The 72,089-nt window shown below is 37.3% G+C and overlaps 1 protein-coding gene and 3 long non-coding RNA genes across 5 annotated transcripts; 2 read left to right on the top strand and 2 right to left on the bottom strand.

Moving 5' to 3' along the window:
• The first annotated feature begins 37,492 nt into the window (after nucleotides 1–37,492).
• LOC139693485 (uncharacterized) lies at nucleotides 37,493–43,768 on the top strand. Its single transcript, XR_011702052.1, has 3 exons — nucleotides 37,493–37,657; nucleotides 42,366–42,498; nucleotides 43,501–43,768. It is a non-coding gene; the product is annotated as an uncharacterized lncRNA (long non-coding RNA).
• LOC139693488 (uncharacterized) lies at nucleotides 42,269–48,188 on the bottom strand. Its single transcript, XR_011702053.1, has 3 exons — nucleotides 47,869–48,188; nucleotides 45,095–45,184; nucleotides 42,269–42,459 (listed from the first exon to the last, which is right to left on the bottom strand). It is a non-coding gene; the product is annotated as an uncharacterized lncRNA (long non-coding RNA).
• Nucleotides 48,189–48,313: 125 nt separating this feature from the next.
• On the top strand, nucleotides 48,314–69,260 carry LOC139693484 (nascent polypeptide-associated complex subunit alpha, muscle-specific form-like). Of its 2 annotated transcripts, none has more exons than XM_071591663.1 (9): nucleotides 48,314–48,755; nucleotides 51,948–52,028; nucleotides 53,828–53,887; nucleotides 57,198–57,320; nucleotides 59,559–59,636; nucleotides 60,794–61,291; nucleotides 62,968–63,450; nucleotides 65,574–65,724; nucleotides 67,788–69,260. In XM_071591663.1, exons 2-8 carry the CDS (start codon nucleotides 51,963–51,965, stop codon nucleotides 65,589–65,591), a joined length of 1,326 nt encoding a protein of 441 aa, XP_071447764.1. In that variant the 5' UTR covers nucleotides 48,314–48,755; nucleotides 51,948–51,962; the 3' UTR covers nucleotides 65,592–65,724; nucleotides 67,788–69,260. The 2 variants fall into 2 exon arrangements, with proteins under 2 accessions (XP_071447764.1, XP_071447763.1); XM_071591662.1 differs by having other exon boundaries at nucleotides 59,559–59,645; nucleotides 62,968–63,474.
• On the bottom strand, nucleotides 53,924–58,495 carry LOC139693489 (uncharacterized). Its single transcript, XR_011702054.1, has 3 exons — nucleotides 58,409–58,495; nucleotides 54,258–54,405; nucleotides 53,924–54,047 (listed from the first exon to the last, which is right to left on the bottom strand). It is a non-coding gene; the product is annotated as an uncharacterized lncRNA (long non-coding RNA).
• Nucleotides 69,261–72,089: the final 2,829 nt, after the last annotated feature.

Below are 72,089 nucleotides of genomic sequence, written 5' to 3'. Positions count from 1 at the left end.
TGATTGCTGGAGACAAAAACAACTTTTCTGTATCCCTTCAGGAAAACTGGCATTATTCCATTGCACTTTCAAATCCGGCTCATATTATGCACAATAGTAAAAAAAGAAAAGAACAATTTTTATTAGAAGGTAAATTAAGTAAGTATATATTTAAAAACGAATTGACTGCATCCATCTATCTTGAACATCATTTAATTTTCTTAAGAAATTTAGAAATACATACGCAATAATAACAAACAATAATCTAGATATCATGGACCATAAACACTAGAACTCTCAGGAACCAAAGGGCGTGTACAGATCAATATAAAAATGCCACAGTGGTGAAAAGAAACAGAATATAAGTAGTCTCTGGAATATCTTAAAGTGAAGTTTTAACTTTGTATATCCCGAAAGGGTTAGCATTTTCACAGTTGATTTCTACTAGTGACTTCTTTCCTATTTCTTTTTCTCTACATATTTTTGGTCATTCCCTACATTATGGAATAGGCAAGGGAATGGGAACATCTGCTGCTGAAAATTGCTCATGTTACAGTATTTGCTGGCATGAAATATATGTATTTGCTTGCATGAGAAATGGGATTTTGTACTTTTTATTTGCTTACTTTACTAATTATTTTATTAATGTTATTGCATTAATATATGTCATGCATGTATATATACGTATTAGTATGATAATATATCAATTAAAGATACTTAAATCAGTAAAAAAAATTGAATTGACAATCTCATTAAAATCTTACCACTTAACTTTTATTCTTTTTCATAATTGTCTTTCTTATTTCTTTGACTATAAGCTCTTATATTTTAAATAATCGTCCAAAGATTGTATCTAAAACAAATGTTAGGAAGAGAGGAAGACTGAAAAAATGAGCTGCATTAATGAATGGTGACCAAACTGAGATTTCTACTAAATGATATAATAGGGAATCGGATAACCTGGGTGCAAAGAAGGAATTAAAATGATTGATGATCATGAAGAAAGAAGAACTCTTCATCAGTGAACCTGACAAGAAAATGAGATGTAATTCTTTCCCAGGCAATTCACATTTCAGTCCTTAATTTGAAAGGGTCAGCATCACAAGGATTAACGGTGGAACTCTCGTTGCCACCTGTATGTCATGTGGACAACCAGACAGATGAATGTGGCATTCAGTTTCCACTTGTGCGAACAAAAAAGTATTTTTGTGAGAAGAGTAAATAACAGTGACAGAGTAAAATAATAACATAAAATGATGAGGGTAATGAGATGAATTTATGCTGACAATATTTAACTAGTAACTGTTATATAAGAAAATGTAGTGTACTACTAGCTTTTGTGATACTGGATGTTAATTCTAACTCAATTGATCTCATGTCATCAACTGCTGCCTTTTTGTTTATGGAATTAGAGCTATTTCTCTTAAAAACGAACTTTTATTGAATTGGTGACAGTTTCTCACAATGTTATCCACAGCAACACTAGCAAATGTAATAGTATTCCTGATGAACGATTTGGAATGTTCCAGGGACAACTTTCTATACTCACATGCTTACGGCATTCATCTCAATGTTCATCGAGAAAAGATTCATCATCATTTCCTCACTAAGCTAACATTCTTCCTGAAGATTTTTAACCCAGTGAAACATTACAGTTGAAGCCTCTTTTATAGTTCTGACGTGAGCCTTTAAAAAGGAAAAAATAGAGTTATAACATTGTCCTTATCATGATTTTCAAATAATATATTTAAATGTATAATTAACAATAATTTATTTAGCAGAAAATATTACAATCTTTCTTGAACATGTTTCAGTTATTAACTTCCTTTACAGTACACATACAAACCTTACCAACAACACTCAATGCCACTGCAATACATCATTTCTCCTAAAGTATACTTAAATACTAATTTTTGTGTATGTTTAATCTCTCTCCCATGCCTTGTCACCAGATGAGAGTTGGGTATTTGGTTGGCTGCATTAGTATCTGGTATACTTTCACCATTTAATTCATTAGCATCAGGGAAAACCTAATAATCAATTGGTGCATTTACTCTGAAAACATATTTCTATAATTAATTACATTAAAGTCCCAATAATATTCATAATCCCTTTCTTGATCTACAGACTGGCGAATATGTTTAATATGTTTGTCTTACAATACTTAACAAGCAATTTTTACAATGGAGGAGCACAGGGCTGAATGTTTCTTGATTGTTTGCTCATTGGATTAACTGAGCTTTGGGTACACCCATGAAGGGAATCCGGCTATTTTATTGTTCACATAAGCTTCTATGATAGTTTGTGTCATTCTTCTTAGCCTCTTTTGACAACCTTCAATTACTTTGCAACAGGATAGGACTGGTATTAACAATTTACCTTCATAGTTGGTTGCAAATTATCTAAAGGCTAATAAAGTCTTGGTTACTAGATGCTTTCACAGCAGTTTTCATATCATGATTACCTCATCACCAACAACTGAAAATTATGCTGCAAAAAATTATATTCTTCTATTTTAGTTAAACAGAGGAATTATGAAAAAATGTAATTAATCCTTGACCAGTTAATGTACCTTCAATGTACTTAAACTTTTGGACTTTAAATTCAGTGCTTTAATTTGCTACTTTTCTTGTTACTTGTGCAGTCACAGGTACAAGAGCACTGTTAGTGGTGACATCAACACTGTTTTCCATGTAGCAGATGCCTTTAAATCCTCATCCTCATATGGCTTTTCATGGCTGATGTATTGACATTTCTAAAAAGAAAAATAACTGGAGGCTTGAAATTCCTTTTTTGAGATGGACATATCTTCTTCATTGGTCAATTTTCTAAAACTTCTTGGAATACAAAATTTCCCATTCCAACAAAGCAGATAAATGAGGGAGAAGTTCTGGAGGATCTGGTTCAACAAATACAATTTTCAGTGAATTCCCATCAAGTTGCTCTGGTCCAAAGAATTTTGTGTCCAATAATTGCTAATTTTAGGAATAAAATGGATGCTGCTTATTGGCAACCACCAAATATGGGTACCTGCAATTTCCATCATCATTTTGACATCATTAATATATCCTTTCAGTGCAACCAGAAATATGTTGAATTGATCATCACTGAATGGAAATGTGTTACTGGAAATAAGACTGTGAAGAACATACCTATATATTTTTGAAAAGGAAAACATAAAAATAATCACATCATCTTACTGATCAGTTAATACAGCAACATTCATTTCTGCACAACATCCAATATTCTCTATTCATTTATGTTTGAATAGCAATTTGCATTCCAACATATCTGAGCATGCAAGTAATAATTTTAACAGAGTGATGGTTTTTAAATTTAGAACACATAACTTTTCCTATTTTTATGAATTTCTCTCATGTTTTGAACAAGGTTATTCTCCATTTTACAATACGTATGCGAGTAGATAATTTTTAACAGAATTTTTTTGACATTAAGGTTATACCTACATGGTCTACAGGAACTTTTTTTCTCTATATGATTGCAATGTAGGACTGGTCATAGAAATAAGTGTCCGTATGGCTGCATTGTTAATAGAAGCAAACAAAAATATAACTTACTTGCCTATACTGATTGACATGCTTACAACGTAATTCCATGAAATTATTCAAAGCAAAGAAATAACTGACGTACTATTTAAGAGTAGGAATCTGATAGAAGATTGAACTTCTTCTGTGCCATGCATGTGAGGAAGCAACCAAATTTGATGCGAAGAAGAGACTGAGGTGATGAATACCTTTCAATAAGGTGTACGATTCATGGTTACCAAAAAATGCAAGCTTTAAGGAAAAGAAACTTCTCCTTCATCTATACCTTTGTAGATGGTCATTGATTATTTATGGAAGGAAGTTGTTGTTCAATGAAATCTTTAAAAATACATAGTCTGTGCAATAAATACCTGAGCTGGTGCAATATGGCGGCCATGAAGTGGACTATAGCCCCGCCCACTAGCAAGGCTAGTTGCCTGAGACAGAATGAACCATCCTTGCTTGGCATATCGTCAAGCTGTGCGTATGGTGCCAGTTATGTTTGTTTCTGTTGTCCTTGTTTTTACTGTTTGTCAAAAATGGAAATTGACGAAATCACAGAGCAACAGATAACCATCAAGTTTTTTGGTGAAGTGCGGTAAAAGTTATCAAGAAATTACTGAAATGTTGACAACTGTTTACGATGATGGATGGATCCTTCACCATGACAATGCACCTGTGCATTCAGCATTGATTGTTTGCCAGCTTCTGGCAAAAAATTCAATCACCATCCCTGATCATCCTCTTTATTCGCCTCAAATCTTACCCCCGGCGACTTTTTCCTATTCCCAAATAGCAAAAATGTGATGAGGGGACATCACTGGGAAGATGTGGACACAATAAAGCAAGAAACAACGAGACAACTAAAAAGCTGCCGAGGACTTCCAAGGGTGCTTTAAACAGTGGAAAAGTAGATGGAATAAGTGCATAGCAACAAATGGAAAATACTTTGAAAGGGAAAAAATTGATGTAGACTAAATTTTGCAAAATAAAGTTTTTATGGCCTCAGTTGGAGTATCTATTGGACAGGGTAGTATACACAGATTATACAACGTTTTTATGTGGTTTTATTATTCCTAGTTACTATCTTGCGTCAGTCAAATGTAATTATTCAATTAGGGTATTATTCTTCTTTCAAAATATACTAATGTAGACCACATAGGTGATGATTATCATTTTTCCCTCTTCATTTTTTTTATTCATATTAGTTTATTTATGCTGGAAACCCAACTTCTTGACCAAGGTCAACAGAGGTAAACACTGAACTTTTGAATTCATTGAAATTGAATTGCGTCACATTGAAAAATTTCATCTGTATCATTCCTTTTGAATATCTTGCAATTTCCAATTTGTACTTTTATTACAGAACATAGAACAAAGTGCTCTTTCACGGGATGCCCTTTTGAAAACCATCCAAAATGTCCTCTATTTTAGGTTATTACGTTAGGCTAATTATTTTATTGTTTTTATTTTTTATCATTATTAGGGGGTTTTTATTTACTAAATGGTTGAGCCATTGAAGCCCCATAAGAATGATAAACCACAAGATTTGACCTAAACTTTGATTTGATAGGTGGGGAATGGGCTCACCTAGTACTAAGCCCGACAGCATGTGAAATTAAAAAATCAGGATAGGGAACCAGATCCTTTCCTTGTATCACCAATGGTTTCCCAGGAAGATCCAATCCCCAAAAAATTATATAGGTTGGGTGAAGCCGAGAGTGCTCAGAAGCATCACCCAGAATCAAACCCTGACCCTCCAGAGAGTAGCCCAGCCCTCTACTCAATGGATTGCCACAGGCTCCATTGGAATGATTACTCATAGTTATTCAATGTAATCCTATATGTACCTAATGTGACATATCTCAAAACACAAATGCAGCAATATACATTTCCTAGAGAAATTATTTGAATTTAATAATATCTAGGCCATAATTCTTAATTATTATCTCTTAAACCATCTGAGTAGAATGAAACGCCCTTCCTATTTTTTTCCCCTTCAGGAGAGTTGTTAATAGTTCAATGAATGTTCAACACTTTTCAGGCTATGCAGCATATGTCCCTTTCTCTTCAATATCTATTTAATTGTGAAGAAGATCAAAAAGAAAACAAAAAGACTATACAACTGAGGGATGCAAAATCAATGAAACACTTGACAGCACAGCACTGTGAGAAATTGCATAGAATTGGATTCACCAAGGTCAAATCCTACATGAGTCTAATGTCACTCTTTTAAGGTGAATCACTCTTAAAAGGTGCGAGAAAGCTTCCTACTTTAATTTTTCTCTCTAAAACCTAAATGCCTTAGCTGCTCTTAATTTTTACATGGTCATGCATATTTGATGATGCCCTCTTATCAGTCTTTATAGCTTTGCTCGGATACTGAATTTAATGGGGAATTGTACTTTTTTGGGGCAATTTTATCTTTGGCATTTAAAGTGCAAATGCTGTTTAAAATCCAAGGCATTGTGGTAGATGTTTCATCCTTAAAACTCCCAGATAAATGCAACAATTTCAGAGTGTAAAAATCATTTGCCTTGACTGGGATTCAAACCCAGATGTCCAGTCGAGTGCTTTAGCCAGTTTATCTATCAAGGTATCCTCTTAAACTCTGAAATTTTGGGGGCTTTAAAGGAACAAGATGTTGTGATGAAATACCGTATTTACAATGTCACAGGCATTCATAGTCGTGCACGACATACCACACAGATGTGTATATTAAACTGAAAATACTTACACATATATTCCATTAATGTTTTTATTATTCAATTATTGATTGAATATTACAGCTCGATTACAAGTGAGATGTGAGCAACCCCTGCTAATCACATATGGATACTATGGTGAATTTTTGAGAAATATTTTTACTGTAAATAAATTAATGAATATTACTTGCCACACAAAACTGCTTTTGAATAACCCTTCTCCCTCCAGCATAAAATTATGCACTGTAAGGTGAGTTGCAGTCACTCAATTAGAGCAGTTAGTTTAAAATTTAGTAAAAGTTAGTACACAAATCTCATCTTAAAATAGCTAATAAACGGTGTAAGTAAAATACCATTTGACTTAAATTTAAAGTGTATCTGTAGTAAGTAGCCGTCATTGGGAATTGGCTGTTATTGGCTGAGTTTGTAATACTAAAGTCATTTTAATAAACACTGAATGGTATAGCATGAAAATTTAGTAAATGTGTTTAAAAGTGCACGGGTGGGGTAGTGTGAACTGTAATGGTAGTATCTTCTCAAGGTCAAAAAAGAGGATTTTGATACAGGTCTGATTTTCTGGTACTGGTAAGAGCCCAGAATGCTCCATTGTTTGTTGCTGTGGTAATAGCAATGGTGAACAATCATTTTATCCATGGAAATTGATAAAGAATAATCCTTTTTAGATCATGTGCATCACTTTGAGGGATTGAATAGTATTTAAATGTGTTTCAGGTGAGTCAAGGAATGTGTTTCATGATATGCTATCAGAGTGGATGTATCTAACATTCACTTGATTAAATTGCTGGAAGACTTAACATCTAAGAACTTTTTAGAGCTAAAAAACTGGGATTTCTCACATTGCCTCCTGGAAGAGAAAATCATTTGAAAATGGGCAGTGTTCTGAATGGAAAGTATCAAAGAATGTATTATGAATTGAAAGCTATAAATTTAAAATGTTAGAATTACTTTTATTTATAAATCGTTTCTATCAATTTTTACATTGTTGAAATCACATGTTGAAAAAATAGATGAGTTCACTGGTTTGATTAAATTAATTTTTTTTTGGATATTCTAAACATATAATTGCCAAGAGTTGAGAATATGAATTTCCACATAAGTAACTCAGAGTGGAAGAAGATGTTGGCATGAACTTAGTTAGCAAGCTTTTTGGTTGACATTAAAAGTTTGGGTTGGTCCTCTACAGCTTGATGCTTAGTGGTTTCTACTGTATGGCCTACAAAAGATGTATTCAAGTTTTAAGATTTTCTAATCTTTTCTTAGGAATTAAATACATCATACATTTGAAACTTCTGTTGCTTCTCAATATTTGGTAAACTCCCTGTAGATGTATATATTTTTCACTATGCCAAGAAAGCTGCCCTTTAGCTCACTGCAAAAAACCAACTAGCCCATTGACAAGACCTCTTGGGTTAGTTGTCACACTAATGTCCATTTTTACATCCATAACACTATAACCACATGACTCACATTGACTGATTTACAATAACGTTTAATGGTTTTAAACCATGAAGTGGAGAAAACACGATCACACTGTTCTTACACAATAAACAAAACCATTTTAAGCATTTAAAATGCTTCTCACTCTATCAGCACCAATGAAAATCTAATACAATACATCCATACCCAAATACGTAAGCTAAATTTCATCTTTTCTTCTGCTCCAAGTCTCGATAAAAAAACAGGTGACCTTAGAACTTGAACGTACATTGTGTAGTGACTGATGAATTAGCAATGCCATAACCATTTGGTTTCATGAAGAGATATCCAGATTAACATCGGTTAACCATGAGGTGTGATAGCTGAATTGGTAGTGTTTGGCTACCTATTGAAAAGTCCCAATTTCAAATTCCACATGATATCTAGTTCTCAAAAATTTATGAAATAAAGTGAAAGCGACAGATCCCTGAACCATGTCAGTGTGTGGATTTTTCAAATGCTCCAAGATTTAGTTCACAATGAACTCCACCCTAATGCATCAGCCAACCTTTGGGTTGTTGATGTAGTCATATTAGCGTTTACCATGCCAAATCTACTGGGGAAGTTGTTTGGAGATGATACAGTCGGGGAAAATTTGATAGTTAAAGTGGTAATAAATATGACAGATGAACTAAAAGGTACAGCCTCTGCATCATAGGTGTGTGCCATTAATTTTTCAAAAATAAATGAAAGTTTTCATCTATGCATTGAATTAATAAATATTTATTTATTATTCTTTTATTTTTATTACGTATACTTAATATTAACCAGTGTCCAGTAGAAGTAGTATGTCCAGTAGAAATTTCCTCCAATAATTTTCATTACATTCTCATAATTAACTATGTACCCATTCATCAATATCTTGAACATAGTGTGGCATTTCATATCATTTACCTACTTTTCAGAATAAGTTAACTATTAATCTTTAAACAGCAAATCATTGTCAGATTTGCCATTCCTGAGTGATGGCAATTTGTTTATTTATGTATACGTAAGTAGAGGTTTCACATAAAGAAGGCAGGTTAGCTTACAGGAGATAGAAAATGTCATACTATGAGTCATAGTGACATTGTGACCATAAATACTTTGAACTCATTTTTATTAAGGCTTACGATATTATTTATCACCCAACTTGCATGAAACTTATTATTTTCAATCAAAATTGCATGAAAATAATTCTGTTTACAGGAAGGGGAATCACAGAGGAGGCCAAGTCTGATGAGGTCGTTATCTCACGAGGTAATTTAATTGTGACTCCCTTCTTTGTAAACATAACTAAGTCTATGTAAGTTCGATTGTGAATAATAAGTCACATGTAAATTGAATTTTAAATAATATTGCAAGCTTAAATAAATAAAGCTTAAAGTACTCCTGATTACCATGTCACTACAACATATGAATTATGGTATTTTGGAATGGTAGCTATCAATCAAATGCAAATTTTTGCATAAAAACCTATGCATTTTTATACGTTGTTTTTCAATGACTTTACTGCCATACAAGCAAAATAAGCTACAGTAGCCTTATTTTTTTGAAGGCTTCCACAGAATGGTGTTCATGATGCATTGGTTAAATTATACATGGATGAAATCCCAAACAAAAATGCATTCATGACTCCTCATTTTTAATTTCGAGGAGGAATTCTCCATTTCACGTTCATATTGTATGTCACCGTTAAGAGGATTGAAACTGAATATAATAATATAATAAAAATGTTTTCTGATATCAAACTATTCACGCATAGTTTACAAAAATAGTTGGTTTGGCAAAGTGAAATAAAACTAAATTATGACAATAACACTAAGACTTTTTCAGCAGCTGAAAAAAGTTTTAATATGCAACATTTTGGTGTAAAAATCGTATTTACACATAAATATATGCTGCCATTTCCTGATCTCCTTCAAGGAACTTAGATGATTTAACCAAAACATTAGCATGTCTTTTAAATAATTATCAGTAGTATTCAACTAGGTAAGATTCAGTTTCTGATGGCCTTTGTACTACAAACTACTGCAGTCCTAATTCCAATTTACATGACACGAAATATCTTTGAATGCCATGCCACATATTACAATAACTCATTCCTTATGTCCGAATTTTTCCTACCTCCCTTAATTACAACCGAAATGTATATTGTTCTCTCTTGACTAATGCATAGATTGGTTATTTTGAATCTTAGGTTTCCATTGGTATTTAAGAGTGAAAATATTTTATAACTGCCAGTGTATCCTCCGGTACATGCAACCTATAAAACTGGAAACTCGTGTGGGTTGCATAACACGAGCCCACAATCGTTTATCTTTTTCTTTTGTGCAATGCCCATATTAATTAACAATAGGCGATTACGACATATTATCTACCTCTTCGTAGTCGAAGGAAATTGTTATTACGAGCAGTACTTAAATAAATCAATGCCAATTCGTAAATAGGCTGAGAAAAATCCTTTTCATTGCTTTTAAATCTTCTGCATTCTACGAGGTACTACCCAATATTTTCGAGAATTTTCTTGTAAAAATCAGAAAACCTACTTTAGCCTCTAATGTCCACTTTCACCTTCAAAGTAGCACCTCTGGCACGTATATATCAATCCCAGTGATTTTCCCATTCATGTAAGCACTGTTGGAAGTCCGAAGGTTGTAAGGTATGCAAGACCAGTTGCGGTTCCACTCGGATCTCTTCAATGAAGTCAAAACGTCACCCATTCAAATTGATTCTCATATTTGGGAAGAGATAGAAATCGCAGAGGGCTAGATGAGGAGAGTAGGGACGGTTAAGCACCATTTACATGTTGTAATTTTGCCAGAAATTCCTTCACAACGACAGAGGTGTATGCATGAGCGTTGTCACGGTGGAGTAACCAATCTTTGTTCTTCCACAACTCGACGAACATTTTCCCTCAATCTTTTCAAAAAAATTTCGTTAACAATATGACCCGGTGGAATAAAGACCATTTGTGCCATTTCTCGAATGTCGAGAAAAATCATCAGCATCGAATTGGTGTAGCTGCGACCTTCGCGCGACCTTTTCGGCTATGGATGGCATCTTCCATGGTGACAATTTCTAGATAGATTCAGAGTGATAACCATAGATCCATAATTCATTACCTCTAATGACTCCAGACATGAGTCTGGATCATGTCGAACTGTTTCTTGCAGCACAGTGTAAACCTGAATCAGGAGGTCTCGTTGGCCCCTGTTGAGAAGGCGAGGGACAAATTTTGCTGCAATTCGTCTTCTAATCAGCTAGATCTGAGCTGCGTTCAGCTCATCGGCTAGAATTCGTTGGCGTGTTCCATTCTCGTATTACATTCGTGGAAACACTCGATTCATCAGGACGCAATTTATGCTATAGAAACTCGAAGAAAGACTCGTAAAATTATAAATTAGAGGGGAATTGGTAAAGGGCATGAAGTTGACTGGGATGTGATTCAGCTTTGTCGAATTTCTCCGCACAGTACACACGACATTGCTGCCGTAAAAGTCAAAGTAGGCATGGAGGGACTTTCGTTTTAGGATGCTTTGGTCGCCTAAGATTGAACATAGGATCAAAGAATCTTATGCAAACAAACTTCATCAAATGGACGGGGAAAAATCGTACCCCATACTTAAGATATGTGAAGCAGTGCAATGCACGTGGTTATGTCTATGCTATGACAACATCATCGCTCAGATAAAATCTTATGTACAAGTAGACAAGAATTCGTATTGAATTGCCAGAGCAATTTTTAAACCACCACCAGCATCATAAGCTGTCAACACCATAAGCTTTCTATTAAAAAACATAATATTCAAAGAGGTTGAATTGATAAGTAATTGCACAGGTAACTTTGAGCAAAGGCTGCTGCTTCTCGGAAAGATTTGAAACCCGGATAAAACACACGGTAAATATGAGAATTCCCAGAATCACCCAGATTTGAATCAGGACTCTGACCCTGTACTGAACATAAGATCCAATTGATCAATCACACCCAAGACTTTTCTGCAGCTGCTTAAAAATCACCAGTGTAAACCCATTTCCGAATAGAATATGGCATTACCATGAGATTACTAAGATGCAGGTAACAAGTGCTACAGTGACTTCAATGCTGAATCACGAGGTATGCAACATAGCGGTACCCCAACCCATATTACCATGGTATCATTACCGATTTGGAAGAGATACAACTGAAGGCTTGGATGTGGTTTCAATATTATAATGGCCTTGAATTATTATTTAAAGTGTTCAGAGTTTTCTCTGTCAAATAAGTATATTTCCTAAAGGATTTTATCTGCTGGGTCAAAGTAATTTTCTATTATATTAATCCATTTCTAGTCCAAGGTTATGTCCTGTAAACCTAAATTCTGATGATGGTAGACGCAATCAACTTCTAGGCACCAATACGAGAATTATTTGGCAATCATATTCCGAGGCCTTCGCCACCACCACCACAGTAATCAACCCATTGTTTTGCCTTGAGTGTTAGGTTCAAAGAACTGTGTGAAAAGACACAACAGCTAATATAGCGGCCACGTAAACACAAATGCGGAAATTTCATGGCCTAAACATCATTCACTTTGACCAGATTGTCGAGGATCCCCGTTCGAATCATGGTCAAGACGCATTTTATATTTTCACACAGTATTTTTCGTATTTATGATTTCAGCATATGAATATATGCTGTTTACCCTTTACAACAGCACGAAAGCCATTCTTATGTATTATATGCGTGACGTGCTACATATATATATATATATATATATATATATATATATAACACTTTTTGAAAGTCTCACGGACGTGAATAATAATGTATAACACTTAGCACTAGTGGACACAGACAAAAACACAGAAACACACAAAAAAAGAGATTCACTATTTTTCGAATTTTCGGTGGTCGTTGCCACCTTTATCAAGGAAGAGAGGGACAGAACTGAAGGAAATACGAGGGCTGGAGCGATGGATGGAAGGGGAAGGTGGGGAGGGAATTCCGAAGGGACGGGTTTGGAGGGGCAGCGTTAGAAGGGTGGGGAAAATGTAGAAGGTGATGGGGGTGGAAGGGGGATGAAAATATAATTAGAGCAGGGTAATTAGTGCCTAATATTGATTCCTGGCCAGTTCCAGGACTCCAAAAGCCAGATGAAGGATTGCTCTAGTGTTTTCAGTTTCAGAGGAGGATCAGAGGGTGGGAGGGATGCTATGATGGATACACTATAGCATTTATCAAAGGGAGTGTTGTGTTCGGAGGCGTGTTTGGGGATAGGGAGCATGTCAATTAAGGAAGAGTTTTTGCATGAGGCTCGGTGGTTGTTGATTCTGATATTGAGGGGTGTGGTGGTTTGCCCAATATAATAGGCAGGGCAAAGTTGGCACTTCAGAAGGTACACTACATTGCTAGAAGTGCAAGTAGAGGAGGGAATTGGTGGGAGAGAGTTAAAAAGCGGGTGGGAGAGGGATGGGATTTTGGTTTTGAAAATAGGGCATGTTTTACATCTGGGTTTATTGCATGGCGTTGGAGTGGTTTTAGGACGGGTTGGGGATTTAAGGAGTGGATTTGTTGATTTGAGGAGATCGGATAGGTTGGCGGGGCGTTTGAAAGTAACTGAGGGGCATTTGGGAAAAAGGTTGGCGGTGGCATTATGATTTTTAGGATAGGGTAGAGGTCTTTCAGGATGGATCGTATAGATTCTAAGCCCGGGAAGTATGTTGTGCAAATTGAGAGGGGGTGGGGTTCCGCGGTGGAGGAAGGTTTGGGAGTGTACGCATGTTTTCGGATTCTTTTGTTCAGGAGGGATTCGGGATAACCTCTTTTGAGGAGGGAACAGTGTAGACTTGAAAGGAAATAATCAAGGGAATCAGGGTCACTATAAATTCTGTGTCCTCTTGTGGATAGGGAGTAAGGAATGGAGCGTTTTGTGTGATATGGGTGGCAACTATTCTAGTGTAAGTATTGCTGTTTGTTTGTGGGTTTAATATGTACAGAGGTGTGAAATGTTTGGTTTCTTAATGTAACATTTACATCCAGGAAGGTGATTTGGGAGGAGGGAACTGTAGAACTGAAGGAAATAGAGGACGAAGCATTGAGGTCGGAAATGAAAGCTTTCAGGGAATCGGTTCCATGTGGCCAGAGGAGGAAGATATCATCGATGTATCTGAGCCACAATAGAGGTTTCAGTGGTTGTTTTGACAGGAATTTCTTCTCTGCGAGACCAAGAAAGAGGTTTGCATAGGAAGGGCTGAACCTGCTGCCCATGGCACAGCCCTTGATTTGTAAGAAGAATTTGTCGTTAAAGGAAAAGGAGTTGCGGGTGAGGATGAACTCGGAAAGACTAAGGAGAAAATCTGTGCTGGGTATGTGTGGCTCAGGGCGTTGGGAGAGGTAATGTTTGAGAGCGGAGAGACCTTCTGAGTGGGGAATCGAACTGTATAGGGATGTTGCATCTATGCTCGAAAAATAGTGAATCTCTTTTTTTTGTGTGTTTCTGTGTTTTTGTCTGTGTCCACTAGTGCTAAGTGTTTATATATATACAGGGTTCGTCCGGAAAATAAGTGTACTGAGCTCAGGAAAAAAAATTTATTACACTTTTACATATCTTAAGCTAATATTCCTCAAAATAGGACCCTTGTGAGTCGATACACTTGTTCCAGCGGCGTTCCCATTCCTGGAACGCTCCCGCGAAGGCATCATCGGGAACCTCTCGAAGACACGTCGTCACGGCCTCTTTGACGGCGTCCAAAGTCCCGTATCGCGTTCCTTTCAAACTCCTCTTCATCTTCGGAAACAGAAAGAAGTCCGGTGGTGCCAAGTCCGGGCTGTAGGGCGGGTGCGGCAGCGTTGCCACGCCGTGCTTGGCCAAGAAGTCCGACACGACAAGCGCGGTGTGAGACGGCGCATTGTCGTGATGCAGCCGCCAGATGTTTTTGATCGCTGGCCGGACGCGGGCGACTCGTTTTCGAAGCCTGTCGAGCACTTGGACGTAAAATGCAGCATTTACAGTTTGTCGTTCAGGTACAAATTCGTAGTGGACGACTCCCCTTTTGTCAAAAAAGACAATGAGCATCGCCTTGATCCGAGATTTGCTCATGCGAGCTTTCTTTTGACGGGGTGATGATGGGGTGTGCCACTCCGCACTTTGTCTCTTCGACTCCGGGTCGTACTCAAAGATCCACGTCTCGTCACCCGAAACAATGTTCTCTAAAAATGTGGATCATTTTTGCAGTGATCCGCAAGTTGTGTCGCGATTTCCAAACGATTGAGTCTTTGACCATCACTGAGCACTTTCGGCACCAAATTTGCACAAATTTTTCGCATCTGTAATTGCTCCCTAATAATCTCGTGCACTATTGTTTTTGGCACATTACACTGCTCTGCTATCATCCGAACACTAAGACGACGATCAGAGTTCAGTACATCGCGAACTTTTCGCACATTTTCGTCGGTGAGTGTCGTTGATGGGCGTCCAGGCCGTGGTTCGTCGTCGACCTCTTCTCTGCCCTCCACGAACATCTTGTGCCACCGAAAGATCATGTTTCTGGACATGGCTGACTCCCCGTAAGCCTGGTTAATCATACCGACAGTTTCGGTAGACTATTTCCCAAGCTTTACCGCAAATTTGATGGAATAACGCTGCTCCAAAAACTTGGGCATCGCGTTCCGTGACGTGGGTCGAGCGTGGAGGTTCGCGTTAACAGAGCTCCTCACTACACCACAGCTCAGAGCCGACTGCCTTTTTCAGCGTCGCTTGCCAACATACCCCCCTCCAATCGCAGCCCGTCAGAGCGGTGCTGGGCGCGCCTGGAGCGGCGGGAAAAAATCAGTACACTTATTTTCCGGACGAACCCTGTATATATACTACCTTGATCAAAAAGTTCCCGGAATAACCACCGTGTGGCGCTCCCATCGTTCCGATTTGAGTTCTGTTTTTTTTTGTTAAATTGGTACATCTGTTGTTGATATTCCCTTTAAATCTTAGTGTCATAACTTGACATTTGCAAAAGTTACGTAGCCAAGAGTACATCTATCTCTGTGTGTGTTGGCGATTTTTTACAATTTCAGAAATGGATTTAAATTTGCAACAACGAACTTGTATTAAATTTTGCGTAAAAAACGGATTTAGTGGCGCACGGACGTTGGAAATGTTGGAAAAGTGTTTCGGCAACGATTCTCTAAAAAAAACGGTCGTTTACCAGTGGCACGAGCGGTTCAGAAGTGGTCGTGAGTCAATCGAAGATGATGAACGCAGTGGCAGACCATCGACATCGAAAGTCGGTGAAAAAATTGATAAAGTAAAAGAAATGTTGGTCAATAACCGCAAATTAACCATCAGAGAAATAGCGGAGGACTTGAACATTGCCTATGGATCCGCCCAAGACATTGTGGTTAATGATTTGGGTTTCCGTCGTGTAGCAGCAAAGTTGGTGCCAAAAGACCTCAATTTCATGCAAAAAAGAGACCGTGTTGACGTCGCAAAAGACATGATTTGCGAGGCTGAATCCGATCCCACATTCATCAAAAGGATCATTACTGGAGACGAGACGTGGGTTTATGAGTACGACACGCAATCCAGACATCAGGCAAGTGAATGGCGTTCACCAAATGAGCCGAGACCAAAAAAACCACGTCGTTTTCAGTCAAAAAAGAAGGCAATGCTGACGGTTTTCATGGATTACAACGGTGTAGTGCATCATGAATTTTTGCCAGAAGGCCAGACAGTAAACAAAGAGTATTATTTGGGCGTTATGAGACGTTTGCGTGAAGCAATTCGCCGAAAGAGACCAGAAATGTGGGCAGAAAACACGTGGATTTTGCACCATGATAACGCACCGTCGCACAGTGCTATCATTATTCGTAATTTTTTGACGAAAAATGCAACAAATACCATCCAACAGCCACCGAATTCACCTGATTTGGCTCCCTGTGACTTCTTTCTGTTCAATCGAGTTAAAAAACCATTACGGGGAACGCGTTTTAGCAGCCGAGAGGAAGTAATGGAAAAATCGCAGGAAGCACTGATGGACATACCGAAAACCGAATATAAAAAATGTTTCGAGGATTGGATCAAGCGCTGGCATAAGTGTGTTGCAGTCGATGGGGATTACTTTGAAGGGGACAATATAGATTTAGATGAATAAACTTGTATTTTTAATTTTCTGAATAAATTCCGGGAAATTTTTGATCAAGGTAGTATATATATATCTGTATATATATATATATATATATATATATATATATATATATATATATATATATATATATATACAACCTTGACGTGGTGGAAGGGCTTGTGCGTTCCGATGACCCCTAGAGCTGTGCTGGCGGGAGTAATAATTATTGCTCCTGGTAGGGTCACCCATGCCAGATAGGTCGAAGGTTAGGAGCCAGACGAAAGGTAGTCCACGCAGCGTCTGTTCCTCAGTGAGGCGGCTGCAATGGCGTCTGACCCCAGTGGGGCGGCCAGTAAGTGATGGTGTCACGTTAAAAACACTATTGAGGAAGGCAACGGGAAACCACCTCAATTATCATTCCCTAGAAAAATATGATGGACAATAGAGATATTTTGAGTCCTGGCAACCACGGGGCTCGGCCCAATCGGCCGTGTGTCGTGCCCGGCAGCGGGGGAGGCAAGGCTTCCGCGGTCGTCATCCCACGAAACCCTTGCAAGGGAAAACCAGCAGCAGCAGGACAGAAGACGCAGGAGAAGAAGACCAAATTAGTTAGAATAGGAACGTGGAATGTTAGGACAATGATGAGGACAGGGAAATTGGAGAATGTTAAGCGAGAGATGGAAACGGGAAATATAGATATTTTAGGTCTATGCGAGGTGAGATGGAAAGATAGCGGGGATTACTGGAGTGATAAGTATAGAATAATATACAGCGGTGGGGACGAGAGCCAACGAGGGGTTGCCATAGTATTAAATGAAGAGGTAGGAAGAAGCGTAGTCAACATAGAGCAGGTAACGGATAGAATACTACTAGTGGAGATAAAATCAGAACCGACGAACTTAGTTATTATTCAGGTATACATGCCACCGAGCAACCATAAGGAAGAAGAGGTCGATAAGATATACGATCAGTTAGAGGACATGATCGCGTGTGTTCCTGCAGGGAAACATTTGATAGTGATGGGGGATTGGAATGCGACGGTAGGCGAAGGAAGAGATGGTGATGAGGTGGGCGACTACGGTTTGGGCACGAGGAATGACCGCGGGGAGAAAGCAGTTGAGTTCTGCAGGAGACAGGGGTTAGTCATCACCAACACTTGGTTTAGACACCACAAAAGACGCAGGTATACATGGAAAATGCCAGGTGACTCAGGAAGATATCAGCTAGATTATATCCTGGTTAGACACAGGTTTAGGAATAGTGTGATAAATTCCCACAGCTTTCCGGGAGCGGATGCGGACTCAGACCACAATTTAGTTGTTATGAAATGTAGCGTACGTTTCAAAAAGATAAGGCAGGGGCGGCGAGTTAGAAAATGGAATGTAGAAGCATTAAATGGGTTGAAAAGGAAGGAATACAAACAGGCGGTAGAGAAAATCATGGAGGATGGTAAAGGGCTTATTACTATCGAAGAAAAATGGGAAATGATCAAAAAAGGGTTGTCAAAAGCCGCAAAAGCCACTATTGGAACCGTTAACGCTAAAAGGACTAGGAAACCATAGATCACGGATGAGATGATTACAAAGATGGATGAGCGGCGAAAATGGAAGAATATAAATACAGAATTAGGCAAAATGAAGTACAAAGAATTGAACAATAAATTGAGGCGGGCAACAAATAAGGCAAAAGACGCATGGTGGAAGACGCAGTGCGAGGATATGGAAAGTCTCCAGAGGAAGGGTGAAATCGGTGCGCTGTACAGCAAAGTTAAATCGTTATCGGGAAGTAAGACAGGAAGAGCTATGCTAACAGTTAGAGATAAGGCGGGTAAGGTAATAGTTGACGCAGGAAAGATCCAAGAGAGATGGAAGGAGTATATAGAAGAACTGTATAGTAAAGAACTCAGACCTACAAAGTTAGACATTGAAAAAGAAAATGACGTAGAGGAAGACAGCTTAGGTCCAGGCATACTAGACAATGAGATAGAAAGGGCATTAAGGGAGATGAAACTAAAAAAGGCCGTGGGGGTAGATAACATTCCCGTGGAACTTTTAAAATGCTTAGGGAAATGTGGGAGGAAGAGGCTATATGGGCTGATCCGTAGCATTTATGAGGAGGGAATCTGGCCGGAAGACTTTGTGAGAGCAGTTTTAGTTCCGATTCCGAAAAAGGTAAAGGCCACGTCATGTGAGGACTATAGGACAATTAGTTTGATATCCCACGCAGCTAAAGTTGTTCTCAGGATCATAAACAAAAGGATAGAGAGTAGGGCAAATGATTACTTAGGGGATGATCAGTTTGGGTTTAGGAAGGGGAGAGGTACGCGTGATGCCATTGCAGTAATGAGATTATTAATCGAGAGGAATATAGAACACAACCAGGAGGTATTTGCCTGTTTCGTAGATTTCGAAAAAGCGTTTGATAGAGTGAATTGGGAAAAACTAATGAGTATTCTGCAGAAAATAGGAATAGATTGGAGGGAAAGGAGGCTAATCCGCAACCTGTACATGTCTCAGACTGCTCAGGTGCGGGTGGGAAACGGGGAGACAGGATGGGCAGTGTTAGGAAGGGGTGTAAGGCAGGGTTGCCCATTATCACCGTTGCTGTTCAACCTGTATGCAGAGGAAATGATCAAAGAGGCATGGGAAGAACTAGAGGTAGGAATGAAAGTGGGCGGGGAATTCGTAAAATCAGTTAGGTTTGCTGATGACCAAGCTTTAGTTTGTCAGTCAGCCAAGGGGCTGCAAGCATTGCTGAGTGAATTGGAAATTCAGTGCGACAGGTATGGGATGAGAATCAACATTAATAAAACAAAGGTTATGCGATTTTCTAGAAAGAAAAAGGGCAAGCTTAACATTAAAATAGGAGGGCAAAAACTAGAGCAGGTAGAACAGTTTACGTATCTCGGTAGTGTTTTGGACCAACACGGTCAAAGTAGTAGGGACGTAAGGAGAAGAATTGCGCTAGGCAAAGAGGCTTTCACGAGGAGGAGGGAGTTAATGACGGGGACTCTGAGTAAGGATGTTAAGAAAAGACTCGTAAAAACTTTGATATGGAGCGTAGCTATGTACGGCGCGGAAACGTGGTCATTGAAGCAGGAGGATAGACGTAGACTGGAGGCTTTTGAAATGTGGGTGTGGAGAAGAATGGAGAAGGTGAAATGGACAGAGAAGAAAACAAATGAGGAAGTACTTGGTATGGTGGGCGAAGAGAGGGGTTTGTTGGGAGCAATCCTATGGAGGCAGGAAAAGTGGATGAAGGGGGTGTTGACCGGCAGTGGGATGTTGAAGACTGTGATAGAGGGTAGAATGTTGGGCAAAAGAGGAAAGGGAAGGAACAGGATAGGGATGTTGGACGGGATGAAGGGCGGAAGAAAGTACTCAGAGATGAAGAGGGACCTGGTGTAGAGTAGAATTTAGGGTTGTGTTTTGTTAGTAGCCACAAAATATTTGTTTGGTAGTTGTGTCCATCGAAAAACCTACCTTAACCGGTAGATTACCTTAAAAAAAATATATATATATATATATATATATATATATATATATATATATATATATGTATATGAAAACACAGATGTAGATTTTTAGAATATAGAGACACAAAGAAAGGACACTCACAATTTGTTATTTGACGTTTCGACAGCTCGACTGTCGTCTTCAGAATCAAATAACAAATTGTCAGTGTCCTTTCTTTGTGTCTCTATATTCTAAAAATCTACATCTGTGTTTTTATATATTTTTGCGTCGGCGAAGAGCGTTCCATTTCGAAGATATTTTTATGCATATATATGTATGTATATATATATATATATATATATATATATATATATATATATGTACATATATATGTATGTATATATATATATATATGTATATATATATGTGTATATATATGTGTATATATATGTATGTATATATATATATATATAAATATGTATATATATATATATATATATATATATATATATATATATATATATATATATATATATATATATATATATATATATATATATATATATATATATATAAAAACCATACACAAAGCCAGACGGCGTGTGAAAATCACACATCAGGGTAGGTTGGCCAGTGGCCTTCCCTGGGCCGCCAGGAAGACCTGGTACCCGAAAAATCACACAGCTTGCGGGAAGTTGAGGGTGCCCAGAGGTGTCCGGTCAGTGGTCCAACGTTCTACCCACAAAATTACCACATGAGTTCTTCCCCATTTCTCGGCTAAAAATTCAATTAGCGTTTATCTTCCACGAAAGAAACTATAGTCAATGGAATTCATGATATGCTTTATTTTCAATTTAATCCATGATATAACTGCCCGTCCCCATCTTGCAAGAGGAATTAAATATATTTTAACTAGATAGCACGCTCATAGTTGGTGTCTTACAATTCACACCCCTCACAATATCAATAATCTCCAAAATTTCCTGGAACTATAATTTTTCGACTTGCACCATAAATAATACCCACAGTTCTACGAATATTTTCTCCCTGATGGAACCCTGAGGATTGTTTTTCACGCGGAAAGATGCGAGTACACTACCGAGGTCCGTCGAGAGGATGGCGGCGCCTATGTGGCCCCCATCCTTCTCCTATTCTTTTTGAATAGCGCGAGTATAATTGGTCTTTTATCGGTGGTGATTTTTCAATTTGTCTTTCAATCTTACTGGAGCAGAAGCATATTTACCGACTTCAAAAAAAGAGAGCAGTAAAACGGGGAAAATAAGCGATATGTGAAACTCCCGTAGTATTTTTCTTTTGTTGGGATAGAACTGGTTTCGATAACTTCGACTGGGCGCAGTTGGCCCATTTGATTACAAAAATAATTAATGGAATAATAAATGAAAACTTCAATAGTATTTACAACATACAAAATCTAAAATATCATCGTAAATATTTATTCACTTGAATTCTTATTTTGGACACTTAAATAAAATATTAATCTTCCATACAAGTATTGTTTCCTAAAAATTCCAAAGAAACTGCGGGAGATGCCGCAACAGTAACTTTTAACGGAGTCATCCGCTAATGTGCATTTCAATGCAACAATTTCAGAGTGTAAAAATCATTCGCCTTGACTAAGGCGAATGATTTTTACACTCTGAAATTGCTACATTGTATTGTTTTCTATTTTTTAGAAAATATTTTTAAATAAAAAATAAACGATATAAATAAGTTAAGATTATATTAAAAGAGAAATGAATATAATTAGTATTCTTCTCACTTCGTTATTATTAATAGTAGTCTACCGGCCGAGGTAGGAATTTGATGAACGCAAGGAATAAACCCTGACACACTTCCAAGTCTTTCCTAAAACGTCACGAAATATCCCTAAACGACGCATTAAACAATATTTAACTCGGTATTCTTCCTGTCTCTTTTCATTCTGTGAATTATAATTTAATATTTCTGTCTCTACCTCTCTTTCCCAACATTCTCCCGTATATTAGTCTTCAACATCCCATTGCTTTTCTGTATCTCCTGTATCCACTTGTCATGCCTTCCTAAATTTCTCCCAACAACCTTCTCCCTTCCGCTACCATGCCTACAACCTCCTCGATTTTTTTCATTTCCGTCCTTCACAGAAAGTATGCGGAACTGAATTTTGATTTATTGTAAAGCAGACTCCGGACTCCGCGTTCTCCAATCGCACTTGAGCAGTCTGAGACATGTACAGGTTGCGGATTAGCCTCCAATCTATTCCTACTTTCTTCAATATACTCATTAATTTTGCCCAAATAACTCTATCAAACGCTTTTTCGAAATCTACGAAACAGGCAATTACCTCCTAGTTGTATTCTATATGCCTCTCTATCTCATTATTGCAATGGCATCACGCGTACCTCTCCCCTTCCGAAACCCAAACTGATCATTCCCTAAGTAATCATTTGCCCTACTCTCTATTCTTTTGTATATAAGGTATTATATATATATATATATATATATATATATATATATATATACCTTATATACAGGATATATATATACATATACCTTATATAAAGGATAAAATAAGGCATTGTTTTTTTCCACTGCAGATTACCGTGAAAGTTTTGAAAACCTAGGACAGCAGTGTGAACTCCTCAATTATGTGTTTTGTTGTTTTTGCCAACCGAAAACCTCCGACGAAACCGTCCATTAAGTCTGTCCGGACGAACATGGGGAAGCGCTATGATGATACTCTATATCGAAACCGGTCGCATAATAAATTCGGACAAACCATTGACACACTAAAATATGACACGTTCTATCGGAACCGGTAGAGGAATCGGGTGCATTATGTTGATTAGCCAAGTTGCCTTTCCTTCTTTTGCTTCACGAAAGAGGTACACCAATGACCTCTATAATCATTACATCAAAAGACTGACTGTTTCTAAGACCCAACGTTGGTAGTTCCTGGATTTCATTGAGCAATCTCTCATCTTTTTCATATAACAAGCCGTGTATCTCGAAACAGAGGTCCACCTTGAATATTTATTTAATTTTTACTTGTTTCTAGCCTTGCCCCCTCGAGCAATTCTAAGGGAGTCGCCGAACTGCTTTTGCGTTAAAAATTTGCAATTTAGAAGGTTGAATTTCGCATATAGCTCTCCACTACGCTACATTCAGGTATGTATGCATATCTGTATATTTCTTTCAATGACTTTAAAAAGGGAATGATATACATTATTATTAGTGTTCTACCGTTTAAGGTAGGTTTTGAATGGGCACAGACTATTCAACGATACATTGTTTTGACTACCCTAACAAAACACAACCTAACATCCCACCATTCAACAAACCCTCATTTAATTCCGCTCACTTTATCCTTCCTTAATTCTGCCCAACATTCCCATCCTATTCCTACCCATTTCACGCTTGCCTGATGTCCTTCCCTCTATCATAAGTCTTCAGTATCCCATCACCAATAAAACACTTGGCAGCCATTTTTCTTGGCTCCTTTAGATTTCTGCCAAAAATCTCCTCACCTCACTCTACATGCCTACTCGTTTGTTTTCCTTTTTGTTCACTTTACAGGTTCATTCTCCTTCACATCCTAATTTTCAATGTCATCTGAACGGGCAAATGACATTTTAACAGTGGATTTGGTTATGAGAAAATTATCTGCTAAATTGGTGCCGCGACTCTTGACGTCGAATGACAAACTTATCAGAATGGTAATTTCCGAACAATTTTGACCCGTTTTAAGAGTAAACAACAAGATTTTCTGCGACCACAGATATCCTACATCCGTGTGTCTAGAAGGAAATGCTAAATGTCTCTTCGATTACTCTGGGTTCGTACGTCATACGTGGAGGTTTGATTGTAACTTATCATGCAACCATAATTAGCGAGCCTGAAAGGGTGAAGGACGGGTCCTGGAAAATATTAGGCCTTTAAAGTGCGACTTAGGGAAAGTACTACAGAGTTAGGAGACATGAGCGACTGGACTGGTTTTAGATGGGATACGAACAAAGTAATGAGGCCATTTGGTTATCCCCAAGGGAATGATGATTGCTGAGTACGTGCATGGTAAAACGATGTTCGGCATAGAATCCGTAGTTTAAACATAAATCTATTCATTCTATAAATTTCAAAGGGGTGATTCTGGTAGAATAGGAAATTGATATTGTTATAAATATATATACATACATATTTCAAGATGGGTTATTGATTTTAGGCACTAAAAAAGGGAAAAAATCAATCTTATATTAAATGGATGTATAATATTTTGCTTAGATCTATTGTACCTATAGTATTCAAGCTCATGATTGCAGGTACTTTTAAAAGAGCAGGCAAACAGCATCCACCAGAAGATGATATATTTATTGAACCAATACGAAAATTTTAACAAAATCTACGAGAGTCGTTCAACAAAGAGTGAGCATGAAATAATGAGAATTCGTATAATTTATTGTGCACAAAAATAATTTTATGTTATATTGTTGGCTTAATGTGTAATGCACCTGAGTTATGATTTTCATTGATTTGGCTTCAGTATTACGTCAGTGAAAACCGTGGAAAATTGAAACACGTCCGGTTCACCTACGGCAACGATGGAGGAATACGTAATACACTGCACTGAAATTTTTCTATCACCTGGATGAATCGTCATCCGAGACCTATAAATTGCCACAGGAAGCTTATGGATAACTTTTTCTTTCCTGCAGATTAGCTGATAAGATGACTTATATTGTTTAAAGGGGGGAGACAAAGAGGTGACCACGGCGCTCCCGTCACGAATCTAACGGAAGTAAAAATTAATATTTCTGCTGCCATTGCGAGAGAATATCGTCGAATATCGCTGAGAGCACTACAATAAATACTAATCATTTTATTGGGTGACACCCACACGTTGGTCGCAGAAGAATTGTACATGACGCGTTTGCTAACGTTCAGGTTTGTTCGCAATAGAAGTTGATAATATAGGAAGATGAGTTTCTTTCGAACGTTATCTTTGCAGAGAAAACTTGGCTGCATTATTTTCATCATGGAAATAAACAAACAGCAGATTTCTAATGGAAAATTGGTGGTTTGAGTTGGGAAAGTTACGATCATATCATTTCTCGATATTCAAGGAATGGTGTATCAACATATCGTGCCATCATACAAAACTGTGAATGCAGTATGTTATGGTTAGATAGTCATATTTATTCTGGGGCGAGATTGAGACTGTGGAGTCTCTTCCACCACCTAACCCCTCGTCATACATTTACAAGACACTTACAGCTAAATTTCACAAATTACACATAGATAGCAATAAAATTAATACATACAATATCTTAGGATAAATATAATACATTAGTTGCCTAATTAAATTAAAAGCTATAACAAAATAATACCACATGCACACATAGAATACAAATACGTACTAGACATACACATACCAATACATGCAAACAGCACTTGTCAAACAATTTTCCTGGTTATATTTACGAACGCTAATAAAAGTATGACGCTCCTGTGAAAGAAAAAAGGAAGGATGGATTTTTACTGGTTGTTTTGCTGTGAAATTAGTGATTTATGAAATGCGCGCTTGACTGATAGGAGAGGATGTGCATTCGTTATAACGGATGACAGCTCATTCCACTGACGACATGTTGTATTTAGTTGTTCCGTGACGAGGGCTAACGAGTTTATGATTACCTCTGGTACTTAGTTTTATGAATTCTATCAAGGCTATTAAAGTAATTGGCAAAATACAGAGAGGCTTCACAATTTAGTATTTGATAGCAAGGACAGCACGTGAAGATTCCTTCGAGATTCCAGAAATAGCCAGTTTAGTGTGTTAAAATATTCTGTCATGTGGTCTGCAATTTTCAAATTGTTAATGAAGCGTACGGATGAGTTCAATGCCCTTTGGAGTTTTACTGACGGCTCGTTTGAAAGGTCTTGATACGCTATGTCACCATAATCAAAGTGAGTAATAATGAGAGAAGAGACTATCTGCTTTTTAAATGTGATGAGCATAACATGCTGATATTTCCTGAGGGAGTGGAGGGAATTTTTGACAGTTCTGCAAGTTTTAAAAACTTGTGAAGACCATGAGAAATGTCTATTTATAAAAAGGCCTAGATTTGTAACAACCTTCTTAAATGGAATGAGGGTTCCAAGAAGATACAAGTTGAATGTACGAGGGTTGCTATTTATATATTGAGTCTTGACAACACTAAGTGCTTTAGGCGCCATCAGACGTTTCCATCTGAAAGTTTGACCCTTTTAACGCAAACTTTCTTCAGAACATTTTGCCATTTGATTATAATTTGTGTTGTTTACAGTGACTCGAAAATTTTGTCTCGGTGAAAAAATGGAGTTAACTGGTGAACACTTTCATGCACTGATTTTTTACGACTTTCGACGTGGATTATCAAGACAGGAGTTCATCGATCAGCTTACTTCCACTTTTGGCGATGAAGCCCCATCCTTTGCCACTATGAAACGCTGGCATAACGAATTCCATCATTGCCGCCGTTCGATCAGCGACGAAATTCGAGATGATCGTCCAAAATCAGTTGTGCCAGAAATCATTGATGCTATTAAGGGAAGATCGTCATGTGACTTGTCATGAGATTGAGGCATCCTTAGGGATTAGTATGACGAGCATCAATAGGCTATTGCATGAAAATTTAGCTGTGAAAATAATTTGCTCGCGTTGGATCCCGCATGATTTGACAGTAGGTCAAAATGATACTCGTGTCAATCGGTGCAAAGAAATGCTCAAAAATAATACCGCGGTGCATCAAAAGCTGTGTATAACATCTACACTGGCGAAGAATTTTGGATCTATGCGTATGCGCCCGAAACAAAACAGCAGTCTACTGTATGGGTCTTCCAATACGACCCATATCCGACAAAAGTGATTCGTGCACGAAGCACATCGAAGCCAACGATCGTCTATTTCTACAGAATAACTGGACATGTGGCAACCGTACCGTTAGAGCAACGTAGAACCGTGAATCCTGAATGGTACACGAGCATTTGTTTACCCGAAGTGCTTGGTGAAATACGGAAAAAGAAGCGGCAGCGAAGGATCATTCTTCATCATGGCAATGCAAACTCTCACAGATCGGCTGAAACAACTACTTGTTTGACTGGCCAAAACGTCGAATTCATGGGTCATCCTCCGTACAGCCCTGATTTAGCGCTAAATGACTTCTTTTCATTCCCGTTTATCAAGAAAAATTGCGTGGCCAACGTTTTTCGGCGCCTGAAGAAGCCGTTGATGCATTCAAAAACCATGTTTTGGAGGTACCTCAATCGGAATGGAAAAAGTGTTGCGAAAATTGGTTCGAGCGCGTGCTAAAGTGTATTGACTATCATGGAGAATACTTCAAAAAACAATAAAGCCATTTTCAAAAATAAATTACTATATTTTCATTATTAGGCTGAATATATAAATAGAAACCGTCGTATTATAATATATGGATATACTGATAATTCTCATAAGTCATATCAATCGCACGAGGCCATATTTCACATATATAGTTTGGATACTATCCCACGATAATGCGCAGCCTCACATCGCCAATTTTGCTATATATCTCGAAAAAATTAATGTGAAGTGTGTTCCTCGTCCTTCCTATTGTCCATACCTGTCCCCATTTGATCCTTTTCTGTTCCTCGATGTGATGCAGCACCTTCGCGGAAAGCGTCTTTTATTATCAGAAGAAATGGTGGCGATTTATGGGACGATTTTGAAGGACCTATTAAGAAATGGTTTCAAGCATGTCTTCGAAGAATGGAAAAAAAATGTAGGACATGCGTATTCAATGGGGACTACTTGGAGGAGGACTATCAAATTTTTGAGGATGAGTGAAGGTATTTTGCTATAAAAGATCATTCTTTATTGGAAAGTCCTAATGTATTCTTTTATTTCCTCTAATTACATTAAAGTATTCAGTAAAAAATAACAAGGAAAAAGTTGTTTGTGTTAAAAATCTTCTAGGATACGAGCACATGACACAATAATCGAGAATAGGTATTGATACCTATATGATGTACTATCGATTTCAGTTTTGAAAATGGGATTTGTATTAACATAATATTTCATAAATTGTGTTAAAAAGCATCATCATTCAAGACAGAGAAATAAATGGATCCCGCTGACACGGTAAAATTAGAAAAATCAATTTTATTATTAAAAGCAAACAAACATAAACTCGCTATGATCTTAAGGTCACTCTAGTAAAATGGTTAAGTGGCGACAAATCAATGGAATATCTTTAAAACATTGAATGAATATTAATCACTTTACAATTTAAACTATATGTTGGTTTGTTGAACCCGGTGGGGTTCAACGAACCAACTGTCGGGTTGCACCTTGCAAGGATAAGGGTTAATAAAGCCGTAGCCAGTTCTTGAAATTGTTCGCTGTCAAACGCTCGCAACGTATCGCAACGGATAAATGAATGGCCAGCGCTATCCTGAGACGCGCTATCACTTTCTTTCCATGCAGGTAATAATTAACACACTTCGTCCTTCCAGCAGGTGATAATAATAGTTTCACGCTCGCCCCTTTAATTTCAAGTATATTGCAAAATGAGTCTCGCATAAAAGGAGAGAAGACGGTACTTATATATTCACTCGCATGCTTGATTGGTGAAGGCACCGAACGTAGCCCCAATATTACCTGAAAGACGACAAATCCAGGAATAAGTGCAATAACAGTTAAGTGTGCTGGCATGAATTTTACGCATTGCAAAAAAAGCAGTTGATAACTAAACTGGGACTGACCTCTTGCGAGGGGATTTAAACGAGTCTAAAGGCTATTTTCTTCGTGGTATAGAGTTCCACTAAAGTGATTTTATCGAAGCAGCCGCCGAACGATCATCGCTATTTCGGTTCGAATTCAGGTGACTGACTTCGGGGCGAATATAAACGAAAGCGTCCGGGACAATAAACGTTATCTTCAGTGTAAAATCTATTCCCTACATGGTTGGTATAAAAAGTATCGGGAAAAGTTTTACTACAGTTTATTGCTAAAATGCCTCAAAATTCGGAAAGATGGATTTATTTCATATATCATATATATAGTTCCTCAAAATTCTACAAAGTACATCCATTGAGCGTCGACACACTTTTGCCAGCGGCTTTTCCACGACTCGAAGGCTCCCTGGTAGGCGGATTCCGGAAGATCCTTAAGGATACGCGAGCAAACTTCTAACGGAACTAGGGTCCCATGGTGGTGTCCTTAGAGGGATGATTTCATTTTTGGGAATAGAAAATAGCCTTTTGAAAGCAAGTTGGGACTGTGAGGGGGTTGGGGAATCGTCGCAACGCCGTTGCAGAAGGTCTTCGCAAGCAGACACTCGACTCTGCTCTTGGTCGTCCGTCAAGATCTTCGGGACGAGTTTAGCGCAGATATTTTGTATCGCCAAATTTTCAGTGATAATGGTGTGCACTGTCATCACATAAATGTCAATACGATCTGCGATCATGCGCACACTTAACCGACGGTCTGAATTCAGAACTTCACGCACACGTCAGGAAAATATTGTTACCGACAATTTTTAGACAAACCTTGTAGTGTAGAGTTATTAAACATAGCGTTGTTGATTATTTCTTTAAAAATGTGCTAATTTATCGACCCCTAGTGCAATAAAACAGGAAGTTTTGTGAACAGTTTGAGCAGAAATTCCTCACTTCGGACCAGGCGTATTGGGGCCAATCAGCCATCGTCTTGGCGGAAGACATGGCCTTAACTGTTGGTGAGACAAACTTCGAGACTGGAAATGTCGACCAAATTTGTGAATCGACAACTGGAGAAATCCTTTGTTTACATTAGTTTTTGGCGATCCACAGGAAACGTGCGTTCGACTTTTAAAGTGAGATTCTTTTCCCACAGCTAACATTACAAATCGAGGCCCTACACAAACCATGCGACAAATAATTGGGCATATGTCACGTCAATCAGGGCGACCCTGACCAGTAGCTACCTTCCCCAACGTTTCACGACATGCTCTAATTTCCGTACCATTCGATGAATCAGGATCCGCAATCGTAGAATCCGAGTCCTTACTCGTTTTTTAACCACTTGGAATGCATGTGGATTTTTAAAATTGTATTTTCCATGAATCGTAAGTAAAAACATCCTCTCTGATCTATTCCACCTAAACGTATCAGATATATCTCTCTTCATGATCATACGTTTTCAATCTGAGGACTGCTTTCCCAACTCCCTGTCAATGTTTTCTTAATTTCGTAGTTCAATTGTTTACGTACCCCATCAACACTCTTCTCTCTTCCTTTGTCTTCGTGTGTAATTTTTCCTTTCATCATGGCCTTCATATAACTATGATATTCAAACACAAAATAGTACCTTTTCCTCTTCTTGAAATTCTCTCCGAAAGATTTCTTTTTAACATTTATATTTTTGGAGAATTTCTTCTCATTTAAATCGCTACTTTAAATTAAAATACTATATCCAGTTAATGGTTTGGATATTCTTCATTTGGCAAATTCTAGGAAGATTTTATCTTAGATTCTCTCGGGAGTTGAATCTTGGTAATGCCAATAAAAAAATAAAAGTGTTCAAGCCTGGCTTTTCGATCTGGATCGGCAGGGTTCCTTCGCGGATTTCCTTGAAGTTTGTCACTTTCTTTGATTGGAAGTTGCCAAGACAGCTCAGTGTGGATTACGACAGATTCATCAAACCAATATGAATGCCGAATGTATTCCATGAACAATTTTGAGAACTTTTATCAGTCTCCAATAATTACAAGCCTTAACATTTGGATAATGCAAGTAACGTGAGTAGATAATTGGGATAATAATAACATTCTACGGAAAAACGACCTAGGGAAGTTAACTAAGTTTTGCTTAGTCTTAAGAGTTATGCGTAGACTAAGAGTAAACCTGCACTTTATAATACGCTTGATTCGAGGTGGATTGATTACGAATGGAGGCAAATGCTTGTCAGTAAAACTTGCCATTGGATAATTATTTTCCCGTATTTCTCTTCCCTGGTTCCCGTTATATCTTCAAAGTTTGAACATTTCCATACATAAACCACGGAAATCCTTCAGCTATTTGCGCTCTTAAGAAAAAAACTCGAAACACGAACTATGCTCATACCTAACCAAAACATCGCGATCTTTGAGCGAATGTCTTCGTATTGCTACCCTTGGATTGGAGAGTTCTTTTAGGCTGCACTTCAGTTTCGTATCGCATGGGCCTCGAGTCTCTCCACCGCACGTATTCATCCATCAACGGGAATAACGTGTGATCCACGAAAGAACACAGAACGACCAATAGTCACTACATTATCTGGATTGGAAGTCCCTGGAGACTCTTGTACTGAACTATTGCTTAAACCTGTTACACCAATATCAGTTACGTAGTTCTACTAGTCGAGTTGAAAGTATTAATCAAGTATAGCACCCCTGAACTTGCGTTATTTCTCTACTGTGATAAAGGCATTCTGCATACTCTGGGGGGGGGGGAAGCCATGCTGAATGTACTGAACAGATAAATCTATACATTCCATGCTGAATGTACTGAACAGATAAATCTATACATTCCAACCTGCTATCAAGTCAAAAGAAAAATTTCCAGCCGTCAATGTTTCAGCGAATATCAGCGGACGTGACTGCGTTGAATTTTCTTTTTGCCATTTACCTCAGAATAATTGCTTGATTTAAATTCTATTCGATTTCAGGTTTACTTTCCATATGGCTGCAATGAATAAAATCGCAGGAGGAGCCCTGTCTGTCATCATCCTCCTGGTTGTGATGGCTGAACCAATTTCAGCGGTACCAGAAACAGGTAAGCACGGTAGCTATCCCGTGGCTATGAATGAATTATAACGAACCCAATACATACGAGCGTGTGACCGCAAGTTTCATGGAAATAGACGTAAATCCTCTCGGTTGGCAGAAAATTTGTTTCCCACGCCATCCAAGTCAACATGCAGACTCATTGGACACTAAAGCCTCTTGGAAGAAAAGGATATTCGACTCGACTCGAATAGTTTAAATTATTCAGAAGTCCGCAGAACGGGCGGCCTTACCCACGGCCACCTATACTGGAACAAACTGTTGAATGAGTAAGTCATTATTTGCGAATCCGGATGCCTTATGTGATATAATATACACGCGATATTTCAGACGTGGTTTTGCATCGCGAAGTAAATGAATTTAGCCATTGCAGTACCTACCTGAGATAAGTACTGAAACGAAGGTATTTCATAGCTCTCTAGAGTAACTGCAGAAAATGCGCATTCACAAGATTTTCACGAATAACGAGAGGGAATGCGTAAGTTACTTACAGTGAAATGGATGGCACAAAATAAAACTTAGGTCCGGGCGTACTTGATTGCGAGATTGAATGGGCATTAAGGGAATTGAAATCAAATAAGGCGTTGGGAGTAGATACGTAAGATTCCCGCGGAACAAGTTAAGGGTTTAGGAACTTTTGGGAGGAGCTTAGATAAGCTATTTCGTTGCATTTACGAGGGCGGAATTTGCCCGGAAGATTTCGTCCGATCAGCGTCCCAGAAATGGGTGGGGCGGCCATATGTGAGAGCTAGAGAAAAATAACTTTTATATCGCACGCAGCTAAAGTGGTACGAAGGATCGTCAATAGGAGGATGGGGAGGAGGGCAAATGGCTACTTTAGTGAAGAACAGTTTGGGTTCAGGAAAGGGAGGGGCACGCATGACGTCAGAGTAGAGATAAGTTCACTGATTGAGGGGTACCTAGAGCATACTCTAGCTTCTATGAAACACGCAAATACATACTGTATTAGCGTGTTTCATAGATTTAGAGAAGGAGTTTCACAGAGAGAATTTGATTAGAACTAATGAATGTATTGCAGAAAAAATTAGTTAATTGGAGGGATAGGAGACTTATCCACAACCTGTACATGTCTGCTACTCAGGTGCAACATTTTTTTCCTTATTTTGTAATAAATCGGGAGTCCATGTACGACCCTGAAGTGTGATATAAAAATAGGAAATCCTTTCCCTAACGTCCCCACTACTTTGACCGAGTTGGTCCAAAACTTTTCCGAAATACGTAAACCGTTCTAACTGCTCTAGTTTTTGCCCTCCCATTTTAATGTTTAAAATAGGAGGGCAAAGTACATGTCTGCTACCCAGGTGCAACAATTTTTTCCATATTTTGCAATAAATCTGAGTCCATGTACGACCCTGAAGTGTGATATAAAGCCCGTGGAAAACGACTTGGGTTGCATACTAAAAATTCTAATTCAATGGAGTCAAGATAACTATTAATGAACGCCGAAGTTCAACGTTTAACCTAAGGGTATTATTAATTACTAGGGTACTGTGCCTCACTTGTTTGTGCCGAGATGAAATTAAATTCTCACATTCCCCGCGTTGTGATGAAAAATAAACCAGGAAAATCAGCATCGCTTACACGACCCAGGTGTCTCCATCCTCTTCGAATCCCCTTCGGAGACGTTCCATTTCCCCGCTGATCGCCCCATCCCTCTTTCCTCAGGCGGAGGCGTCCTCCTGCCTCTCACCAGCGGATTGGGCTGCACTTCCAACCCGACGGCGTGCACGCAGTACTGCCGGTCAAAGGGAATCAGCCGCGGAGAGTGCACCGGGACGGATGGGAAATACTGTGTCTGCGGATAGAGGCACACGCAGAAGGGCTTTAGTGTAATGCTATTTTCATTGTGAGACACCTGTTCCACGACTGCATTGCCGCTTACGAATGTCGAGTCCGGGGGTGGCCCATACATGAATGCTGCATTGGGGAGTGTAATAAATGAGTAAACACCACATTTTCCACGTGTATATCTTATATGGAACCAAATATATTCTTATGACAATCCCGAAAGATTCGGCTTAGGTGTTGCCAAAACTTCCACTCCACGAGGCGGAACGAGAGGTAAGTCAAGGGAAAGAAATAAAAGAATGCACCACTGAACTAATGAAATTTAAGGTGCCTGTACGGTAAGGTGGATTTTGACTGATCGGAGAAGATCAATTTTAATGCATTTAAGAGAAAATTACTGAAAATAATTAGGCACATTCACTCCCAATGATTAATCACTAGCTATACCAATCCCAAATTATATTTACTCATTTTACCACTAATATATATTTACAGAACTATAAACCAGAACGAATAGATTTTGAGGCTCGCTTTTTTCTCTTCGAACCATCTGTGATAGCAAAAATACGCAGCCCAATCAAGTTTCTTAAAATCATTCTTCCATATTCTTCGTCTATATGGGCCCACATTGGTTGCAATGAGAATGAAACAAGAAATAGATTCATGGAACTGTCAAAAACAATAACCCTACATTCAAAATCACTATCTTAGAGTTATTTACAACAAAATTAGATATGCTTCCCTTTTTGGAATGAACTTTTCAGTTTAATGTTTAAACTTCCTATTTAAAAAAACTGCAAAGTACAACACATTTTACCATTTGAAACGGTCCCTGGCACGTTCTATCTCAAGTAATGATGAGTTTTGACCGCCTATAGAGTAAAGCACTAGCGCGTTTGGCCCGCCGAAGACAATGGAGCACAGAGAATGGGTTTGAAAGGAATTTAGGTCAATGGGGAAGAAATTATCGTTCGCGGTTCCTTAAATGAAATGGCAATAGTAGGAAAGAGTCCAGTATAGTTAAAGGGATTATTGAACATTGCGGACCAAAGACTTGAGGAGTATAACATGAAAATTGAATACAAATAAAACTAAAATCCTAATATTTTCAAGGGAAGTTTTAGGTAGATTTTAAAAGAGGTGATAAATGAGCAGAAGCTGAATCTTTCACTTACCACGGTGCAGCATAACGTGAGTTGGAGACAGCTCGAAGGATACTAATCGGAGATGATCTCAATGCAGTGGTGTATCGTGCATTTGAGACCAACGGATGTGGTCCCGTCTCCGAACAAACTCCTCCCTTTGAACTAGAGGAATCCTCGTATTGCATCGCTGAAATAAAACCAGTCGCTCATCATGTAATAGCAATTGGAGCTAATGATACATATTGCTCATAAAATTATATCTGCGTTTAAAGTAAAATAAATCAGCTGAAATATTCGATAACATTTTGCGAACTGCTTTTCATAGAAAATATCAATTATGCAAACCTAAAATGTTGATACGACACGAAGTGTCTCCTGCGGTGTCTTTGACAATTAACCACGCCAGTGAATATGCCAGTTTTTAGCCAAATGTGAGCGGAACTATTACTTTATTCTCGAGGGAGAATTTTGTATAGAAGAGAGAAAAAACGATTCGCAGAATTTGAGACAACATTAAAAAGTTTATACTTTTCAAGGAAACAACATTCATTTGGAGAAAGCTTGGTTGAATCCTCATATATTGCTTATCTTCGTGTCAGATTCGGGGCGGGAAACGAAAGTTTCATCGAGTAAAAAAGTTGGTATATGATATAAGCACGAGAGTACCCGTTCAGGAAAAGAAACTGTAAATTTTCGGAACCGTTTGATCTAAAAGGCTATAAAAAATAGTTTTGAAAATTTCCAATGCATGCAAGAGATATGGAAATAAAAATCCATTATTTCTTTACATAAACGTGTAATAGATGTTTGTCTGTACTCCCCTGAGATTGAATACACTCATATTCCTTTTTCTAGACCTGGATTCTGAGACGAGAGCACGTTCATAGGCTCCCTGAACACATGAAATCGCCCCATTAACTTATAATATGTATTTTAAATTCAAATCAAATATTTTTTATTTCAGAATATAATAGACGTAATTTTTCAGCGTCATTCGACTAATTACCAGAATGAGGGGCTGTTCTAAAAATCAAGAGAAAAACATTTAAATCGGTTTCTTCAAAAACAGTAAGATTAAAGCCTAAGCGACAGTTTTACGATTACACGCAGCGCTTGTATTTTCAGATGACCTTTCCATTATGTCACTGATATTGTTTTGTTGTTTATCACTGCATGAAAAAGATGGCTCCTGAAGTTCTGTTGAAATCTCTTTCTCACGTTCTTAACTTTGGGAGCTTTTGATCGAATTGCGGAAAAGCTACTGAAGCCAGCTAGAGAAATAAAAAAACAATAATTTTAAATTAAAAAACCAATAAAATAAAACGTTTAATGTAGCAGACTAATTGCGATATAGAAAGAAAAAACCCATGGGCGTAGCAGTACTTGAGTAGAGTATGCTCGCGTAGTTTTTCTTGCAACTCTCTTCCTCCGACATGACAGAGTTTCCATAAAATGTTTTAACTAACTCATCTTCCCACCCGAAGTCGTCCAAGGTCTTCAGCTCGTGAATCAGGCGGGTAATGCTATGTGGTCTAAGTTTTTTAACACCCACCGAACGTAGAATCACAATGATATCATCACTCACTTAAGTGTCGACCGTAGTTCTTCATTTTAGTTTTTCTGCTAAAGAAATAAATAAGGTGTCCATCTTCAAAAATCTACCAATCTTCCCATTCTATAGGCACCTAACGGTATTATCCACAAAACGAGTCTTAAAAATAAATTAAGTTTCCGCTAATACGTTCAAAAATACGAAAAAACATCAATTTTTACATGCTTCTCCGGCTACAAATCGAAGAAATTATTGTTTAACTCCATCTAAACGATTTGAATGTTACTATTTTTAAAGGATCATTGACTGAAATGGTAATGAAACAACCGCCTTAAGATAATGATGTAATCACATTGACTTACGGAGGAACTAAATGGCAAGATGGCTGGGCCAGCAACTCTGGGAGAGGCCGATGTGCTCTGCGGAAGAAGTGCGATCGAAAGATATCCGCAGCTGACTCGAGTCTTCATGGGAGAACCAAAGCGGCTCACAGACATGACAAAGAATTTCACATTACGTAGTATGATAATCGCAGTAAGTCTTTCTACAGATGATGCGGCATACCGCTATGGATGATCCACTCGCTGATGTTCAGGTCTTACTGCTGCAACGAGAAATTGTACTCATTTCCCATTGCCATATCATCTTTATGAGTCCGTAACTAGCAATAAATCTTCAGTTGATAACGCTTTCAAAGCACGTCATAAAATGACGTAAGAAGTAAAAAGAGAAAAAAATTTCCTGCCAAGGAATAATGGATATACACACTCTTAAATTGGCGGAAACTATGACAGTACCCTTTTCCGTCTCCATGTTTAATGGCTATTCTCAAAGTCGCTTTAACGCCAGACGATTGTGAGTGATGGTGACGCCGATGCGCATTTTCTTATTTCGGTCTGACGTTTATAGTTACGAAAGATTAAGGACAGGAACTGCATTCCCCTCCCCCTCACGCTGAAGGAATTTCCTTTTAACACTAATATAAGTAATCGTTTGAGCGTTGGAGATCAACAGAAGTTCCTGACCATCTCGACTGAAGTGCACGACTCTCGTTAGCCGGGACGGCGAGAAACATCAAGGTAAACACTTTCTTCAGCATGAAATTTGGGTCATAAGGAATAAGCAAGATGATTTCGCTTCAATAACTGCTTTTGATTGTGTACGAACCCTCGTATGGTGATAATAATAATAATATTTTATTCATTTTGAAAAATGGTACAACCATATTAAATGTCATCAATATAAATATTATTTATTGTATAAACATAAGTTCTTAAATATAATGAAGATTGTCACAAAAGGATTCATCCAATGAGTAAAGTGGGTGAGCCAGTAACCATGTACATTCCCTATTCTTGAAACTATGGATACAGTCTGATTTCGACTGAGTAGGCAGATAGTTATACAGTCGTATATATTATGAAATATGTTGTAAGTTGACGACAATCTATTCACTCTCTTTTGAATTCGATTCTCATTCTCTGACAATTGCTTATTTTGACGCCAGAAAATTTTTAATTTTCGCAATTCGTATTGCAGATAGTAAGTTTCGGGATAAGCTAAGTGGGTACCAAGAGCTGAATTTTTCGTATTCACTGCCTCAAATTTTAAATAAATACGATTTACGTAACGTAATGGGGCAAGGGTAAAGAGGCATGAGATATGGGTAAAAATTTGGGTTGAGATAGGAAGGTTCCCCTTGATTCTTTCAAAGACATGCTCACAAAACCCTAGTTACGTGAATAGCAAATAAGTCCTAGATTCATCCGAGAGATGTGTGGCACAGTAAAAGGAACTTCCCCCTTCTCTATAACTCGTCTGAAATCGGCCACATACGCAAATGATTACACCAATCCGTTCTCGAGCGTGGAAAAACCATATATTTTTCTTCTCCTAAGTCTGTAGCCTTAGCAAGAAGTATACGAAGATGAAGAGGGCTTGCTGTAGAGTAGGATGTTCGGTTGTGTTTTGTTAGGAGAGACAATATATTTACCTATAATAACTACATATATATATATATATATATATATATATATATATATATATATATATATATATATATATATATATATTGCATTCTACCAGTTAAGGTAGGTTTTGGATGGACACATCCAATGCAATATCTCCTGCCCAAAAACACAACCAGACATCCCTCCCTACAGCAAATCCTTCTCCAATTCTGCTCACTTTATTCTCCCTTCATTCTGTCTAACATGTCCATTCTACTCCCACCCCTTCCTTGATTGCCAGACATTCTTCCCTCTATCACAGCCTTCAGCATCCCATCAACAATCAAAACGCTCTGTATCCATACTTCCAGCTTCCATTACATCTCTACCAACAGTCGCCGCACCTCACCCTACATGCAGAGCATCTACTTGTCTGTTTTTATTTCTGCACACTTCACCTTTTCTCTCCGCAACCACATTTCAAAAGCCTCCAATCTATGCAACAATTTGAGAGTGTAAAAATCATTCGCCTTGACTGGGATTCGAACCCAGATCCCTCAATATCCGGTGGAGTGCTTTAGCCACTTAAGCTACCGAGGCGTCCTCTTAAACTCTGAAATTTTGGGGCTTTTAAAGGAACAAGATGTTGTGACGAAATACCGTACATACAATGTCACAGGCATTCGTAGTCGTGCGCGACGCGCCATGAAATGCACATTAGGAATTGAAATTGACACATTGAAATGCACATTAGCGGATGACTCCGTTAAAAGTTACTGTTGCGGCATCTCCCGCAGTTTCTTTGGAATTTGTCAAAGTATAAACACCATAAGTGTTTAAAGTTGGCTTTAACCTCGTGGACTGTGGCGCGTCGCGCACGATTACGAATGCCTGTGACATTGTATGTACGGTATTTCGTCACAACATCTTGTTCCTTTAAAAGACCCAAAATTTCAGAGTTTAACAGGACGCCTCGGTAGCTTAAGTGGCTAAAGCACTCGACCGGATATTGAGGGATCTGGGTTCGAATCCCAGTCAAGGCGAATGATTTTTACTCTGAAATTGTTGCATTGAAATGCACATTAGCGGATGACTCCGTTAAAAGTTACTGCTGCGGCATCTCCCGCAGTTTCTTTGGAATTTGCCTCCAATCTATGTCTATCAATCTACTTCAATGCCCATCTTTCTGAACTGTACAAAAACACACTATATATTAATGTTTTTTCAAGCTATTTTTTGAAATACTTATTCAACGTCCCTGTCATCAATTCCTTCTTTCATATGAAAGAGCCTTTAACTAATGCAATTCTTTGCCTTATGTCCCTATTGCTGGAGACCATTTCGGTACAAAAACTTCTCAGATAGGTAAACTGTTCCACATGCTCCAGTTTTTATCCTCCTATATTGATGTTTCACTTGGCCTTTCTTTTTCTCGAATAATGCATAACCTTTGTTTTATTTACATTTATTCTCATCCCATAACTATCACTCTGACCTTTCAATGCACTCAGCAGATTATACAACCCCTTGGTTGACTGACAAACTAAAGCTTGGTCATGCACAAATCCAACTGATTTTATGAATTCCCCACCGATTTTCAGTCCAATCACCAATTCTTCCCATGCCTCTTTTACTGTTTCCTCCTTATACACATTGGAAAGCACTGGTGATAATAGACAATCCTGTCTAACTCCTCTTCCAAACATTGCCCATCCTCACATTCCATCCACCACTTGCACCTAAGCAGTCTGAGACATGTGAAGGTGCGGATAAGTCTCCTATCCCACCAATCTACCCCTATTTTCTGCAATACATTCATCAATTCCACCCAATTACCTCTATCTAATAATCAAATTTACTCTATCTATGAAGCAAATAAGCACATTCTGATTGTATTCTATGTACCTCACTATTGGTGATCTTATTACTGCAAAGGCATCATGTGTGCCCTCTCCTTCCTGAACGCAAACTGATCATCCCCTAAGTAATAATTTGCCCTTCTTTCCATCCTCTTATTAATGATTCTGAGAAACACTTGAGCGGCGTGGGAAATCAAATTCTATTACTCCGTATTCTTCCCACATGGGTGGGTGCCTTTCGATTAATTGGAAAGGAACTGAAGCTGATCTGACAAATCTCTCCCTCATAATTGCTATGAATTAGTCCATAAAAACTCTCCGGTGCTCTCAAGGACAAGTGACAAGGCTTAATTACCAACTGTGAATAGAGTAGTAATAGTAGTATTTAGGGGAGGTGACCTACTGCTGAGGTCATTTGCACCATAGGGGATAGGGGTTGGACAGGAAAGGATGAAGGGTGGGGAGAAACCCGGCGTTGGCATTATCCTACTCAAAATGAAAGGTGCCAAGGGGTCCGCAGCTTAACGTCCCATCTGACGGACGGCGTAGTCACTCGAACTGCCCTCCACAAAGCACCACAAGTAGGGATCGAGATACCTCTGAAAAATATTCAACACTGCCTGAATTTGAACCCGAGCCCTCTGGGTGGGAAGCCAGTACAATAGCCACCGCACCAATCCCGATCCCCCTGTGAATAGAATATTGAAAAGTGCACGGTCTATGGAATTGCAGTAGGAAAAAAAAATTCAAAGCTTAAGGTATCCATTATGAAAATTCTTAATGGCAACTATTGTTGGCTAAGTATCAAATCAAATGTAGTTGGGTGATTCATCTTGAAACAAACTAATATGCTTCTCCATTCATACTTCATGAGGCAATACATTTCACAAAAATGGGTGGCTTTAAACCCAAGACTACAATATATAACTTAATATTGAAAGCAGAATGTATAGAGGACTCCTTCAGGAACCTTTTGCTAAATTAGGTCAAACACTTTTTCACATCATACATGGTATGGCTAAAGAAAACTGTCAGGAACTTCAACTGAAGTAAATTATTATCCTTCAGTCAATCTGCGAACTATATTTACAAGATTTCCTAGTGAAGGCTTCCACAGTGAGCAGCTATTGAAGATTCAAGTCTTCTAGTTTTGACTCTTTATTGGTCGGTTAAAATGTAAGAGTTATTTTTAACATGCTCAAGTCACCTTTTCTGATGGCTCCTCTAAGCCGGCCATAGTTCACGGGCAACCAATCTGAACAATTGGTTTATAAATAGTCTCCAGGCTATTCCATTACCTGTATTACTATCCGATCTCTTATTTCCCTCATAGGTCCTTACAACAAAATTTCCTATTGCATGTTCCTCATAGTTCATCCTTGGCCTCCATTTATAATTCCTCCCCTTTATTATTCCTTAGATGTACATATTTATAAGTGATTGAGGCCAACTCCAGTTTGAGGAAATGTATCATAATGATAAAAGTTATATATAGATGCTAATGTAGTATATATATTGTTATATATAGACTCATATCATTGGGATATATTTATGTTTGACTAAATCATTTGCCAGCATGACATGAAAATCTTCATGGGGAACAGAGTATTTTTTCTTATTTCATAAAAAGGATGGTAAATACCATATAAGTTCTGACCTACTAATGTGACAATTGATGGCATTTCAAAAAAAATGTCGGCGGCATTATGGCCACAGAATCAAACACACCAACAAGGTTCCTCCCTTGCACAAGTTTTAAAATATGGGGGATTAAATTCGGTAAGACGCTAGCTTTCATATTTTATTAAGCCATTGATCAATAGTAGATACGAATAATAGTAATAATATTTACATCAGAAATGACTTAATCCCAATCCTCTGATATTTAATAGTGACTTGAGTCCTTCTGTGCTTAGAATTTAAATGGCAAGACTTAATTGGATGATGTTAAAACCTATGAATGTTCTACTTTGCCCCAGAGTTGACCTTGGAGGCTGATCCAACTGAAGATGAAGTCGCAGATTTTAATAATACTGTTGGTGTTTTACACAGCCTTGGAGCCAGTATCCAGCGCTGCTCAACCCAAAGAAGAAAAAACAGAGGATGAAAAAGGTTGGTGCCAAGAGGAGATAGAAGTAATATAAAAAAACACTACTATGTCCGAATCTGATATAATTTAACTGTGCCGGTACATTGGCTGATACTTATTTTCATTTCTATTAGAATTTTCATTACCCTGCTATCATTGATGGAATTTGCTTATCCTATATATTCTGGCATATTCTTACACTTCTATTGGTATCTTCATAATGGCAAGTTCTTTGATGGTATTTGTTACATATTTTTAAATATCCTGGTATTTTTTTTAAAATTACATTGAAAACTTGACCGTGGTCCTCTCTTTGATGGTAGGTGTTAATGATTTGTACCTACTTTCCAGGATAAATCTCTTACAAAACCTTACCACATTCAGTGAAGATATACTCATACATACTATCTAATGAAGGAATTTCCAAAAAAAGTTTGTGCATAAACAGGTGTGCATAACTATCTTATGATGCCAAAAAAGCAAAGGCTGGTAATGGCATCTAGATACAAAAAAATAATTAAGGTCAACTGTTAGGCAAAATTCAAAGATGCAGAAAAAGAACAAAGGATGAGATGAAGGCCATGATAGAAGGAATAATGCTTGGTTAGCAGGAAGAAAAAGGAAGAGAATAGGCTTTTTGGATGGCAGAGTCTACCAAGAAGCATAAATAACTGAATGAGTAAACCACATACATCAAACAACATTTTCGACAGGAAGACATTCACAGGAATAAGCAATGCTTGTGGATGCATTTGAATGCTACAGACTGCCTTAAACCCATCTCTTATTGGTGGACTACTTATTTTGATGCACATTAGTTATTCTGATATTTAAACACACTGGCATGGATTATGTCTTTGTTTGGGGGGAAGTTAAAAATGAAATCACTAGTTCTTTCTGTAATGTGGACCCCTTTGGTGCAAAAAGATTTTCTCTGAAAAATTTGTTTTTGTACACATACAGGAAGTAGGATAGAATGTCAGATTATGGCAACAATTTAATAACACATAATATTTAATTTCCAGGTGGAGATGGAATAGTTTTCTGCCCTGTGGCAGAGAAAAAATGTGACCGCTTCTGTCAATCCCAGGGATTCAAGGATGTGACATGTGTAGGCCTCCTTGGGATCATCTGCATATGCACGATGTAGGAGAGGCTCAAGAGTATAAATACAACTGGACTCCTAATTTTGGGCATGGTGTAATGGAGATTCAGAGAATGATATTAAGAGATTACAAAGGAGCCAGGAATCTAAGTGTGCAAGAAAAGTGTATATGCAATGTGCCAAAACATGACACAATAAATTACCAATAAAAGTTAAAAATCCATGAAAATGCCATTATTTTGAATAACTGATTGAAGCACTTTTCCACCTGATAAAAATATTTTTATCAAGAGGAAAAGTGCTTCAATCAGTTATTCATTATGTTCGACTTCCACATCATGCCTGAAGCTACTCAATTTATGCCATTATTTTGTTACATATTTTGACATAAAAAATTACAGAAGGAAAACAAGGAGGACTAAATGATGAAGGCCAAGAGACAATCACTCAGCGTGAACTGGGAAGGAGACATGAGAAACGAGAGAAATGGTACCAACATATGTGGTGACACAAAACACAAATTACGAGAAATACTCAAGAGGGAGAAAGGAATACGTTAAAATTCGAGCAAGAAGACAGAAATTAGAGCAGGTGGTAAAACTCATGGATTTTATTAAAATAGGGACAGACTAACATACTAGGAAAAGTATTGTGCTATCAAAGAAGGTACACATATTCATAGAGGAGGGAAATGATGACGGCATCCCTCTTTCCCCACTCTTAGCTGAACTGTACATAAATAATTGTGAAAACAATGTCAAATCCCCCAATTATTTCCTATCCACTAATTCCTATTATGTTGACAATATATTCACCAATTTTTAAAACCAAGCCTTTTCCAAATAACTCCAACAGAAAGAAAACATAGCCATCACCCTAGGTTACAACAAGAATTTGATTCATCCTTAAATTCATATCTGGGCTCCATTATCTCCCACTCTTGCATTTATCTTCACGGATGTAACCCTCTTTCTCCTCTACAGGCCCTCCCCCTACCTTTCCCCTTTTTTCCTAATGCCTAACTTCTCTGCGATCAGTTATGCAGTCATTCGGTAATCATTCTTTGCTTGATAAGATGGCTTTTCCATCAAAACAACATTGCATCTACCTCTCTCTCTCCTTTCCCTTCCATTGATTCTTCCTTAAATACCCTCCCTAGCCTTCTTCCAAGCCACCCCTAACCCAGCAACCACCCATTATTCTATGGTACCCCAAATCAGACATATAAGCCCAAAAGCAAACCTGTCCACACAATGATCATGCCTCTCTCCTCCTTCCTCCTCCTCAACCCTCACAGCACAGGACACCCAATGGAGATAGTGGAGTAGGTACCCTAACCCAAATTTCTCGCTGGAGAATCCAGTAAGTGATCAAACTTCATGAGCTCTTTAATTTGGTATATAGAAAAAAATAAAAGGACAAACACAAGGCTATAGGGAAAAGAGATATAAGCAAATAAAAGAACAAACACAAGGCTACAGGAAAAGTTACCTCATGGGAAAGGAAATCATTACCTTCACTCTGATGGCAGCTCTTGACACTGATTCATGAAAATCCTAGCTGGTGTCACTCTCTTCTTTGATTCTTCCAACATCAACATCAACCTAGAAAGAATTTGATTAATTAATAAATCAAACAAGGAATGCACTAAAACTATAAATATTACTAAACAACCACCACAAACTATTAACAACCACCATTTAAGACTGGCTGGGCTGGTAAGTGGAATATAACATTTTTGGAGCACCAAAAAAAGAATACGTTCACTCTGATGCTGATGGTAGCGCTAACCATTGATCCATGACAATCCTGGTTTCTGTTACTCTCTTCTTTGTTTTTGCCAACATTAGCATCTATCTATAAATAGTTGAATTTAGGAGCATTTCACATAGAGAATGAACTCCAATGCGGCACTTATGAAGAGAATTGATTATAAGCTATGAATATACCTAATAACTTTAACTCAATGTTATTAGAATATATTTAAAAAATTACAATAAATAATATTTTTTTTAAGGTAATCTACCGGTTAAAGTAGGTTTTTGGATGGACACAACTACAAACAAACATTTTATTACTCCTAACAAAACAAAAAATCAATCATCCTACTCTATATCAGGTCCCTCTTCATCTCTGAGTACTTTCTTCCTCCCTTCATCCCATCCAACATCCCTATCCTGTTCCTTCCCTTTCCTCTTTTGCCCAACATTCTACCCTCTACCACAGTCTTCAACATCCCACTGCCGGTCAATACCCCCTTCATCCACTTTTCCTGCCTCCATAGGATTGCTCCCAACAAACCCCTCTCTTCGCCCACCATACCAAGTACTTCCTCATTTGTCTTCTTCTCTGTCCATTTCACCTTCTCCATTCTTCTCCACACCCACATTTCAAAAGCCTCCAGTCTACGTCTATCCTCCTGCTTCAATGACCACGTTTCCGCGCCGTACATAGCTACCCTCCATATCAAATTTTTTGCGAGTCTTTTCTTAACATCCTTACTCAACGTCCCCGTCATCAACTCCCTCCTCCTTGTGAAAGCCTCTTTGCCAAGTGCAATTCTTCTCCTTACGTCCCTACTACTTTGACCGTGTTGGTCCAAAACACTACCGAGATACGTAAACTGTTCTACCCGCTCTAGTTTTTGCCCTCCTATTTTAATGTTCAGCTTAGCCTTTTTCTTTCTAGAAAATCGCATAACCTTTGTTTTATTAATATTGATTCTCATCCCATACCTGTCGCACTGAATTTCCAATTCACTAAGCAATGCTTGCAGCCCCTTGGCTGACTGACAAACTAAAGCTTGGGCATCAGCAAACCTAACTGATTTTATGAATTCCCCGCCCACTTTCATTCCCACCTCGAGTTCTTCCCATGCCTCTTTAATCATTTCCTCTGCATACAGGTTGAACAGCAACGGTGATAATGGGCAACCCTGCCTTACACTTCTCCCGCCAGCACAGCTCTAGGGGTCATCGGAACGCACAAGCCCTTCCACCACGTCAAGGTTGAAATCCGAGGAGGGAATAAATAATATATGTACTTTTAATCCATTGGTCAAATACAAACATGAATTATTATCAATAATGATTTTATTAGGAAATATAAATGAATCATTTTCATTTAACATTTATAATAAATGAATGATGTCATTTAACATTTAAATAAAATAAGTACATATGTCATCGACCATTGAAGAACAGGCTATAGGGGTACCTACTTCCACATCAAGTAGGTTTTATGGTATTTTTTAAAGTTTGAACAGGAGGAGATAGTTTTTACTTCAGTAAGTATTTCATTATGAACAATATATGTAAGACTGTGGGGGCCCTTTTTATATAATATTGATAAATACTCTATTACATATATGTTACATTTCCTTTGAGTTTCATTGTGATGATACTGGGATTTGTGGAAAATAAGCGAGGATATGTCTTTTTAAACAAGGTACAATGGAAAATGTTTAGACAGGGTAGGGGGAGGGCCCATAAGGATCGAAACCGAGGTTTGCAAAGAGTCTACGTGGTACTCTGCAGATAACCTTTACAGTTCTCCTCTGTTAAGAGAAAGGTGTTTTAGGGTAACTATCATTCCCCCATTAGGGTTGAAAAGTGAGGGAGGAATTGTGATGAAGCCCATCAAGACGTGGGGAAAAGTGGAAAGGTGTTCAAGGGTAGTCATTGGCACAGGCTGAATGACAATCCTACAGTGGGGAAATGAGAATTTTGCCACTATTTAAATGTTGACTCCTCAGAATCCTTGAATTAGATTATCGAAATTTTTGAGTTGAAAGATTCTCAGAACTTATTTAATTACACAGTAAGAATATAACTAATGTATGCGGGTAATTGTCACTGTGATTTTTAATAAAACATTAAATGAAATTTTCAAAACCCTTGCACACTGATGGGTACATTTACCAAACAAGATCCAAGATTTATTCTCATATTTATAACGAAGCATGATAGCTTGCGCAAAAAAGTAAACTGAACGTGAAGATATATAAGAATGTCACCACGTGTACCTGTACTGAAATTACTCCCAATATGAATATCGTATACATAAATGTCTGGTAAATTGACGAGTGAGTTTACTGTAAAATGATTTCTGGATTCACCCAATGCATCAGCGCAAAATCAGTATACTCGCGAACAAATTCCGAAAGTGGATTGCCCTAAATGAAATTTAATATTTTGGCCCGTCAGGTGAGCTACTTGAATGGATTTATAACAACTGAAAGGTGTCTGGAAGAAGTTTTATATTTATCAAATGCAAACTGATAACTTACTTAAAAAAGAAATAACCGTCAGGTGACATCCGCTGTAGTTACAGGCAATGACGACCGAATACACAGTGAAGAATTAAAATGGAATTCAAACACAGACGACACATAGCAAACCTCATAAGTTTCCATCGGTAACGAGCACAAATAAAATACCCTATAACAATTTAACACCGCATAATTCATTGAAATAGTTAACGTTCCGGCAATGTTAAACCTATTTGAATACCACCCTTTCGCGCTCATTGCCCTTAAAAAATCCAGAAATAAAATTACATGCTTGATATTGGCGCTCCAAAGGTAAAGAGTAAGGGTAACAAAACAATTCTTAAGAACAGCTCCGCGAAATGAAAAAGACAGTGAAATAACGAAATAGAAATTTTACCATAAGTTAATTGGTGACGCTTCTGTGACATTGAAAAGTCGCAATATAGAAATTAAGATTTACATAGCCTATATGTTTACTTTTAAACCCTTAATTATAATATGATATTCCATTGATTTGAGGTTAAAAATCTCTTTCGCTCGTTTATTGAACTGCTCATTTCTCACAAGAGCTGATTCAGAACCGTTACTTCGCATCAAGATGAAATGTTTACAACGGTTTGCGTACGGCGCGCCAACATCAAGCGCGTTTTATTTTATTTTGTTTTATTTATATAATATGAAATCGTGAACATTTTCCCAGTGGGTAGTGAGCTGTGTTATTTATCCGTGCTGACTTGGAATGCATTTTGTCGTGCCTTTGTTTGCACATCTTTGTGATGGCAACCGACAAGGGATTTGGCATTTTTCACTTGTGCCTCTGTACGAGCGAATTCATATTGAATATCTTTGAATAACACAGCGACTACACACCGGCAGATTTCATCACGGAATTGCTGCAGTTTAAAGTAAGTCATCTTGCATGACTATAATGTTTCCACTTAATAACCGGTTCACTTCAAGTGACGTTGCGCAGTTATTACGAATGAAATTCATTACATCGTTATTTTGTTACAATTCAGGGACCATTCTTTTCTCTACAAAATACTTGATCTGCGGCCACCTTATATTGATTCTTTTAAGAAATGGTGTTTGTGCAGGAACGCTGTGTGAGGATAAATAAAGAAGGACCCCGACTAGACGCCTAGGAACATTGGAAATTTTACATTGGATCGACTAAAGAGAATACATTGACAAAAAATATTCGTATCCCTGCTCCTGAATTATCCAACTTCCCATTTCTATTGCCGTCGCCCAGTAGCCTTCCCTTCACCACAATTGCTACCAAGGTGACATAGTGGCCTACTCGCGAGAGTAACCCTGTGGCACGTTAGTCCTCTTGGCGTGTTCTCCACATTCCCCTTTCCTTCTCGCATTCCTCCCACCCGAACTGCCTTTGAATCAACGCATACCACTACTCTGTAATAAATCGGTGATAAACTGTGTAACATATTTTGACACACTCCTCTCTCAATCTTTTGACTTCCAACCCTACCTGAGTATTGATGTATAAGGATGGACTTATTACATGCAATCGTCTGATGACGTTCTCTGTAATGAAACCCAGATCGTAAATAAAGATTCTATGGGGATATGTATTGTTTTTTGCCAGTAACTCTCTATCAAAATGAGACAGTCATGTAGAGTAACCTTGGAAGCAGCACACTTCGATGAAGTATATTTTTCAAGCAAAATAATGTTGGAGTTAACCTACTTTTAACGATAGCCACCTAAGGGTCCACAGTTTCACATAAGTGCTTTCCATGAGTAGGGATCGGGATACCAATGAGAAAAAATCTCCAATGCCCAAGATTTGAACCACCAGCACTTCTAGGTGGGAAGCTAGTACATTAGCCACTGCACCATTCCAATCCCCAATTTTCATGGCACTCAACTAGAAAAATCTAGAGCTCCAGGTTCGAATCACAATTCAGGGGAATGAATCAACTCAGAAATGTCTTCTTTTTGAGTGTATACTAGCAGATGACACCACTAAAGTTATTGCTGTAGCATTTCCCTTAGTTGCCTCAAGTTTAAATAAAGAGTTCAGGCTTGGCTATTTCTGCTATGAAATGTATAGCTTTATGAAGGGAATTTGGAATTCATAGCAATTTGTCAATTCACCTGAGACATTCAATCCTTAGAAGTATGCTGCTCATATTCAATTCATCAATGTCAATAGGATGCATACATGTTTTAAGAGGCAATTTGAAGTTGCATGGATTATCATTAAACAGCAGGAAACAATAATCCAGACCAGGAACGTCAAATTTTCTTAAAGTTCAATGGCATTCCAATTTCGAATATATATGATCTGATGATACTAATGGCCTATTCCAATAATCAATCCAGGAGCTAATATCATTTCTTCTCCTCTGTCATACATCTTTATTCTATCAATTTTCTGTGGCAATTTTTCTAACTATCTGAAAACATCTGTGATAATCCTGGTCCATAAAAAGGGACCATACAGTGAATTTAATAATTATAGACCTTATCTTTTCTCTGAAAAATTGTTCAAAAACTAATGAAGCTACCATGCATATATATTATTTTATTATTACTTGTAAAAAATAACCCAGGTTTATTTTTGCCCAACTCCTCTATAGATTGTTCCTTCTCTTGTGGGAGAGAGACAACTGCTGATTTAAATGTATATAATACGTTTAATTCAGCATTCTTGTCACATAACTGCAAATGTGTGAAATTTTATCACTACGAATTATTACGTAAAAATTAAACATATATTGTTTATCAACCTCCCTTGTTTTAACTAACTGGTGATGATTTAATTATTTGTGAAATTTGCATGATCAATAAAATTATACTTGTGTACTTGAAATCTGTACATGGTGCATAAATATGTACTCAACTGAATAACCTTGATTGTAAGTAGCAAATAATGGACAGATTGTGACTCTGTTCCTAGCTCTGGATCATCTTAACATAGTAAATTTTAAATACAGTTATGGTGAAAACTGACTTCAATAGAATATTTAAAAAAAAGGGTGAAATATTCACTTAAGAGATTACTACTTTTTTAACTGTACTGTTAATCAATTAGGTGAAAATGCAACCTAATCTGTTAGCATGGGCACTAAAATGAACTATTGCTGCTCAATATTATCATCGAATATTTCTTAATGTTCTGGTTTTGATCTGGCCATTATGGGGACGAGGGAATATGGCCCAGGGAGAGAATGACAGTAACAGTGGTATACATTAAGTTGCAGAAAATATTCAAAATGAAGTCAAAGAGTGTTCTAAATATCCATCACTTGGTTATGATGGTGTTCCATTGTGTTACTAGGAAGAAAACAGCGAAACATTTCCACTCTTATCAAAAAGTAGCTCCGTTCCTTGGAGAGATTTAATTCAGTTGGGGGAAAATATTGGCTGGCACATGTTTTAATACATTCCATAGACAATGCAGAAACTTCATCTTGGACTCTGTATATCAACAATTAAATGTTATATTACTTAATTAAATATGATGGGTAAAGTTAAAATGGATTACTTCATTTCTTCAAATCCCTTCATTGATTAATTTATCTTTTAAAATTATTAGTTTTATGTATTTTAAATGCTTAATATTCAATTTGTTTTATGTTGGAACAATATTCTCTAACTTATGTAAGGGTCCATCAATATAGTTGAAAATTATAATGAAATTAATAGGAAAATAAAAATTGTGCTGATATTTAATAACTTTGTTTAAAAACTGAACATTCACTTAAGAGAGCAGAAATATGTAAGTTAGATTTTATTCAGAATCGAATTAAGACTGCTGATTTTATTTGATTCAATTTGTTGAAGAATTTGAGATTCACAGGTCTGTAGCTCTTATTTTGAAAACTAGTAATATTATTGAGAAACGGAATCATAAAATGGTAACTCCAAATTACAAGCTTAAAAATGCCTAGTTGGCCCTTAATAGTGTTAAGAGTATGTAACTGTTTCAGGGTTGCTATTGAAATACTTATTTAATATATTTTTTTTTAATTGAAATGCATGGTTGTGTTAATGCATTTTCTCAATATTGTGAAAAATCATAGTTGGTAAATATATGTGCATTCATGTATAATTAAAATAATTTTCAGGTAGAGACGGGAGGAATGGATAAAATGAGTGTTCTAAAGGCTGAAGATGAAGTAATAGCCCCTGATCTTCCTATTACAAATGTAAGTGAAGTTGATTTGGGAAAAGCTTTTAGACCTTAATTTTTTTCTTGTGGAACCAAATTCCCCATGTTTCTACTGTCACTTGAGTAGCTCATTTAGTCACATTCTCCAGCTATGCCAAATATAAAAACCATAAACACAGTAATCAACCTGAATGTAGGTGATGGTAGAATTCACCCAATACTAAGCCCAATGACGTGTGAACTTCACGTCAGGGTAAGGGGCCAGGTCTTTTCCCTGTGCCGCCTGTGTTTTCTCAGGAAGTTATGGTACTAGAAAAATCACACAACTTGGGTGAAGCTCCGGGTGCCTACAGAGGCATGCCTGGGAATCAAACCTGGGCCCTCTGGTCAGTAGTCCAATGCTCTACCCCTAAACCACCATGTCCCTATACCAAATATAAATTTCTAAAATATTACCTCACCAAAAATCAAAACTTGCATCTTCTTCTATTGCTCTAATGAAATCCACTTTCATGTATTTTCTATGGGAATTTGCATAGAGAGTGGACCTACTACCCCAGTGAGTATAGAATTCAGTAGCTGGGTGGACGGTTCAAATATGGAAAAGGCCTCTTAACAATTCATGGCTTCACCCAACCTGCTTGAGTTTTGGTCGCTTGATCTCTCTGGGAAACTGCAGATGCTTCAGGGAAAAGAATTTGATTTTCTTATTTTAACATGTTAATTTGAAATGCTGTAGCTCCTTGGGTGATTTTTACTCATGCTAACTACCTTATAAATTAATTACCCACCGTGGATTAAGAATTTACCTGATTTTGTACACATTTTCGTCAGTCCTTCTTTCAATGTATCTGTGTGTGACAATATATTTCTGCACATGATTACTCGAGAGAAATATTTTGGGTAAACAAGCCACAGTATTTGAAATGAAGGTTGGTTTGATAATTGAGTGTATATATCACCCAATACTAGACCCTACATGGAGTGTTAAGTACGCACTTCAGGGTAAAAGAGCCTGTTTCTTTTCCTATACTGCTGGTACCTGAAAAATCATTCAGCTTTGGTGAAGTTCAGGGTGCCCAGAGGTGTCAATATGGCATTGAACTCCCGACAGTCAGTAGGTAATCTAGTGCTCTAACCACTGGACTATAAAATCCCCAGTAGTTTTTAGGAAGTATGAGTAAAAAGATACTAATTAAGCCTCAATGTCTTCATAAATGTAAGTATAGGCTTTTGCGAATCAAATGCATTTGAATAGAGTAATGCTACTCCTTTGTAATTATGATATTTTGGTCCTTTTTTAGATTATCATTGCATGTGAACATGTAAAAGTTTATAAGTTGTCACCACAGATTTTGATGTTGGCAAACATTTAGAATGTCAGAGAGTGGAACATGCATTTAAAAAAATTGACTTCCACGATAACATATGAAGCTGATTTTTAATGACTTGGTTTTCTATTAAATTTGTTAAGATGTGGATTTAGAAATTTTTGTAAAATTTCTTGTGAAGGCTTCCTCAGTGTGATACTATCAAAGATCCTAAAAGGTGTGAATCTTCAATTTTTGTTAAAGTTTAGTGCATTTCCAAATGTTATGTTTTATGGCACAAATTGAGATAAAATAGATGGTGGGATGCAAAATACTTTAGCTTAAAGTTGTGTGTATCGAATTGTGAATTTTTGCTCTTTGATAAAATATAAGCATTGAAATGCACTGCATTTACATTGAGGTATCATTATTAGGCATAGTCATAATTTTAGAGTAATTCTCTTTGTAAGTAATAATCAGAGTTCACTATGTGGTTTTTGCACTCATGAATCTAACTCTTTTCTAGATCAACGCTGATGTTGGTGAAATCAGAGAAGAGAGGAGTAATACCAGCCAGGATTGTATGGTAAGAGTTGTCATCACCATCAGCATGAAAGTATTGATTTTTTGGTGGTCAAAACAGTCATATTTCACTTACCAACTGCTTCATACTGCTGTGAACATCAGCCTTGGACAATCTTGAAGACCATGAAATTATCAGAAATGGGAAAAAGCTGGAAAAAATCCTGGAAAAAATGTGGAATTATGGAGGATTAATTTTTTTGTCATAAAATAAATAGTGCAGATTAATGGGAAAATTGACTTTGTATTTTTTCACTGGGATTCATGGTAAATTGCCAACCTAGCAATTTTTGAATTGTGGCAAATTTGGATTTTTTTTAGTAATGTTTGGTATTATTTGAGAAGAATCTATGGAGGGAATTGCCAGCACTTACCTTCCGGTCTTGAGTTCATTCATGACATAGGATAGTTAAGTTGAATTTAGATATAGAGACCTATTCTCTTTTTCTCTCTCTTCTTTATTCTCCATCATCTCATTGTATGGACGTTACAATATTGTACACATCTGATTTTGAAATTTACCTGTAAAGAAAAAAATCATAAAAATTCAATTGCCACAGTATAGAAATTCCAGAATTTTTCATATAATATTTTGCAGAATAATCTGTACTTTTTTTTTGTTGATTACTCTTTTGTTGATTACTATTTGTCAAATGTCAATCTTATTTTGATATTGCCATTATACAGCTGATTTGTAATCCTTAAGTACTTACAGTAGTACTAGTGAGAACAACTTAGTAAATACTCTATAATAGAAATGTTTTCCCCTGTGATAAATAATTAATGATTTTTTCATGTTTTGTGAAGTAAACATAGACTCTCTCCCAAAGAATGCATAACATTTTAATCCCTTGCATTAATCATTTTTTCAATGATTACTTCTCAAGGAAATGCCTCTTTCTGGTGGAGGCCATGGTGACTCCATATTCGAACCCAGAATGAGCTGTCATCACTAGGTTTTTGTACATACATTTCCTTCACGAGAGTAAAAGGAAGTCCTCAATTTCTAGCAGTGCATAATTTCAGATATTATTTTGTCTTTGATGTCACTCATTTAGTAGTGGATCTGGAAAATCTTAAAATGGGACGTTTTTCAAATATGGCTGGAAATTTCATAACATTTTCTCCTACAAAGAAAGTAAAAAAATCATTAAATTTGAAATTAATTGCACTAATGTAGAGACTACAATGCAGCTATCAGGATATGAGACTGTTTTAGCATTACTTGGTGGCATTTTCCATCATACAGACAAAATGAAACAGCAACTTAACATAGTGGTGAAACCATGGTTGCGGAGAATAAATATTTTTTAATTTTTGTTTCATTTTGACATGCTTCAGTGCATAATATTATGATCAGAGGACAGAATGCATTCAAAATTAGTTCGGAACTCATATGTAATATTTAATTTGAATTTAATCAAAGGCAAAAGCATTCTACCTAAATGTAATGTTCTCCCTAAAAATAAAAAAATGTATCCTTCTACATGTAATTCTATGGAAGTTGGTCTTGGTAATATCAGGATATCAGAGGAATATCATAGGCATAAATGTCAACCAGGAGCCTCCAAAGCTTTGATATTAAAAAAACCATAAACACAGTAATCAACCCGAAGGTCGGTTTAGTAGGTGATGGTAGAGATCACCCAGTACTAAGCCCTTTACGGCGTGTGAAAATTCACACATCAGGGTAGGGGGGCCAGTTCCTTTCCCTGTGCCGGTTATGGTTTCCCAGGAAGACCTGGTACCTGAAAAATCACTTTATCTTGGGTGGAGCTGCAGGTGCCCCGAGTGCCTTGCCCGGGACCCTCCGGTCAGCAGTCCAACGCTCTACCCACTGGACTACCGCGACCCACCCTTTGATATTATTGATTTGAAAGTGAAGCAGTCAGATTCCCAATGAATCATGCTGAAAAAGATTCTTTAACTGGAATAAAGGTTACATAGTCCAAGGGTGATTGTTTAAAATCACAATGATTCACATTTTCAATCATCCAGAGTTTAAGTGAGAGATCCAGAGTTGGATATAACAATTATCGATTTAAGCTTGTATTTGCAGCTTAATGAATACACTTGCACCTGTTGCTATCTGGTACCTTGCTTCAGTCAAGGACTTGAAGCTTGCTGGCGTATAATTGTACACATCTACAACACCATTCCATCCATCTAACCATCTAAATCTACATAAATCCTTGCAAAACACTATAAAGGTGTGTGGCAGGGGGTGCAAGCACAATATGAAAAGGGTACGAGATGAGGGAGAGGAATGATGTTTAAGAGATTGAAGGATGGGGAAAAGCATCCACTTGAAATATCTGAAAAGCATGTTCAAGTTGGTTATAAGGCGGTGAGTCCACGCTAAAGTTCACACATATACAGGTACACATGTTAGCTCCAAAATTAGTTTAAAAAACAAGTGTTAATTTTACCCATGACAGAAGTTTTTTAGCATATTAAATAGGAGTGGATCAAAAGGGATCATCAACCACTAATGTGAGAGACTGCCACCATACTAAGACAGGTCATAGTACAGCTTCAGCAGCCAATGTAATAACACAGGATAACCAAGATGCGGGGAATTATTGGTAGCTCTCTGTCTGACCTGAAAGAGATGTCAATCTTTATCTCCCTACTATACTAGACCCCCACTATACTAGAAAATGAGGAGAGAGTCTTTGCAACAGAGTTTGGAGCAGTGGGAATATTCTCCATCCACCTATCCATCTGATAACACCAGCCCTGATGACCTATTCAAGACATCAATTCTCAGTCATACTCCTAAAACATATATATACACACACACACACATTCAAACACGAAAACCGACCTCATGGCGAACACATATTCATTCCCATGGATGCAAATGTAAGGAAAAAGGAAGGAACACGTATAAAATACAAACACGGGAATGTTGGGGGGGTGGAATCGAGCAGATCACAAGGGCACAAAAGTTTCCTTGATTGGGGCTCAAACCACGGATCTTCGACTTACCGGGCCAATGCTCAAATAGCTCTCCAAAGCCATCTTCCGGCCAAAGAATCGGGGCAGGTTGTTTGCATTAACCCCTGCAGATTTTAATGCAATTTACATTTCCTCGATAGCTCAATGGCTTGAGCATCGGCCAGTCAAAGATCTAAGGTATGCTTCAATGAAAGTGAAGCAGACCATAGATTCATGAACAACAATATTTCTGTTACTTATTCTATACCTTAACAATGCCTATTGAATCTCGTATGTAAGGGGTGTTTCATAATTTTAACATATTGCTGTCTTAACTTGAATTTTAAGACTGAAGTGAATGATGAAATTTACAGGCAGTTCCACATGGCTTGGCACAAGACAGTGTTACTACTTCCATCGCCAAAGAACAGGAGTATGCGAAGCCATTAAGCACTCAGTCAAATATAGAAAGAGAGAGTCGAAGGAGGATGCCAAGAGTGAGTGAAATTGATGTGTGTAGATATTGTGTATATATAATTCTGATAGTTGATAATGAATTGAAATATTCTTGTCATTGATTCTTAGCTTTGGTTCAGAGTGAAGCACTAAACATGGCCAACCTGTATAGTTCTAAAGTAACTTTTTCTGAGGAAGATGTTCTAGATAGTGTCTGATGGTATACATGTACATTCAGAAACATGTCTAAATCCCAAAATGACAGACTTAGAGTTTATACCCCTTAATGCTAAACACAAGATCCATCCAAAGGTGCAATTGCAAAAGTGATGAAAATTTTAGTTCAGGAAGAAAAAAGTCACTTCATTTATGCATTCTAGTGCACTTAGCTAAAAAAATTTATTTATGTATTGATATCAATTCTTCTGTCAAATGTTAATTTCTAGATAAACAGGACTGTGGCAGTGATTCCTCTATTCATCAGCTGTTTTCTGTATAATTATGTGATTGATGATCTGGAAAAATTTTCATTAAGATTTTTAGGCATTTCAAGAACCTTGCATGATTTGTTATGGCATCTTTCAAAGCTTGAGTACTTAAGAGTTTTTCTCCATTTGAATGCTTGAAAACAGGTTGTGGGTTTTACATCAATGTGTGGAATCTTTGCAAGACTAAATATACTTGGTAAAAGCAACCTGTTTAGCTGTATAGTAGCGTGAATGAAGAAAAACTCCTTTCAAAATGCATTAAATCGCACAAGAGCTGAAGATTGAATAGAGATGCACAAAATTGCTATGCGAGCATTCATTTATGAAGTGAGGACCTGCTGAAGTTGAACACTGAGGGTTTAAGACTTTTATTATGCTACAATGACCAATTTGTCAGTCAGCATTCTAGTATTTGTTCTAGCATTTATTTCATGTGCTGAACTTATATTTAACAACAAATACATTTTACATTGAAGATTCATATTGCCTTTGCTGTTATCGAAATTTTTTTTCTTCACTGATTACCTTCACTATTCCACCATCAACCCCATGAAGTGTACGTTTCCTTGTGTTTGCCACGTGGAATGTAAAATCCCAATTAAAAATCTGTTGGTGTTGTTTTACAATCTCTTTCTACTCACAAATTATCTTTCTTCCGTGGTTTGTTTGGCATGTGATCCATGGTGACTGATGTTTTCCACTGCTTACTCCTGACCATTCTTATCCTGTTGAAAAAGTTAATAGGAAACAAACAATACAATGGTCAATCAAGTCTCAATGGTCAGAAAGTGAAAGAACCAGAAGCAATTTCTATAATATGAAAAAACAAATTGCAATACATAATCCTCTCTTGAAGATTTTGTTTCAGTGCAAGAAAAACATTTAGCCATATAAATCTTCCAAAAAAACAGAAATTCTATTTGTATAATTAGGCAACACTGAAAGCCTAAGATCTGTGTTGTCATGATTAGAATGGTTTGAGGCATCACTTTGTGGTGATATTGGAAAAGAAAATACTTTGTTGTTCCACATGTATTTTATTATTCACGACCTAAGTTTTGACTTGCAAAATTCATCATCAGGATCGCCACCTGACTCAGGTCAGTAGTCAGTGATGACTCAGTAAGTCAAAATCTAGGTTGTGAATAATAAAATATATGTGGAAGAGCAAAGTATTTGCCTTTCTGATCATCATAATTACTCTAATCCAAAGTAATAACCTATCCAATAAAGCCAAGGCTTAAATGCAGCATTGAATATTACCCTCTAGCAAATAAAGTTTCTGTATTTAACATTATTTTAAACCACATCAGTAGTATTTTTTGCCCTGATGTCCATCTGTTACCTTTGGCTAGCTGCATCTTGAAGAAAAGTCATAATCACATCTTGATTTTGTAAGGGCTTTGTCCTGCATCCTCACACATTTTTGATGAGGCACAATTTGATGATCTGATTTCAAAATGTGGTGACTTGACTTGGTCTGTAATATAAAAACATTCAATTTCTCAGTGCTGCACTGGGATGAGAAAGAATAGTGAACCACTGGACTGAAGAAATGTTCGGCCATTCTCAGTCAATCCTCACTCTTTTCTACCACTCATGTGAACCTATATAAATGTGAACTAAATACTTTCTAATGAAAAACATTGGCAATTTCGTTTGCCATCGGCCAAGATTCATATGTGATATTCCGACTTAAGGATTTTCTAATCTGAAATGCATATTGTAATTGTAATTCATTGGTTTTGTCAGTTCTTTGTTTCTAAATATGATTTTTAATTTCATTTTTAGATGACCAGAAGTATGTTATCTCATGCAGCCTCACAGGGTGTTGGCACAAAAAGGAAAACATATTATGAGGATTCTGATGTAAGAATGGTAAAGTTTAATATTTTAATATGCATGCAATATTTGAATGAATATATTCCTAAAAAGATTCCATGAATGCTAATTTTGTAATAATTTTTCTACCCACCCAAGGCTAACAGAATTTGATATTTTCCCGTTTTTGGCTCTGTATAAGCTTTTTTTAATGATAACATTATCATTAGACTAAGACATAAATGCTAAGGGTAATGCTGATATTAGTGTATTACCATATATCCTGACCCGTTAGATGCCCTGTGATATTTCAGGCTGGAATTAATGAAAAATACTTGGATCAGACAGAAAAGGATCAAAGAAATGGTTACATTAAAATTTGCTACTATATGAATGTTTATTCATCATAGAATCCCAGAAATAATTCATTACTGCTGCTAAATGGTTTCCAAAATTATTTTCACAGGGCTTTTCACTTTCCTCTGGCACAATATCATCTTAACTTCGACATTCTGCATTGCTAATTTCACATTTTTAAAAAAGACATGATAGTTTCACTTTTTCCCAATCACAAGCACTAGAAATTGATGCCATTTTCTCGATTTTCTCCATTATCACTCTATCTTGATCTTTTATTGAAATCACCTTTTTTATATATTTTGAGTTCTATCTTCCATTCATCATCATAATATTCAGTGATGTTATTGTCTCTGCTCTGGTCAAACCTGTTCTTGTCAAACCAATGACAGACAAGGTTTTAAAGAGAAAGGATATTTCTGCACTGCTATTTGATGTTAGTAAGGATCAGCTAATGGTTACTGACTGATAAAATAAAAAAGTGCTTATTTCCCTGCCTTGGATCATGTCACATAACATTTGGTTTTACTTTTATTAAAGCTGTTGCTTCTGACTATAGCAGTTTCATCTTATCACCATATCATCCATCTAAAATATTCATCAACAATAGTTTCTAAATATAATTTTATATGGTGTTGATATTCCATCATTTTATGCAGGAATCTCTGAAAGTCAAGAATAAGGCTCTTGGCTGTATACCTTTATTTTTTCATTTAGAATGTATGTTTAATCCTAGTTGAGGACCTATGAATGGTTGAGAGCAGAGCTCAAAGAATAAGACTTTTGAATCGCACATTCCTTGGCTATTCACCTTATGTCTGGCATATTCTTCTCCGTTTTTTTTGCAGGGAAATCCTGAAGAGCTTTTGGCATCTACAGACTTAAAACTGTCAAATGAACTAAGCCTGGCTGCTCTCTTGAGGTGTGCTTATCCTGAGAAGTTGTCACGCATGACACCATTTAATTCATCTTCCTTACCAATCCAAGATATCTCACGACCAAGTATTCCTGGGATGCCTGTGAGTCCATCATTCAGTCTACCCCTTATTCCTGAAAGTGCGAAGAAATCTCTAGCCAATGTTTTGGACATGATGTTGGGACCAAGTAGCGGGCAAGCACCCTGGAAATGTTCATCTGTTTCTACATCTGAGGGCACTCAAGGGTTGGTGAAAGGTCCAGTAGTGATGCGTGAGGCATGTACCCTGTCCTCATCAGCAAGAATCTCCAAGGGTGCTGAATCAGAGGCAGCAGTTGGGACTCCTCCTGAAACTAGTGCAATCAATCATCCAAATCCAATGGAAGTGGCAAGTGGAGTCACCAGCTCTCAGAAACCTTCAGATAATAAGGTATTTTGTTAATGGAAAAGGATGGTGAAAGAGGGTAGTGGGTCCATTGGGAGTATTAATAATACTAACGGCATGGTCTTCACCCTAAATTCTCTATCACTCGTGTTTATCTCCCATGAGATTTAGGTGGTAAATGTTCAATCAGTCAAAGTGTTTTCACAACAGCATAGTCCTGGGTATGACATGTTGTGTGCATCACAGCATGACCCATGAGGATGCAACTACTGGGGAGTCTATTACAGGCAGCCAAGAAGGCTGCAGACAAGCTGTCATGTTGAACTTCAATCGTTCCCCCTGGACAAACCAAAGCAATACTTCCATATGTCACTGAGGCCCATTGTTTCTTGTTTCTTTTTGGATTTCAGTCAGCGATTCCAATATTTAATAGTGTTTAATTGGTAAAATAATTTGAAGCTTAATGTAAACATTGTTGTTAGTTTTGTGGATGTTATGCATCCAAGGAGAGAGGTACATTTTTGTTCCTATTGATAATATGCTTTCACTTAATAGCCTACCCTACCATATAGCGTATAACTTGTATACAGTTATAATAATAAACAGTTAAGGTGTAAATTGATGGAAAACTTTCAAACTGGTAGCTTTGATGAAGTAATAATATGGCAATTTCCTTGTATGGATTTATGACTCATTCATGGTTTCTTTCAACCAAGGAATCATCTTCAGGTGGAATTGCTAGCAGTGCAGCTGTATGCATATGCAAGGCAGGTGGGGGTGAAGGATTATTCAGCAGAAGGGAGTACAGGGCTGGGAGTGGTTAATTGGTGTAGGAAGAGGCAGGGTCTGCATGCCTGAAGATGTTGCCTTATAATGAAACCATGATCACAGAAAATAAAGTTATATTTGGAAATGGCAGTGTTGATACTTCATCAAACATTCCCACCATATATACAGTTGCTGTTTTTTGTGTCATTTGAGAGAAATATTGAGACATTTTTGTGAGTTGCATTAATGGAATGGCAGAACTTGCTTCAGCACTATTTAACTTCAAAATCTTGTTGACACATCAGTTCCAAATTTCTCCATTAATTTTTAAGTTTGATTCAAGAGAGAATATTTGGATTGTACTGAAACAATAAAATAGTTTAGCCTGCAAAAAACTATGATTTCACAATACTAATGGTGTTTGGTGAAGATAAGGCATTAGCATACAATGAGAAAAGAATTCCTGGTAATGTATCAACTGGTGTACCAAGGTAAACTAGTTGATGGAGTGAGAGGATTTGACATGTACATGCATGTATTTCTCCTTTCACTGAGAAACTTCAGATCTATTTGCTTAATAAGAGCCAGTTCAGGGAAACTCTTCAAATATATAACGGATTAATGACACTTCTATTGGACCAAAGTCTGGTCTATCATGTCAAAAGCTTAAGTAATAGCAATAAATGAATCAAGAACTTTCTAATTATGATTCAGAGATTCCTTTATAAAATACCCTTTGACATGAAAATATTTTTGTAATAAAAGTTATATCTTTCATTCCTGAAGACAGTCAGAATGAACCTCAGGCAGCTTGTTCAGCCACTGGATGAAGCCTAGTCTTTAACTTTAAGACTTAATAATGGGATAGTGATGATCAATGAATAATCCTTGTGTACCATGCATTCAACAGCTGAGACATTATGGCTGATATATTGAAATTCATTTTTTTGCAGGGAACTCCTAAAGATAACTTGGAAACTGCTGACTTAAAAGTGTCAAATGAAATAAGTCTGAATGCACTGCAGAGATGTCCCAATGCTGAAAAGTTGTCACCTAGGATGTCCCCCCCATCGTCTTCATTACCCAGGCACATTTCAGGTGTCTCACGGTCAAGCATTCCTAAAATACCGCCGAGTGTATTGGTCAATTCACCCCTGATTCCCAAGAGTGCAGGGAAACCTTCAGCCAATGTTTTGGACATAACACTGGGACAGAGCAGTGGAGAAACGCCCTGGAAATGTTCATCTGGTTCCACATCTGAGGGCACCCAAGTGTTGCCAAAAGGTCCAATAGTGGTGGTGCCTGAGATTTGCCCCCAGTCCTCATCGGCTGGGGCAGCAGCTGAGATTTCTCCAGAAACTAGTGCAATAAATCAGTCAAATCCAATGGAAGTGACAAGTAGAGCCACCAGATCTCATGAACCTTCAGATAATGAGGTGTTTTGTTAAGAGGAGTTGATGGTGAATGGATGAATTGGTTCAATTTATTTCATTTGGATCTGAATCAATCCTCAACATATTATGCTTTCAAGTTTTGTTTGCTTTTTACTGTTCATTTTTAGGAACATTACCCCAGATAGTTATCCTTCTGAAACATTATCCACATAAATGTCATGCAAGAGCATTGGTCTACTTTTCCATTCATTTCAAATGTATCTTTGTGAAAGAGAAAAACCATGTTTGCAAATAAGTTTTCCACCTTCATATTCTTTAGTTAAAAAACTGATTGAGTCACATATTAGCAGACCGAATGGAGAATGTAATTATCTCTGAACAAGAAAAGAAAAGGCAGCCAAAACTTTAAACGATGTAAAAATATGAGCAGACTGAAAGGAGAATGTAATTATCTCTGTATCAAAAAAAGAAAAGGGAGTCAAAACTTAAAACCTCGGAAAAACAGGTCTGATGATGGAAACATAGGACTGATGACTCATGTGTGAAGATAATGGAAATAAAAAATCTGATGAATATAAAAAAAAGTGACAGAGTATTTAAGTGAGGACTGATTTGGATTTAGAAGAATTAAAGGATCAAAAGAAGCTCATTTGCTCTCAGACTTGAGAGAGAAAAGAGCCTAGAGAGAGAATATAATACAGAAAGGTCAGTTAATCTGCATTGTATTTGTTGATCAAGAGATAGGTTTTGACGTTGAGGACTAAATATGATGATTTATAATCATAAAATTGTATGAATGACAGCAGTAATTTCATACATGCTCCATGTAGAAAACAAATAACATTGATTAGGAATGGTGAAACCAAAAAAGATGTTAAAATTAAGAGCAGAGTAAAAGGCAAGGTTGCTTATTTTATCTGCTTAATGTTAAATATGTACACCAAGAACGAATTAGTGATATCGAGGAAAAGATAATTGGTAGCATGGAGACAGAATAAAGACTGTGGTGATTTTTGGTTCTATAACATCTAAATTATCTATACCATAAGTGCTGACAATAGCCAGTACTGAGAAGAAGATGAAAATTTGCAACCTCAAGATGAAAAAGATCAAAACTAAGGTCTGCAGTGGAAGTAGGAGAAGGACATTCCCCTGGCAAGACTAGGACAAGACTTATGGGAACAAGTGGAGAAGATTTGCCATTTTAAAGTAAAAATGATACCTATGGAAGAAGCTGGAAAGAGTAAAAAGAATATGGGTGAAGAAAGCATTCTTTCAAAGAAAACAATTGCTTAAAACATATGGTACCTACGTGCAAATAAGGAAAAGATTTATCAAAGCTTATATATGAAGTATATTCTATTACGACTATAAGATATCACTAAGAGAAGCAGTTGAGAAAATACTGTCGAAAGTGATTGAGTGTGATTTTATCAAAGAATTATGAAAATAATATGGATGACTGGATTCACAAAAGAAGTAATTTGAAGAGAGAAGCCTGTGGGGGACACTTCAAGAAGAAGATGGAAACTAATTGGAAACATCATAGAATACGATACCTCCCTGAAGATTATATTTGAAGGAAACCCAAAGGGAAGAATTACAAAGGAAGGAAAAGGATGAACTACAGGAAGAAGGCACAAGGAGCAATGAGGGAAGGAAGGGATTGAAAGGGAATGGTGCATTTAGGAGAGCTGAAAGACTTTGAGATAGATGTGACTTTGTTCATGGAATGCTGCCTTTTAACAGATATCACGACACATTTTTCATGCTGTGTTGTGTTTTATACTGGATGGTGCTGAGAGAGGCAACCTGATTTTTAAACAACCTGCTTAGGATTATTCTGTGGAATCCTGGAACAAAAGTTTAGGGAAAATGACCCTTCCTTCCTGTTTACCCTAAAGTGGTCATTAAAATTGAAAATTCCTTAGTTGTCACAACCCTGATTTCCATAGAAGAAGGAATATTGTGCTCATATTAAAATATTCTCATTTATAATGGATGTGAATATATTTCAGAATCTTGTGCAATACTTCATGTATAATTCTTGGGATCTTTGGCATCACATGAAATATTATGTAAGATTTTTTACATTTCAAAATAGTGGAACACTTTTCATGTGCTGCTGACTTTAAATATGTAACACTGTGCTTTATTTCATGCAGGATATGCTGTGTGTCTGAGGGGATGGAGTTGAGGGAGGCCAGACTACAGAAAGTATGGAAGAAAACTTTCTGTTAGATTCTTCCAGCTTCACTGATTCAGATTTCACCTTAAACTGATGATACTGAGTGGTCAAGAGGAAAAAAGTCAAAGGTGAAGAAGAGCCTTTTATAATTATTTTTTCTTTTTCCCTACAAAAGTCAGTCATCAAACTTAATCCGATGTTAGATGGAGTATTTTGAGTATTAATACAATGGTGCCCTCCCTATGAATTACAACCTTGAGGTAGTGGAATGGCTTGTGCATTCTTATGACCCCTAGATCTGTCCTGGCAGGAACAATGATATTTGCTCCTGGTAGGTTCAGCCATAGGTTGAAGGGTAGGAGCAAGATGAATGGTAATCTGAATAGCATCTAATCCTCAGTGAAGTGGTTGCAAAGGTCTCTGACCCCAGTGGGGCAGCCATTGAGTCATGGTATCACATTAAAAACACTATTGAGGAAGGCTATGGGGAACCACCCTAATTATTCATCACAACAATGCCATGATGGGCAGTATAGAGAAGATAAGTCCTGGCAACTATGGGGCATGGCCCAGTTGCTTGTGTGTCATGCCCAGCAGCAGGAGATGCAAGGTCTTAGCAGTCATCATTTCATAAAATCCTTGCTAAGAGAAAGCAACAGCAGCACAGAAGATGCAGAAAAATACTGAATTAGAATAGGAACTTGAAATGTTGGGATAAAATAGAGAACAGGAAAATTAGAAAATACAAAGCAAGAGTGGAAATATAGATGTTTTAGGGAGTTGTGAAGTGAGATGGAAGGATAGCGGGGTTTATTGGAGGGATAGTTAAAGAGTAATATACAGTGGGCGGAAGAGAGCCAGTGAGGGGTGGCTATTGCACTAAATGAAAAAAGGTAGGAAGAAGCATAGTGCATAGAGCAAGTGACGGATAGAATATTATTAGTAAAAGTGAAAGTGGCACCAATGAACTTGGTTATTGTTCATGTAAACATGTCACCAAGAAATTAGAGGTAGGAAGAAGTTGAAAGGGTATACGATCGTTTAGAGGACATAATCACGGGTCGCTCCCTTTCTCTGTGTTCTGTCCTGCTGCTCCCACTCTGAAAGGAATTTGTGAGATGACAGCCACAGAAGCCTTGCCTCTCCCACTGCCGGGCAGAACATGTGGCTGATTGGGCTTAGCCCCATAGTTGCTGAGACTCATATCTACGTCCATCAGTGTAGGATGGGATAAGTAATTGCAGTGGTTGCTTGTTGCCTAACTCAATAGCTTTTTAATGTGGCTCTATTTCTCAAATGACCATCCCAATTGCGTCAGATACAGAATAGAGCCTGCATAGACTCCCTCCCTTCGGCCTATCTTGTAAGGGGGAACCTACTGGTAGCAAATATCATTTCTCCCCCCCCAGCACCAATCTGGGGGTCATAAGAATGCAAAAGCCTTTCCACGACATCAAGGTTGGTAATCTATGGGAAGGAAAAATATATAAATAACTGGGAGAGGGGCATTCAGTGGTTTAAAATAACGTCTGGTGTGAAAAATTGATTGTAATGTCATCTTGGCTGCGAAAAAGTTTAGATGGGGCAATGAATAGCATCATTGAGAATATAAATTGGGGGTGATTGCTGGAAAGTGGATTGGATGCACTGGTAACGGACATGTATTAAATGAGGGTGCTGTACTATTAGGATCTTGTTGAGAGAATAGATGAGAGCTGAGTCAGTAATCAGTTATCTAAGAGGGGAGTAAAAAGGTTGGGGAGAAGGGGTAAACCAAGAAAGTCAAAGTTTATCTCAAATTGAAGTTGGGGAATATCAGAAGTCACAAGAAGTTGTAAGTATTTAAGAGTGTGTATGATACAATGCATGAATGTAACAAAACAAAATGAAAATGCAAGAATAGGACTTTATGGAAGAAATTAGTGAAAGAGTGTATAGTATTTCAATTTTTAACTTAGGACCATGCTTTTCTTTTCGGTGCCTACCCCAGAAGGGAACCATGAGAAGAGTATGCATATAAATTTAAAGTTAGTTGACTTTTAAAGACATTTCATCAACAGTAATTCATGTGTGTATGATTCATCACTTTTTATGCAATATTGATAATCTTTGAAGCATATTAGTGAAGGAACCAAACCGAAATCCTTGTTTTTTTAAATCAATTTCATTTATCTCTTTCCTTTCATTTTAGGGTGCTGTTGTATTAAAAAATACTTTAAATGAAATTTCAAGGGACAACAAGGCATTTACAGGAAATGCCCTGAGTGTGGGAAGAGCTATTTTACTAAGAAAGCTTTAGACTATCACATTTGGGAACACAAGTTTGGGAGGACTTTTAAGTGAGAATCATGCAGGATGGCCTATCCAAATAAGAAAAGCTTGGTGCAGCATCAGCAGAAGCACGTTGTGGGAAAATAATATTTGTGTGATGCTTGCCACAAGTTGTTTAGTACACCTAACGGCTTCTTATGCCATATGAATACACAAAGAGATAAGATTCATGAACGTCAATTATGTGGGAATAAATTTCGCACTCTCTCTGCTCAAAGGGTACATCAGTTTTGCCATGGTAAAGTGAAAAAAAATTAAATGTGAGACATTTGAAAAGTGTGTGTACCATAAATCTAATATATGGTCTCATTTGGAGACACAGACCCAAGAAGAATGTGAAACAGTGCCTGGACTGTGGTATGGTTTTCACAGGAATGAAGCAGCTGAGAGATCACATGCAGGTTCATGCAGGCAATTGGGGATTTGAGTGCTCGGAATACCACAGACATTTCAGCAGAAGAAGAGCATTGAAAATGCATATGGAAACTCACTTGCCTTCCTTTTGTTGTGAAGAGTGTGGTTCATTGTTCTCTTCAGCAGACATTTTCAAGCGCCAAAAGAGGAGTCAAACCAGGGAGAAGTTATACGAGTGTGGCATATGTGGGAAGGGTTAAACCCAGAAGCACAATCTGAAGAGCCACAAGAAGCATCTGGATGGAAAATGATAAGGCCTGTGCTTGTGTTGTTTCTTGTTTGTAAGGTGTGTTCATTGTCACTTTAGTTCACAGGTTATTAATGAACGAATAAGATGAATAGAGAAGGTACATTCATGGTTACTGGTCATATACTTTATTGTATGCAGTACATACATATTCAGTTCAGCTTATATTTGAAGATTATGACTGTTAATGCCAGATATTAGGCCTAAGTAAGCAAACCTTAATGAATTTTGGTACCTTTGTGGAAATGGATAATTACTGGTGGTATCATCTCATCTATGGACTCTGTGTCTTTCTATTAAAATTGGATTTGCAGTTATAATGGTTATGCAATATCTAGGCAATAGTACTATATGTTGAATCGTGAATAGCACGTATATGTTGAATCATTCATCGTTGCTACAATGGTTTGTCCTTCACAATTGGTCTGTTTCCATGCTGGGTGCATTGGTAAAGTCTTGATTGATGTTTATCACAGATGTTTGAACCGAAATGGGTTACCATGCATGGGCACAGCGAAATGAGCTGTGAAGTGACTTCCGATGGTTGGCACCTTGATCTTTTGTTGTGATTATGTAAATTTTTAATAAAGCATCAATTCTTAATAAAGCATCATATTTTAATCATGCTTTCCTAATCTTACCTGAGGAGTCATGTGGATTTGTTGAGCGAGAAAATACTGAGGCTAAATATTCTGTTGTTACCCATGCTAAAAAAATGTTTTCTGTTAAGTCTGATTTAGATGATCCTTTTTTACACTTCACTGCATATGAGAAGAATATGAAAGATATTAATAGTTCACAGGGAATTTTTTAACTTCTCTGGTAGTGTTATCACTGTTTGTCCTCTTAACCTTTTCCATTAAGGCTGTCAGTGGAGCTGCAATTGTAAAATGTTTTCCAGAGACGAAATTTGCTAAAACTGCAATAATCATCTAAGGCAATGCTTACGTCTGAAAATTAACCTACTAATCAAAGGTGAATGGGCAAAAATACTTATGCAAGCTTCAGCTAGAATCAAAATATACATGTTATTGATTTGGATGGTAGTGGAATGACTCCCTTTGGCTTATCCCCATTATGGGTATTCTATACAGTTGGATGATCTAAAAGTACCATATGAGGACATCTGCATTTAAACCAGAAATTGAAATTATCTCAGGTTCCAACTTATATGCAGAAGCAATGCCATGGGAATAAGATCCTACGTTGTACATAATTTATATTTTCCAATAATGACCTCCAAATGTCACGTTTAATTATTATATACTTAGAATTATTATTTGTTTACTTTTCCTTATGGTATTCTGCACCAGTTCCATGCCTATCATATCATTATGTTTCATTTTAATGTTCTTGGCATTATTTTTGTCCCATGGAATCACGTATTTATTCCTGTAAATTATTTGGCTAGTCAATTAAGGAATTTTAGTTTTTGAATAATTTAGAAAATTTCTGTGCATTTAACAGTTCACTTACCATTTATCGAGTTATTTTTCTCCTTTGAAATAACACCAGCATTCAATATAAAGATTAATAGAATTACATGAGATATAATACTTTCAATATGCATGATTTACAGTAATTTTGCTTGCTGTAAATCTCTCAATTGGCTCAATTGTCCAAAAGAGATTTCTTGGAGTACACCCATTATGACATCGATATCTATTTTAGTATTATCAAATATTGATGACTGATATTGAAACTGCTAAAATACTAGGAATTTATATTGATACAAAACTTAATTGGGAGACTCACATCAGTCAGACCTGTAATAAACTTAGTAAAGCTGTTTATATGTTAAGAAAGCTCAACTTTATCATTTCTAATGAGTATCGTTTAACACTTTACCATGCCTTCTTTCAATGTCATTTGAATTATGGTGTTGAGTTATGGGGTCATTCCCCTTATGTTAAACAAATTTTGCTACTGCAAAAGAGAGCTATTCGCTCTCTTGCTAATATACCACCACGTGATTCCTGCAAACCTTTTTTATTAGGTATAGAATCATGACTGTATTTTGTTTGTATATCTTTAAGGCTCTGATTCATGTGAAAGTTAATCTAGAAACTTACCAATTAAGATCCAACCTCCATAACTATTCCACAAGAGGTAAATCGAATCTAAATACTACTTATTGTAGATTGTCATCAACTTACAACACATTTCACAATATGAACATACGACTGTATAACTATCTGCCTACTCAGTTGAAATCAGATGGTATCCAGAGTTTCAAGAATAGGGTATATACCTGGTTACTTGCTCAACCACTATACTCATTGGATGAATTCTTTTGTGACAATTTTCATCACATTTAAGAAAGTATGTTTATATGTTAAATAATACTTATATTGACGACATTTAATATGGTTGTACCATTTTTAAAATGAATAAAGTATTATTATTATTATTATTAACCATGGGCAATTGGTATTTAATGTTAATTAGGCAAAATTCATGTCAATTGTACCACCTTAGAATGCCCTTGTGAGATCACATAATACTAGCTGAGAATGGAAAGTGTGGGAAAATTTACTGCCAAATATAAAAATATTTTGTAACAAAATGTTCATTAGTGGTATCTCAGCTCTGAATTAGAATTAATGAATACCATACAAAAATGTAGGTGATATATTCACTTCTTACTAGGATGGTTTTCCATCTATTTCCATCAATAGACCAATCAAGCTACCATTTCAATTTTTAATCAATGAAACTCTTGAGGCTTGGCAAGTTCCCAACTCCTCTCTCGGTAGACAAAATGATAAAGGCAAATTGTTAGGGTAAAGGCAATAATCTGTGCATGAATTCATATCAACCACCTCCTCACTAAAACATTTTAGTTAATATTTTTAAAATGGACCATATTATACTTTTGGAGTCTCATTTCCATATCTGAACCTGGTTATAGAAATTTGAGGTTGGCCTTCTAATCACATTAAGAGTCAAATATTGTCTGAAATGAACAAGAGGTAACAATCCTTAACTTACTTGCTTGGTGTCTCTTAGGCCTTTGATTATGTAGACCATTAGCTGTTGTTGTTGCAACTGGAAGGTTTTGGCATAAGAAGTGCATCAAGCTTTATCTATGTGGAAGGCACCAAATTGTTGTCCTCAATAAAAATGTGAAGAATTTGATATCATCTGTAGAAATGTGACTAATTTGGTATCACCTGCAAAAGGTCACCATGAGTTTACCCCATGGTTGAGCATTAGGCCATGGTTACTCATATTTTATATTGGTCATATCACAAAAATACTGACCTGGAGTACTTCCAATATTGTATAAAGATGATACCAATGCTTCAGTTATGCCTTCTTCAATCTAACACCTAATTTTAAGATCATGCACTATGACACTCCTTCACCATAAATGGTGTAATCTGAATATACTCCTAAATGTTGGGAAATCAAAACTCTCCAGTGGTTGAACCTTTACTTCGAAGTAAGACACCACAGGGTGCACTCATGGGTCTTCAAGGTTTGCCAGTCTGCCAGCAG

The sequence above is a fragment of the Hetaerina americana genome, unplaced genomic scaffold, assembly GCF_022747635.1.
Source record: "Hetaerina americana unplaced genomic scaffold, ioHetAmer1.1.p SCAF_5, whole genome shotgun sequence".
Lineage (NCBI taxonomy): Eukaryota > Metazoa > Arthropoda > Insecta > Odonata > Calopterygidae > Hetaerina > Hetaerina americana.
This window is presented reverse-complemented; position numbering and strand designations above follow the sequence as displayed.

Bases quoted from the DNA above. Each gene is read 5' to 3' on its own strand.
- LOC139693484 (XM_071591662.1), top strand. From the start codon at position 51,963: ATGGATAAAATGAGTGTTCTAAAGGCTGAAGATGAAGTAATAGCCCCT. The intron at 52,029-53,827 runs GTAAGTGAAGTT...ACTCTTTTCTAG, and splicing joins CTGATCTTCCTATTACAAAT to ATCAACGCTGATGTTGGTGA. The intron at 53,888-57,197 runs GTAAGAGTTGTC...TGAAATTTACAG, and splicing joins ATACCAGCCAGGATTGTATG to GCAGTTCCACATGGCTTGGC.